Source organism: Sinohyriopsis cumingii, unplaced genomic scaffold, assembly GCF_028554795.1.
Source record: "Sinohyriopsis cumingii isolate HCF-2022 unplaced genomic scaffold, ASM2855479v2 utg001356l, whole genome shotgun sequence".
In the NCBI taxonomy this organism is placed as follows: domain Eukaryota; kingdom Metazoa; phylum Mollusca; class Bivalvia; order Unionida; family Unionidae; genus Sinohyriopsis; species Sinohyriopsis cumingii.
This window is the reverse complement of record NW_028315989.1, coordinates 421,768-491,779: the sequence shown is the minus strand read 5'-3', so window position 1 is coordinate 491,779 and position 70,012 is coordinate 421,768. Positions and strand designations below refer to the sequence as shown.

The following is a 70,012-nucleotide window of genomic DNA, read 5'->3' as shown; positions in this document are numbered from 1 at the left end:
ATAAAATGTTAGATTTACACAAACATATTTACTTTAACTATCCGTGACATTTAAAAACATTTCAGCTTTCAAAAACCCCAGTACCAGTAGTTAAAACGGTTATATTAATTGCAATACATAGTGTCTGTGCTGAATATAGCTAGTGCAATGATACATATATCAAATAAACACAAGATGAAGTCCACTTTTGTTGATAAGATTAATCAAGACAGACACATAATAACAACATAGTTCTCGATTCAACTTTTGAGCAGGAACTGATTTAAACTTCAGACAAAATAATGAGAATATAAGATTTGAAACAAAAATCAATTACAACAACAGCTTTTTCAAGTATGAATTGGACTATAGATGTTGTTCCTGTAGCTATGTTGATCAGTGTTAAACATCTTTGTGGGATTTAAAGCACTCCTCGACATAAGATGTAAATATGTTGCAAAAAATGTTTAATTTGATTATTAGGACTATAAAATTTCAACAAGTGTTTGACATTTTGTGTGCACTATTCTTCCAGTAAATTGTCAATACATTCAGAAGTCATGATAAAGGTCAGGTGTGAAGAATGCGCAAGCAATCCTGGACTGGCTTTTAAAGTGGAAAATACAACCATGCACATAAATGTGAGAATATTACTAAACGGGGTCAGATGAGCTGATTAGGATGCATGCACATGCAATTTCAGATCAGATCACTTTCTTCATGATGGGATCAGTTTGGCATAGATAAGCTGATAACAGCCAATAATATATTCCTAATGCTGGAGTCAGCATAACGTAGATTGGAAATCATCATGATATATTCACTTGTGTGCAACAAACTCGCATGACGACCTAGTAATTAAATCGTCATGCGAGTGTGTCTGCTACACACGAGTGCATATAACACCAACTGAGTAACATAATATTTTGTGATGTGTGCTTAGTATTGAGGGAATATGGGCTCGTGTTTGCAGGCAAGGCGATGGGTGCCGTTTACCTGCGGACCTAGGTTCGAATCTTCGTAATGTAAGATTTGAAAATTTGCTAACCTGTATGATATCAGTATTTGTATTAAAATATATATGTGTGCGTGTGCCTAGTGACTTGGTGGTACATCTGATATTTGTAATCATGAATAGTATTGATCTGAGAAATAAGTTAGTATACTCATGTAGTCTTCATATTTCTCACATGGCGTGTATGACACATTTATTTATACATGCCTATATTTGTTTTTAATAAATTGAGTCTATAAGGCTGATGAAATGAACAAGTTGTAATGTTGTTTTATTACTAGATAGCAGATAAAACGTTGTCGGACTCACAATAATATTACTAATACGTATATCTCCAAACTCCGTTAAATAAGATTTCAACCTAGTCTAAACATGCATATAAGACTGTAGATCAAACTCATTGTAGTACTATTATATTTTAATATAAAGTATTGATATTTAAATTTACAATTTTATATTGAGCTGTTTAAACCTCTACTATCACCATGTATTACGATACAAACTTGACATTCTGTAGTTACTATAATCTTTTCATCCACTTACATGATTGAATACAGGAGTATCAAATGAGCACAGGTAAACAATTCCGCATTGTTTTTTACCTTTTTCGTGTATCCATAGTACTTGCCCATTGACTTTGTTACCACAATAATAAAACATGAAACATCATATCCGTGCATTTCTGATACATATACAACTCATGACGTTTGTATGAGAACATGATTAATTATATCATCATAATTCCTGAATACATGTACATAACATTTATTATTTGCTGGTTGGAACAGTTACTCATGTTAGCTGCGACTAGTTATTGACTTTATTTTGAAATCAAGAAATTTGTCATTTGTACTTCAAGTTTGTTATCCTCAATTACCATGATAAGCCTCTTTTGCTGCTGTTTATAGTAAGTCGTTGTTTTGCACGTTTCGTGTTGGTGCTTCACGAAATGTAAAGGTAGTGTCTTCTGAAGCAAAAAAAATGCCCAGATAAAGTTGTTTGTCGTTATATTCGACCAGAGCTAGCTCTTGATCTCTCTCCTTTCTGCAATGAAACAGAAAATAAAAATCCTCAGAGAAGTGAGACTTTTGGGCAAATTGAAGCCCAAACATAAGTGGGAGACAATAGACAATCATTTTTTCCCAAAGACATCTTTGTTTAAACAACGGAAAAGAAGACACTACTGCTATATGCAACCATTTTATAAAGTAATTTCCAAAAATATAATTAAAATCAAATAGGTTAACAGAAATTAGTGAATTACTTTCTTTTAAATGAGGATGAATATTTTATATTAGATTTTCGAATTCGTATTCATTTAGCATTTTTAAACACAATTCTAAACGGCATATTTGATTAGCGATATCAATTACGTACGTAAAATGTATTGACTATAACGGGCCTGCAAAGTTGGCTTAAAATCAATAATGCCCCTTTAGATAAAAGTAAAAAATGATTCCATAGCATTATCAATATGAATTTGATGTATTGCGACAGTAGAAACACAAGAAGAGGCCGAAATAAACATCACACCACTCGTTATCTTACTTTGGTCTACAAGACAAATAGTAGCATGTTCTGGGTAACATGACTTGAATGATATTCTCTATTTGATCATTTTGACAGCCACACAGTTGCAAGAGTGGTCTTTAGAACATTCATTTTACATGCAATGTAAAACAATCCTACTACACTTTCATTCACGTTTTAAGTATTTGAGGATAATTAAGTATAACAATATCTCTTACATATGATATGAATGCTGGATATTGGGAGAGAGATTCCATATAGAGAGATTACATATAAACAGCTTTTGTAGAAATAGTTCTTAAATAATTTCCTGGAAAACTGGTGGATTAGTGTTAGAAATGTGTAAGTTGTCCACATGTTTAGAAAAAGGGCCATGCTGATGTGATTATCTCAATTTCATTTTTGTTTCTATTTGCTGCACCTTCTATACAATACCATAAATGACCAGTTGTTTACATCCATCAGTATGCGTTTTTGTCATTACGTGTGTTTGTTTGTATGTCGATCCTGAATTCATTGTAGCACCATGGCAAAAAGCTTAAAAAATCTACAATCATATAATTTTGAACATGTTATCCTGATTATAAATAACTGCATTGATTACATGTTTAGAATATTATGACAATCTTCACATATTAGCATAGCTTTATAGACTTGGATTTTTAAATTTTGGACTTGGGACATTTTGGACGTAAACCCTCTAAGCACAATTGACAAAATAAGTTGATTATTGTTAAAAATTATCACATAAATTATTTATTCTTAAATATATCATCTCCTTGTTGACATTAATTTTGCATATTAAAAATCGATAAAATATAAATTATTATTATTAACATTGTTATTGTTTCTATTATTGTTATTATTATTATTATTATTATTATTATTATTATTATTATTATAGACTTCATCACTGTGAAATAATTAAATATTCCCGCAGCATGTTCTTAAACATTTCTAAGCTCTCTTCTTCTGTTAGTTTTGATGATGTCATATTACACTCTTTTGTTGGAATAACTGTCCAGGCAATTTTGTAGTACATAATTAATGTTTATTTTCTAAATCATAGGACATTTATTAGGAAATGTAAATCCATGGAATGGATCAAATGTTTTAGTTCTATAATGATACAATTTAAAGAATGTACACAGAGTTGTTATTCTAACATCAGACTCCTATTAAAGTATTTTCAATGAAGTAATATATTTGTATGTAGTAGCATTACACAACATTTATATTTTAATTTATTGAAATGATCAGGTACTGACCAGGTTTCATACTATGCATAAGTACCTGCCCGGCTGGGTTTTAAGATAAAACTTTAATGTTACTGGGTTGGCACTCCCACTCCTTCAGCAATACAAATTTTAAAAAAATAATAATGTTATGATTGACGAAATTAGAGGGTTGATAAGAGATGTGAGGGTGTGAGGGGAAATGTGAAGGAAAAAACACGAACCTATCGGAGACATGGCTAAATTTCCATACCTGTAATTATCTAATAATTCGTTACTTGGAAGTAGCGATTTTAGGACGTATCACCAATGTTATCACTACTTGATACATACCAGTTGGGCTTATATATTATGTTTTACATTGTCTGTCCATATGTTAACTTTAGCTTTTTGCTCTTACTAATTCTCTTCAACCACCTAGACTGCTGCATTGCACGTTTACACACACACAGTCACACCATGATATATTTGTCCCAAACAATAATGGTGCTGGGTGGACATCCAATATGTCATCCAGAAAGGCATTTTTGAAATCTTGTTATTGCTACTTCTCCTGAATGGTTGATCCCTTCAGCATTTTGATTCCACTAAAAGTGTTTTTATGATGTCCAGTTGATCCTAAAAAGTGGCGCTGTACTGATGACCAATATGGCTTCCACAGCATTACCGAAAATCTTGTTATGGCTACTATTTTTTAATGGAAACAGTTGCAAAAAAAAAAATAAGAATTCGTGTGATGTTGAGCTGATTTTGGTTGACTACAGTGGCAATCACGACGCTCGTATCAGTTTTCCTGAATGAATGGTCACATCAGCATAGGGTTTTCACAGAATGACTATGAAGTCGAGTTGGTTGTAAAATGAAAATGGTGCAAATCTGACTTCCTATATGGTCAGCACATTAGCTATCTTGAAAATCGTGTTACCTCTATTGTATTTACACCATAATACGTCCTATGATTTCATATGTTTTCAAGCCGGAAATGCTGCCATTATAATATCCTGATTGACCACCATCTTGAACATAGAAACTCATATCAACATGAAATTCCATCAGAAGACTTCTCGTGACGTCGTGTAGGTCCCAAATGATAATGATGCCAGTCTTTTCCAATATGTCCAACATAGCAGTTAAATTGAAAATTCTGTTATTGCTGTAAAATGTCAGAGCTGGCTTTAACATTCAGCAGTTTAAAATAATAAACGATCTTATCTTTAATTCCTAACCAAAATTGACTGCATAAAAGGTGTTATGCTTTTGAGAGAATTTGTTTCCATCCTATTTACACATTTGTTTACCTTTCAAACAATATTTTTGTTTAGAAGGAACGCTCTGATGGCCTAGTAGTTAGAACACCCGCATCGGATGAGGGATGTCGCGGGTTTGAACCCCGGTCGATTCATACCAAAGACATAAAAATGTTACTAACAGTTGCCTCACTTTGCACTCAGCGTTAAAAGGTTCTTGCTTGGACTGGTCAGCCTGGTATTAGGATACTCTGACTGGGTGGGATATGATGCTACATGTCTGCAGCATGATGCCGCAGTGCTAGACAACACTATTAACCGCCACAATGCAGACATCGTACCGTTATGACTGAAACATTGTTAAAGCTAGGTTAAAAATCCATATTGCACACACACTTGCCTTTTAGAATAAGCTGTTTTAGCAAGATTAGTCAAAACAATTTTTGTAAAATTTGTTTTAAAATCCATTTGGAACAATGTAATCTTAAATGAATGTGTTGTTTTGCTGGTTTTCAACTGTCTATCTGAGAAAGAGAGATTATTATTATTATTATTATTATTATTATTATTATTATTATAATCATTAGTAGTAGTAATAGTAATTTAAGTAGTAGGCATATTATATAATTTATATGTTAGCAATAAAGTTTCCAACAACAATCTATTCCATCTGCACTGTTTTGCAATAATGCCTTAAAGTTGGATGCCATTGCAACCGTTTTTTTGAGACTAGAATCTATTGGCAATCACTACACTCTTGCTACATGTCACGGAATGGTGTAAATGTTGTTAATAAAATACATGTACTCGGGTTTCGCTTCTTTTCTCTGTACAACGATACCCGAGGGTGATTATAATATGGTCTATGTATTTCGAAATCGTGAGTACGATTCGTCCTATGCCACACGTGCAAGGTGCCTTCGATAAGGAATAACGAAAATTCTAAAGGTATAAATACGTTACTACATGTAAAGGACCTTTACAATACTAATGGTTTTGTCAGCAAGCGGCCTGCTAAAAGGATTCGCACAATTCCAGCTGTAGGGGTAGGTAATTTTTGGGTTTTAAGTGATAACTAGTCTATTACCATATTTACCTTTGCATGTTTGTTATAGTTTTCTTTACATACCATAATGCGTGCATTTTTCATTCTTGTCGCGACGTAGTGCAGGATTTATATTGGTAATGTAAAGCTACATTCTTTTTAAAAAGAATTTTTTACTATTGTCTTATCGAGCAGGGTTAGGTTTACTATTGAACCTCTGTTTTGCAATTACCATAATAATATAATCTTTATGACTTACCATGTATAACGTCCTTACGTTATGTCTGTATCAAGTTTAGTACACTGTATCGGGTATATTTTCAGCTGTTTTTGATGGTAGGAATATCCGGGGTGTCCGGTTTTGTCAGTGTAGAAACGTCCGTGTGTCCGGAGCGTTTAAGGTGCCGGAGCGTCTGATGTCTAGCGTCCGGAATGTCAAGAGTGACTAAGGTGACCCAGCTGTAGAGCCGTCAAAGGACCAGGGGGTCCGGAGGGTCTAATATTTCAAGTATCTGGAGGGTCTAATATTTCAAGTGATCATAGTATTCCGAGGGTCCGGAGTCTATATTGGTTGTGAAATTGATTCGGAGGAGCTGTGGAGCGGATATGGTGCACGTGTGACGGAGTGCATCTCCACACATGTATTTTTAGCTGTATGCTAATTTTGGGTTAGTAAGACCCAGTGTATTATTCAGGACTGGAAGGATAGATTGTATATCCGTTCTTGTTTAGTGACATAATTTCGCTACCTGAGCGAATACATTTTTTACTATGTGTAAAGACTTACATCGTTTACTATTTGAGTGAACTATATTCATCTTTCCATTATTGAATCATTTGTGAAATCATTTATCCTGTGTTTTAGGGTTACTGAACTAATTTATTTGTATATTTTTTCCATCTTTGAAACTGTGCGTTTTTATGTTAAATAGATCCAATATTTGGATTATAAATACGCACACATCTTCATAATTCACTACTCATATAAATCGCCACATTAAACCATATATCTGTGTCGTGAAAACGTGTTCTGTTGTTAATCCGAAATATCCCACCCGGTTATCTTGTTACACTACAATCAGTAAACAGTTCAAGTGAAAACTATGGTATCATCTATTGTTCAGGTTGAATAAAATAGGTGGGCGCAAATGGGTATATATAGTAAACATTTTTTTAATAAAAGGATATGATTCACTGAATCATTAGGTAATTATGTTGATTATGTTTCATCTTTACCTGATAGGTCTACATGTCTTCATTTTATGTGGAAGTTTGAATACTTGCTCATTATTAAGTTGTACCTTAACCTATATTACTACCAACTTAACCTGATTCTATATGGTGGACATGGTTCTGCAGATGTGCCATACATACATACATACTGTAATAACCTGCATTTATGAAGGTAGTGCAATATACATGCATGTACAAGGTAAACACCTTTCAAACATTCCCCCCCCCAATTCGGTATCAATTTTTTTTTTTATTAAGAAAAAAGTTCATTACCAGTGAATTGCTCAAACTAGCTGCTATTAATATTTTTTATGATACTTTGTTTTGATTACTTCGTTGATTAATTGTTAGCTGGTATAGTCTACATGTTTTAAACTATCGAACACTGGAAGTATCAATGCCGGCGGCTGGCGTCTTTGATAATCTGATTGATTAACTATTTCTAGTTAACCGTTTAGGACTGTATGATGGATACTCAATGTGTTTATAGCCCCTGTTTAATTGTTATGCATCATTTCATTTAAATTTTTCTCTCTTCTTTATTTCTTTGGTATATACAAATGTTGACTGACCAGTCATGCAGTCTCCTTCGGTACTATTGAAGGGGTGCATAACACATTATCATAAAGTGTGGGCCGCGAAATACAAAACTGATTTTATTCTTGAGACAATACATTCGCAATGTAGTAAAGTGTAAAATATCTATTTGGTGATTTCTATATATAATCGATGTGAAAATTGTTTAATTATAAACATGCATTGCTAGCTCATGCTTGTTCCAATATTCCAACAAAATGTGTGTAATTGTTGGGGCTTGTTCTTTGTTGGTTTTGTGGGTTGGGTAAGAAATGTGGGTTGTATGGGGCATTGTGGGTCTTGCTGGATTTGTGGGTTTAGTGGGCTCTATGCTTGTGGGATTCAGTCAGCTAGCAGCAATCGAACTGGATACATCACAGTTATTGTGCGTTTTATTTCCTTTTTAAAAAGATATAGTTTTGTTTAGTTTATTATAGAGTTATGTAAGTTTTGCAATATTTTGGACATAGTAAATTCTTGTTTCAAGTTCATTTCAGCACAAAAGCAATATTTATTTAATGAATTTATTTTAATTTTTAATTCTGTCTTTCTTCCAACATAATTTGCATTCTATTAATTTCTAATTTAATTTGACAAGCAAACTATATATTGTTAAATCATTTTTGTATTATTTGAAACTCAGTCATACAGTCAAATGAATGTTATCCTCACATACCATACCTTTTCATGTATTTATTCATTTTCTTTAAGAAATTATATTTGAGAAGGTAAAGGTATAAGAGAAGTTTCTTTACGCTACACATATCTAATTCCTTTCTTAAATTGTAGGTCACACAGTTTTCTTGGGGAAATATAATTTCAAATTCATTGTGCGTGCATTCCTCACCGACCTGACAACCTAAATTCAGTTTAATAATACTTGATTAATCTAACAATCTATAAAGATATAATTCATTCATGTTTCTATTTTATAATTGACTAGTTGTCTAAGACATTGTGAATGTTTTCCTCGCCGACCTGACAGACAATTTACTTCCATGTATATCAATTCACTTCAAATAAGTATTAAGTTATAGCTAAAAAGTGTCAGCTCATGATGTGTTTTCCTTGCAAATTATACATTTCACATTTTACAATCGTCATATTTTGTCTTCTGTAGCAAACTTTTTCACAACTAAATCCAAAAACTATAAATTGTTTATACTTTATAAAAAGTGTCAGCTCATGATGTGTTTTCCTTGCAAATTATACATTTCACATTTTACAATCGTCATATTTTGTCTTCTGTAGCAAACTTTTTCACAACTAAATCCAAAAACTATAAATTGTTTATACTTTATAAAAAGTGTCAGCTCATGATGTGTTTTCCTTGCAAATTATACATTTCACATTTTATAATCGTCATATTTTGTCTTCTGTAGCAAACCTTTTCAAAACTAAATCCAAAAACTATAAATTGTTTATACTTTTCATAATCTAAAGTAGTAATAATATAATGATCTTATAGTACAGTAGTCCTGTGTAACCTGACCTTGTGTAAAATTAGCATATAGCAAACTATACCTCTAGACAATTATAGTATTCTGGCCTTGTATGCAACCAAAAAGACTGTCATGGTTATGAACGGAATTTATTAAATGTTTCTTAATACATTAATCATTTTGTCTTCAATAGTTAGAGTTTACTCCACATTCCCCTCCTTAGTCAGCTGAACAGAAGCAAACTTATTCCTCGTGAAGTACTCCTAGGTAATACTATCAGGACCTAGCTCCGCTGTTAAAATGCACACATACATACTCATACAAACATACATACATACATACATACATACATGCATACATACATACATACATACATACATACATACATACATACACACACACATACATACATACATACATGATTTTGTTCTTATTCTTTTATCAGTTTTCCGTAGCACAGAGTTGCGAGTCCAATACTGTTTATGTTTCTTAATAGGAATACCATGTTTTAATAATATTAATTTATTCATAGTCTATACAATAAATTTGAGTGTTTCAAGAATGAAGGAAAGCATAACAAAAAACCTGTTTGCACAATGGTCTAAATTCAGACTTGGTAACCATATTTTATTTCTTAATTTCTTCCAACAGAGAGAAGAGTCTCTTGTGTGAAAAGATGAAAGCTAACAGCTGTTGATAGCATTTAAAGAGAGTGGCAGAGCAGTGATTTTACCTGAGATGGCAAAACACGGGGTGGAGGGGGGAGTCTGCTGAGTTTGCTGAACTAAAGTTATAAAACGAGCATGACAAACATTTGAGGTGTGTAAGCAACTGTTTTATGACTGGAATTCCAACTATTGTCAAGTAATCAATTGTAATAGTTCCCATCCTTCATTTCAGCTTTAGCAATTTTATTATTTTACATGATTCTACAATATCCTACTGCTGATTTAAATTTGGTATCATTTGCTATTTCACCAGGATAATGAAGTCAAAGGCCATGTGAAATAATGGGCATTGGATATCCAGACTTGTGTAGAGTTTTTAGGTTTCTTTAGTCAACATAATGTTCACCTATTTAAAACAATTCAGAAATTAATTTAGTTTACGTATCTGAAAATTATTTCGTCAAACGTTTATTGTGATGTAGAGGTATTTCTTTGTGCATCAGATACAGATTGAACTGCACTAAATTTAATTTTAAAATGTGTTCCTGCAATTGTCATTGATACAAATTTTATTTCTTTTGATGTTTCTAATGTTCTTGAAACTACAGGCATAGCAGTTCTAAAATTAACACCTTCCTGTTAAATTAAGAATTGCTAGCCTGTTGTCAGTTCTATTTTGTTGGTGTGATCCATAATTAGACCAAGTGGACTTGAACCACGGATAACTTGAAACATAAACCAGCTTGAAAGATAGAAAACAAAATCAGTTTTAATTCTTCTTACCAATATTTTAAAATATCCCGTTGTTTTGTAAATTTCCGGTTACATCCTTCGTTTTAATGTTTATGATAATACTTTGATCGTTCGATTCATATAGATCAAATAACGGATGCGGTTAAAATTTGTTTCACTAACTTAAATTTGCAATATTATTATCCGTAACGTCTATGTTAACGTGAAACACTCGCATTCCATCTGGGACGTCGCTGCAGCACAGCGTGTAGATGAAATTGTTTCTAAACATTTAAACCTATTTTTTATGGGCATTCTGTTTCACTTTCGTCTTATACCCTGTTTGTGTATTTACACCAAACTATGCTCTGTTTGTATTGTTAATAACAACGGCCAAAATATTTCCTGAGAAAATGTTATATCTTTGATACTCGTAGAATATCTTTTGCTCATTTGCCCTTGCCCTAAGATTAGAAGATCGTATTTTTCCATGATGTTTTTTGTATAGTAAATTCTAATCTCTAATTGAGAATTATTTGACATTTATTTTGATTATTTATGTGATACTTAATTAGAGAAACAATATACCTATAACATATTATGCTGAAAATGAGATATATTGAGAAACGTAGCTTAACTTTGAACATTTTCCCCAATAAAAGTTGCTTCGGCATTCGTGAGATTCGATAACAGCTTTAAATGTGACAATCAAACTCTTCTAAGAAACATTTCTTTTACAAATCTATTTCATCTGCTCCAACTCTCAAACGCGAACTTAACGAATATAAGCCATGTACGATCCTATTGTTTAAAATTATTTGCAACAAGCTGCAGTGTTTCAGAGATTTTCTTTTCCAAATCTAGTCAAGGAAAGAATTATTTAAATTCAGAATAACAACAAAAATGTACTATTTAATTTTGTCAAATCAGTTTACCCTCTTTTCTAACTAAAATGTAAAACCAATGTTTTCATTTCGTTTTAAAGAGACGTAGTGTGTATGCCTTCCAGTTCAGTGGTTCACTAGCTACTTAGCACGTGACTCTATTTATAGAAGTTAGTTATCCATATAGGTTATACAGAAATAAACGCAATTGGACTTGACCACATGACTTTGTTGTCACCAATGCAAATACTCCCTTTATTTGTCAACTGATGTAACTGCACGTATTGTTGTTACAAAGTCATTATCGAAACATACATGAATTACAAACATTTGACATATGATATGTTCTTATCCTGTGTTGCTACCTGTAATAATGGCGGAAGATAAGACATTCATAGTACTAATACATCAATGGAAACCAACACACGGTCGTTAAAGAGTTCTTGTTTATTTCGCTAGAAACAGTGAAATAATAATAATAATAATAATAATAATAATACTAATACTAATAATAATAATAATAATAATAATAATAATAATATGAATAATATGAATATACCGAGAAGAAAAGAACTTAGTTATATAGATCATACCCAGTAATATTTATCAAACGACAAAGTAGATATTCTCTTACACAGAGGTTAAATTTATTCTAAATTTTTCACATGACTTTGAGAGTTTTAAGCACTGATCTACTTAAATTCACTTGCATAACCATTTTTGGTTTGAGTCAAAACTAATATAAAAAAGAAATAAGATGTTTTCCTAAAATAATCGAAGACTGACTTTCATTAGAAAGAACATTGTGTACATGTACAAAGATAATTTGTATTGACTATTCAATCATCATCCACATATCATTATAATAATAGCTTTCAATTTTCTACAAATATTAGCAATTTTCTTTAGAAGTCACATATGTGAACATGCTTTGTTTCAGTTCATGGAAAAAAGACTGCCGAAAGTTTTGTCCATATCAAATTATAGGAATGCATGATTTTGGATCTATCAAATGTTAAATATTCATCATTCTATATATTTGTACCAGGTCTTTTATTGCCCAAATCAATGTATAATTTAGCACGATCGTATTTGAATTTTAAGATTGTTTGTATTTATTCTCACACTATACATGTAACATCATCGTGCAGAAAATAATTAGTATATTAATTAATGAAAGTCACGTCATCAGGATTATAATACGCGGCTTCAAACTGAGAGCTTCAGTCGGTAATTAATTCTACAAAAATGTGCCGACGATGTGCCCGGGAGAATGTTTCATCCACTAATTATTATTATTATTATTATTACTATTATTATTATATATATATATATATATATATATATATATATATATATATATATATATAGCAATTAAAACTTCTGTCAGAAAGATCATTAGTGATTAGGCAGATCCATTTTTATACATCATCTGTATAGAGCATTGATCAATCAAGTACTTCATTAAAACTATTTTTATAACCATTGAATCAAAATGGCTGAAAATGAGTTAAAATTATTGCATTTTATTTCCGCGTTTTGGAATCTTATCCACACAGAGGTTGGATTTGAATAATATGAGACTTTTCAAGTATCATTCAAAATATTGATGGGAATGTATCTAAAATTTGTACCTCACTGCACAACCTCTGCCTGTTGCCGACTAGTGGTATAGAAAATTTCATGATTTTCAGATCTAATGAAACTTGTCAGTAGCAGAAAGGATGTAGTTTGGACCCAGTTGTCCTACTACACATAATTATGTAGCTGATCTGAAGTTCTATGCAATACTATTAACTCGTGGTATTTGGTGATGAGAATAAAATGTTTGATATACGGCCTTCTTTTGCACGAAGAAATATATATCAACCTGACATGAAGATAACGGCAAATGTTAAAAGTACCCAATTTATTAAACTGTTTGGGGAAAAGAAAAGAAATTAACATATCCAAAACCAATTACCATATTTATCATATTTTAAGAACTGAACTTAGTTACTTGGTCATGTCAATGTCGAACACGATATAAACGTCCGTAATCAACACTGTGAATGGAAATTAAATTCATATAAAATAAAAGTAACGAAAACATCCACTTTGCGATTTGAGATTCCTTGTTGGGAAAAGATATATCAGGTACTTCATGATAACACTAACATAAATAGGGTTCATTTGCTTTTAAAAAAAAGGAAAAAGGTTTACGATTGAAAATAAACGCATTATAAACAGCTCGAGTAATGTATTATTTCATCCTCTGGGACTCTTGGTAACATTAAGTAGGTCTTTTTCCAAATTTGAAACTCTTACAGTGACAAAAACAAACAAATCAAGTAAATATGTAATATAAACATAACCACTGAATTGCTTGAAATCTTTTACAAAAAAAAAATTATTCGCTTGAAAACAAAAACAAAAGAAAAACATTAACTTAATACACGGCCACTTTTGCTTCAAAAAGCTCCGACAGGATGAACTTCTTTACCTTCCTGAAAAAGAAATGACAAGACATGAGAAGTAAATTAAACACTAAAATGTTGTAATATCTTTTTCATCTATACAAAATACATAGCAATAGGATTGCCAAAACAATAATCGTCTGAATATTAATCTAAATTATATAACTTTGTTTTTGATAAGTATTCAGCTTCTAAATACAAAACAAGCAGTGAACATATATTGTGCCACTGCATAATTTTCTCATACGTTAAAGAAAAAAGAAAAGCACATGCACGGAATATATATATATATATATATATATATATATATATATATATATATATATATATATATATATATATATATATATAGCTCCGCTAGGATGAGCTCATGTATATTCCGTGTGTGTGTATGTAATATTTGAACGAGTGGCCAATGAACTATATGCGGTAGGTATATATAGGTATGTATAGATGATTTAAAAAAAAATTTATAATGATGTCACGCTGTTTACTTTTATGGACGCTAAACTTTCTATACATAACTTTCACGTGAATGTAGCTATTATTGATATATGTGATTTATGTACTCAGCTGAGGAAGTCACGGTTCAAAGTATGTCATGAAACTAGAGTGACAACTTAATCTGTTTGAGCCAATTTAGACGTGCAGAGTAATCCCTTTACTCTCAACCCACACTCTTTTCTCCTCTCCGTTTGTTTCCTTTAAATCAGTTGTATAACGCTCATTTGCAATATTCGTTTTGTTTATTCTTTCTCCATGTACTTTTCAGCATTCATCTGTATTCATGTAGTAATCCTCTGATCCAGCCATTACACATTGCCACTGTTCGTTTATGTACTTGTGTATTTGGTTAATTGCTGTTGGTAAGTTGTGCTAAAAATACGGCAACACGATATGCATAACTAAACACCTGTTTATATAAAAGTGCAAAAAGCAAATATGTAATAAATATTGGGTTTTTTGGGGGTTTTTTTGCACTGCTGTGAATGAAAACCAATCATTTCGAAAACATTCTACTTTAACAAATTTGTTTTAATATTAAGATCAAAGTTTTCTTATGCGGATATATCACGTCACTCTACACTTACGACTGCCATAATGAATGTATACATAAGGAATTAAATATTCCCATTCATTGCTTTAGAGCGGATATGTCATTGATGAACAGGACAATATTTAATGAGATCGAAGCCAAATCCATAATTTATGATGGAGATCAGGTCTGAAAATCATGCACCTATTAGTTACAGTTCGACCGAATCACAAAGGTATTTACTGTTTAATAGTAGTTTGACTAGCAGAGTGGAAACCAATCTCAAGATTAATCGCAGAGTTTTATGAACTCCAATCCTGGAGATCTTTCTATGACTAAATTGGCTACTGTAAAAGTAGACATGTATCGCCCATGTAAACGTAGAAATAAGTGTGATATTTGATAGATGTATGACTAATTATTTACGTTTTGACCAGACAATGTTTGCATTGTTTTCTGAGTTAAATAGAGACCCCAGTGCCGCTAAATATTCATTTTCCTGTTATATTTTCATAATTTGTGTACACATCCAGACTGATACGACAATTTATCATTCAAAAAATGTTTCCTGGGACCGAACAGTTTAGTTGAAAATATTATAACACAAAGATAATACCAATTATCCTACGTTCTAGCGCATCGTATGGTAGTTGATCGCATTAAATATTGTCTTGTTCATTAAACTATTAAACAGTAAATACCTTTGTGATTCGGTCGAACTGTAACTAATAGGTGCATGATTTTCAGACCTGATCTCCATCATAAATTATGGATTTGGCTTCGATCGAACAGTTTGCTAGAAAATATTATAACACAAAGATAATACCAATTATCCTATGTTCTAACACATCGTATGGTAGTTGGTCGACTATTCAACATTGGTGGTTTCCTCCAGACCGTGCATATTCTACTACATAAACACTAAGCCGCTACCTCAGTTGAATATAAGCTTTGATAACATTTTGTACACATGTCAAACATGAAGATACGTTTGAAGTTTTAAACAGATGTATCAGCTGAAATTTCAATAATACAAATAGCTAGTTCCCTTCGAGACAACTAATACTTGGGAACAAGGTAAAACATTATGCAGGTATTAAAAATAAGGTTGTATTTTATAATCCATTTGAAAACTCGAACATGTATATACAGTGGTGCATAACCTGTCACATAGATAATATACCTGCCGATATGCAGTAAAATGCCAACAGTATCTGTTTGATAAAAAGAAAGGTATGGTTGTGGTGCTCAACGGCACAAGCAACATCAGTAGGTTATTTAGTGCCAAGGCAAGTTGAGCAATGTGCCTTTTTCAATGACAAACCAGAACAGAAAATGTTTTCACATTCAATACTCTCAGTGTAGTTCAAAGACATTCATGCATAGTGGTTAGCCAATCTTGCAGTTCATAGACTTCGTGAATCCTGTAAAATGTGACGTCCAAGCAGTAATAGAAATAGTAACAAATCTCAATAAATAAATAGCATTAAGTATATTTTGAACATTGTTTACAAACATAGCCAAACCAAACTGGAAGGGAACATTATGTGACTTTAACCAGTCTAAATGCAATTGGTAGAATTTTTAATTTTATTTCCATGACATCATGACATACGATAAACAAATATCATTGCTATGCAATGAAGTGAACAATGTGATCCTTATGCACACTTCACATGTTTTCAAATATGGTTAACATGTGTGTCTCACATACACATGTCTGACATGTAAGTGGAAGCATACGTTGAACATTTTAAAAGTTAAACATATCCTATTTCTTCGTATTAATTGAGTGGTCTATCAGTTAGTAAGCATCGTTGACTCTAGACGAATTGTCAACAGTAGTTTTAATTTATGTAGATGTTATGTAGATCGCCTAAGAAATAGCAACTAACCATATTTCCAGCAGGAGACAAAGCTCATGTCGGTCGCACTTCGAAATGGACACAATGTTTTATACAAGCTTCGCCGTTTTACTCGGTCTTCGGGTGTTGTCGTTGACTTGGGAACCACGGTTTCCTTGTTCACTGTGCCTTCCTCGTCAATCTTAAAGTACACAAACTAGTATTAGTTTTCTAAAAGGCTTCATTGCTTTATTATGCTTGTTTGGTTTGGAGAAATGAAAACTTGCAAATATATAGTGGCAATGGCGTAAGAAGTAGGTCAGTTAAATATTTTTTTAAAGCGTGAACGTTCTTTTCATGTTTAGCATTTTCGTGATAACTATAAGTCGGGATATTCTTTCCTAGTCATTGCTTGGCAGACTAAGATATTTTTGCTAATATAATAGTTACACAGTGTTTTAGAAGAGCAAATCATTATATTAATTCTTTAAAGATCTTCTTGTAAAGATTTATTATAGTCTTGAAATAAATATATAATAAACCCAATGTAATTCAATCAAATAGACATAACATCTTAGTATACGTGAGCTGGCTAGGATACGCACTGAGTATTTTGATGCTTATTATTTAGCAAATTCACTTTCTTTTGGAATGCATTAAATTTGAAAAAAATTGCAGATATGGTTTCAAGTATATATTGAGAAGCATCTTATTAAGTACTTCTATTCTGACCTTTTAAAGGTTTGTTTAATCTTATACATTAGGCACATTATACACGCTAAAGGCATACATGTACATATGTCACGCCAGTACATTCAGTTGTATAGCGTATGACATAAATTAAGCTTGGGAGTGGACAACGAGCTTTAAAGGGTCAACAACGGCTGCATTTTGCAACCGGTGAAGATACGGTCAACACTATCTGTGCTTAGGGTTTTCAATATTTCTTCATCGATCCGTATTTTACTTTTTGTATTTAAGTTATCCATGGAATCGAATCAAACCCAGAGCTCAGACCGGCAGACATGGGAGGCCACCAGTAAATCATGCATACTTGAGTCTGGGAGGATCCGGCACCGATACACGGAGAGACTTTAAACATACAGACTGGAAATGGTTAAAGTATGAACGCACGGCTCAGTCGGTATCAATGCATACCTATTCAGCGAGGGTATCAACCCCTCACTTTACTCTGTCACAATTTTCGTAGCAAGAAAAACCAGAACAGCAATCCTCTCTGAAAGCCATCACAAATCAGATAATCTCGTACAGATCGTGAATGGTAACCCTGAGCGATAGAATCGACAGCTTTGAAGATATAACGAAAAGGCTAAATAGGTCAAATAAAATTTTGAAGGCGCACAACAGCAAGTTACAAGTAAAACTGAATGATCTCAATGAATTAATGGTAGTTCTTTCAATAAAACGTTTTGAAGAACGAGAAAAAAACTTGATAATCAAGTAATACAATCACTCAAATCAAGAGTGAAAAGAGGAAAGACATGGAAAGCTCGGTAAGAGAATATATAAAGCAACTATTGGGCAAATCGATTAAAACATTGAAATTTAAAGAGCGTACATGCTACATTTGAAACGATTACCATGGCCATAAATTAATGAAAATAATTGTTTTAAATGTAGAGAGAAATGAACATGACAGCCCAAAACAAGACCTAGACCTATGTGGAAGAAAGTGAAAGGAAAAGAGGAGCAGCTGGCACTGACATAATTGAAATGTTTTAGAGCTAACTGAACTACCTACTGGGGTATCTGAGGGTCCCAGAAAGGGTGTGTCAAACACGAACAGTTATCTCTCCCTTCTTCATCCAGGCACTCGGGGAAGTTAAAGCAGCCTTCTTTGAAATATGACAGACTGTTTACTAATAGAACTGAGTATGTGGTTAATGATGCACTGCAGGATAGTGTAAGTATAAATAATTAACAAGGGTCTGATCATAACGATTTTTGCATTATATATATCATGTGGAAAGGATTAGTGAAACTATCTTTTGAATCTGGAATAATTCAGATTTAAATAGAAAACTATCTAGTGATCTTTCGAATTTTGATTGTAATGAATATTTGATTTAATTTATATTTAGTTTGATTTAATTGATTGCTTGTTAGTTCCACATTTTTTGTATATATTTTTGTTGTTCCATTACATGCTATTGTAATGCAAGTTTTACTGCATTTGATATTGTCCAGAAATTTAGTTCAGTTTTTTGAAAACCTAATATTATAACTTTGTATCTAAAAGCTAACGTAGTTGATGACATTATTTGATGACTGCAAGTAAATAACATTTGTATTCATTCGTAGTGGGGAATTTATAGAGTTAAATTGAGACTGTAGTGGGAGGATGTGACATTAAACGAGTAGCAATTATTTCTTAAGTCTTATTTTACCGGAGGGTTCACCCTAATTCATGCGTCTGTTTTGCGCAGTAGCAAGATTTAAATAATGATTTTGTTTAGAAATAATATCAGTAGGGCTTTTTAAAACTTGGACGAAAGAGTTTTTTACTGACCAGTTTGAGTTAAAATTATATTTTATGGAATTATTAATTATTTTCCTTGGGAATATTTAAGTGCTTATACAAAATTCTTGGACAAAGACATTTATTCAAATTTTATTCGGTATTAAAAGCTGGAGTATTATTTTATGTGGTTCAATAAAGAACCGTGGACACTTCAGTACTATACTGACTTCAGGTTAGGTCATTCCCTTCCATTTTGGATTTTCATCGGGACAGGAACTCAAATTTATTAGAACATTTTATTGTTAGGACTTCTAATTCTTAGTTCTATGATTATTCTTGGATTATATTTCGATTTAATTCTTAGAACCATAAGTTATTGTCCTAATTTTTACCTTGTGTTTCAAGAGAAATAAATTATTTGTTAAATTTTACAAAGCTTGTTGTCTTAATTTTTTTTGTATTGTTGCTGTTTATGAGAGCCTAAACATGTAACATAAATGCATTACTTTCGTTTTTTTGTATGCATCATTTTGATCTTTTGACACTGGTCGAGAAGTGGCTGATGGAAAAAATGACATAAGTGGTTTTCCAAGTTAAATAAGTGTCAGAAATATAGAGGTTAATGAAACACGTTATTGCAGTATAAATACATGAAATTGAGGTATTGCCGTATATGTAAATGATCATATAGTATATAATGTTAATATTTATCAAATCGAGAGTAAATAATAAGTATTACCTGGATACAATTTTCATCTTGTATACCAACCGTTCATGAAAACTTGGTGTAGTAAATATGTTACCTGATCAATAGTCAATACATGCAGAAGAAAACATTTTTACCCTCAGTGAAAGCGAATCCTTACATTATAAAGTTCTGTATCCAAACTACCTGTGTATTACTGGTGAAGATTTCAATGTCTTTACCTCCACAAAACCAGATTATATGATACATGATACTAATAAGATCATTGATAAAAATATTGTATATCTTGCGGATACAGATTAAGGAGAAAGAACAAACAAGGACATACAAAGCTAACTCACTATAATAAGAATTTACCTAAATGTCTAACAAGCGCAGACAGAGGTGGGATGGCAGTGATCCGTAACGGAGAGCGCTTTAGACCACTCGGCCAATCGGGGCCCATGATAAAGTTATTGGGAACTTTACATATACATAGCATACGTTTGTCTCAGCCATAGACAACTTACTGTCACATCGACCATTATATTCATGTGGAACTACTTTAAGAATTGGTAATAATATTGAATCCTTTAATCAGTCAATAATAGTTCACATGGTTATAGCTGATCCTGTTACCAGCACACTGAAAATAATAAAGGTATTTATCCAAGATAAGTATAACCGAGAAATGAAACGCAAATAATTATCTCTGTCCATAATGTCATTCCTGCACCATCGGAACAATATAATACTATATTCATATTGATAGAACAAAATTAACTCAATGCTGCTTTTCATTTGTAATTTAGGGTATTTGTAAATCAACACATACAGTGAAAGTAGATAAAATGATACGAATAAAACGTGATCATAGTTTCGCCAACAAACAGCCTTGATATGATGCAGACAGTAAAGCAGCTAAATATAGCTCACTTGATGTGCATAGAAACTTGTGATATATATAGATGATATAGCTTGGCTTATAAACACTGTAGAAATGTATAGAATTATGTACAAAATACAACTAGGCACAGTCGCAGCTAACACAGAGAAAATGAAAAGGTAGGTCTTTAAGATGCACTTTCATACAAATATTCCAAATGCTTGTGGAAACCTCACAATATGCAAACACAAAGACAGGAGTGATCCTTCTTCAGAACTATCAGCTATCGTCCAATATCAGCGTAAGGGACCTTATTTCAAGACAAGATAAAAAGTAAAAGTCAAATGATCATATTTGCATAGTTGCATTAAATAGCTTAGATGTTTAGTTGATGTACATCTTCAAGTGTGGTCAATCCTTCACATAATCTTTTTATATAAATTAGGATTCAAAACATATTACCGTACCTTGAAAATGACATTACCTCGCACTGTTTGAACGTTTTCAGTTGTCAATGTATGAAACATCAAGCGAGAGAGAAAAGTGTAACAACAGAATCGCCATCCTAGAAAACCACAATAATTTTTCTTTATTGGTATGTAACAACACATGTATTCACATCACTGGCTAAGATACAACATGTGAGTACAAGACATAGATGTGTTACAGATGGCTTATGTTTCTTGTTTCAAACTGTTCCTCTAGAAGTGAGTAGCACAGAACCAATCTAACGATATATAACTCAGGATATCACATTTCAAAGGGATTATTTGCTGACCTTTATTTGAGATAGTTAAACTTTAACACCACTCAGTTTTGACAATATGTGTAATAAAACAAGTGTACTTACATATTTCATGTTATAAAGGAGCTGGTCTTTAAAGGTCAAGAGGTCAATTGGGTCCATGTATCTGGGTCGTTTGTCTGCGGCCATAACTTCCTTCTTGAAAAAATAAATAAATTAAATTAAATAAAGTTTAAAAAAAATTAAATAATAGTTATGAGAAGCACACCAACAGTGACATAGACAAGATGTATGTAAATAACATTTTGTTCTCAATTTTGTCATTAGCTGTGCCACAATATACGGAAAATAAATTACCTCGAGAAGTATAGTTAACTGAGAATCCATTTCACAAAATTACATCATGCCCAAACGTACGTGAAATTTTAAGGCTTAGAAAATTTTTAAAATTACTGGGTTTTAGGCGTTTTTCCTCCAGAAATAGTTTCAGTTCGAGCAAATTGTTTCAAATAAAAAGTCATTCTTTTGGTATTAGTGTTTTACGGCACGCAATACAAGAAGCTTATTTAGAGCAAAATAAATTACCCGTACCATCTCGGTAACGAATTTGGTCATCTAATATAAGTCACAGCAACCCACAATAAATTGCTTGACGTTGAACTTCAGGCTAAATATAAATGAGGCTTTGCCAGCAATTACCACTGGACAATAAATGTACAAGTTGGGATCACATTATTTATTTTCTAACAGAGAAATATCGTTCATTTAAATACAAATACTAAAACATAAAAACTGAGAAAAACATAGGCGTAAGATAGTATAAAATCCAGTTCACACATTATTACAATAATTAAAGGCTGCTGAATTCCCATGATCAGAATTAGAATTATACATAGACCGGAACCATATAGCCACTATTGTCCTGACGCGCAGGCAAACTTTAATGGATGAATGCACGCTACATCAATTTTAGTTGATAAATATACCGTGCCGTGCTATGTAGGGTATGTTAATAATGAGACTGGCGCAATAAAGGATGTTGTGCTCCACTAGAGGCGCCAATATAAATCATATCAAGTTGAGCATTCAGTGATCATTCAGTGATCTCTTTATCTAAATTACGATTACAACTTGGACAATCATTATATTGTCCAACCCGCACTGCCTATAAGATGTCATATGAATCCCGATGACAACTAACAATAATATAGATTGTGACAGATACAAGAGATTACAGTTACAAATCGACCTTGACTCCTGACTTCACAAAATAGCTAGTAATCTGTATGCAGCTGATAAATTTACAACGCAGACGATATTTGAATAAAACTGTTTTGTCTTCCATGAATGAAATTACAGAATGAGTCTACTTCTGTATTGTGACTTGAAATCCTTTAATATTTGAGTTTTGTTGCATCGTCTAAAGATGGTAATACCGTGTCCTCAAATAATGACTTTATATAGACAGACTACACTGTTAGCCATTGGATATCTTTCTATGGTATATTGATACAACAGAAACATTTATATCCCTTGGATAGCTTTGTATGGTGTGTGTGTGTATATATATATATATATATATATATATATATATATATATGGATGGATGTATGTATGTATGTATATATATATATATATATATATATATATATATATATATATATATATATATATATATATATATATATATATATATATGTATGCATGTATGCAATATAATACACTACAGTATGAATCTGCATTCGAGTTTAAATTTGGCCTGAGTGGTATGGTACATTTGAACATGATTTTGCATTCAGGCTCATCTTTGGAAGATATAATACAATAGAGCCTGAGTTTATATTCAGATTTAAATTAATTATATGAATAGATCTTCTGCAAATACTCTTACAACACCATTACAAATATAATATCTGAATAGATCTTCTGCAAATACTTTTACAACACCATTACAAATATAATATCTGAATAGATCTTCTGCAAATACTCCTACAACACCATTACAAATATAATATCTGAATAGATCTTCTGCAAATACTCTTACAACACCACTACAAATATAATATCTGAATAGATCTTCTGCAAATACTCTTACAACACCAATACAAATATAATATCTGAATAGATCTTCTGCAGATACTCTTACAACACCATTACAAATATAATATCTGAATAGATCTTCTGCAGATACTCTTACAACACCATTACAAATATAATATCTGAATAGATCTTCTGCAAATACTCTTACAACACCACTACAAATATAATATCTGAATAGATCTTCTGCAAATACTCTTACAACACCAATACAAATATAATATCTGAATAGATCTTCTGCAGATACTCTTACAACACCATTACAAATATAATATCTGAATAGATCTTCTGCAAATACTTTTACAACACCATTACAAATATGATATCTGAATAGATCTTCTGCAAATACTCTTACAACACCATTAAAAATATATCTGAATAGATCTTCTGCAAATACTCTTACAACACCATTTCAAATATAATATCTAAGAACGTTGCTTCTCGTATTTTGCAAATTGCATAAGGAGATTTTAAAGGCTTATTTTTCAATGGGTCTTATCTCTTTATCCCCGTCTAGTGTGTGTGTCTGTCTGTGTGTGTGTGTGTGTATATGTCTTATATGGTTCATACGTGACCCTACCTCATCCTCATCTACTTCTGGGAAATCAATGATCTGAGGCCGTGTGTCCGATACATGGAACAATACAATGATGGTTCCCAGGATAGACACAATTTTGAGTTTCATTTTCTGAAATTGGAAATAGAATATCAAGAAGTGTAACTAATAAACACATACACACACACACACACACACACACACACACACACACACATATATATATATATATATACGGAACTTTCACAATGATAGGTCACGTGATCTAAGCATCGAATGTACCATATACAGAGATTTATGCTATCGAAGGTACATGGCCATATGTGACGGCTGTCCATTTGTGTGTCCATCATTCATAACATCAATTAATTATAAAACATTTTCTCTGTCCTTTTGATTTCGTCTACATATTGTAGGTCGAGAAAAGTAGGATAATCCAGATCTTACGGTCTGTACATGTTAACAATAGCTGACATCTAATACGCATACATCATTACTGCCTTATGGTATGTCGATTTGAAAAGTAGCTGGCGTCTAATATGCATAAACCATTACTGCTGTATGGACTGTGCATATTAACAGTAGTATGAATCTAATACGCATAAATCATTACTGCATTAAGGTCTCTTGATATTAACAGATGCTGAGATCTAATATGCATAAATCATTACTGCCTTATTGTCTGTGGATATTAACAATAGTTGGCATCTGATACGTATTAATCATTACTGCCTTCGTACGTATATAATTGACATGGAAAAGTTGAAACTCTCGCCCGGCTACACACACTGCTGTCAGACAGATAGATCTAGCACTGCTTGGACACTTTGTGATTTATTTTGTATTGTTTTGGTGTCTGTCAGTTATCATTTTATCACACTTCAACACTTCATTAAGCCTGGCATAAATGAGATATACAATCAGCATCGGTTACGGTTCTCGGACTTGTAATCATGTTAAGGACCATGAAGGCAGACTGGAAAGCGTAATGGGTTTTATTTCAGCTGTAATGTCCGTGAGTCCATACATGGAGTCCACAAACAGATTAGTAATGTAATTAAATGTACAGCTCGCAGAAACAGTATCAGATATTTTTGTTTTCAAAATGAATTCATTTCTTTGATCTTCATCGTAAATTTAACTGTCGCTAATCATGCCAGGAATCTTATTTTATCAAGCGCGTCAACTCATCATACAAAATGTCCGCAGAAACAAAACAGGGTTGCAGCGCCTACGGCATTTAAAGATATAATTCGCACAACTTTTAGAAATATATGAATTTGCTTGAACTATTTATACGATGGAAATACACAATATCTGTTGATGTCTGAGTTTTAAGTCTAGCTTGATCACCTTTAGGACAAATAGCACAGATACCATTTTTGACACTAAACTCTAATGCTGAGCGCCTAGCGATGCAGCAGTTAATAACTAGGCTGGGTTTGAACTCGTGAACTGCCGCATCCGAGGCGGAATCTTAAACCGCTAGGCCACCGGAACGTTGATAGTACCTCAAATCGTCTAGCACCACTGAAGCATCATATCTCAGAGGAGTGTTAGGCCTCCAGGAGACCTGCCTTAGACGGTTATTAATATGGTAAAACAAGACGTTCGAGGTAGCTTTACCTATAGCACCATTTACATAAACAAGCAATGCCTTGCTGGTTTAGTTTCCGCGTGTATGCCTGATCTCCCATCCAAACGAATCTCCTTTGAAAGAAGGACATCCCTTAACACATGACGTGGAATCATCTGACTACCCTTAGTAGTAGGCGTTTCCTGGAGCACGATAACTCTTCTTATCCATCCTGATAAAACAATGATAACCCCTCTTGAGCACACGAAACTGGTCAGCGTTATCCAGAACCCAATATGTTTTAGGCCAGGGCATGGAAATCAATGGCGATATGAGCGGATAAGGAACATTCACTTCCCAGGAAAGGAAATGCCTACATCTTGTACGGATTTGAAAGGTTCATAGTGAAGGAAAGATAGCAACCCAATCCCCTTCTCGCTCCCAGGCACCATTGGGATTGAATGATAGCACAGAAACAATGAGATGGTATCGATCGTTTGCTTGTATATGGTGCATAGCTTGTATTCCATTGACTGAAGAATAGTGCCGCACAACATATGATTAGTGTCTGGCTGCATCAACAATGCGATGGAAAGGTTCTCATTAGATGAAATGGATCGATAACCCTGCTTTCGCTTTTAAAGAAGCACAATCTACCTTTCGCATTCACAGTCATCACATATCAGACAATAGAACCCTCATCACACAATCTAGAGCGAGATCGCTGTTTGTCCTGCAATGATGTTTTGGGGATGGATTGACGACTCACTGTAGCCGGACGTCTTCTCTTTCTTGGGGGTCACCAAGGATCTAACCATATGAGGCGTTGACTGGTCCATAACGAGAGTTAAGAGTGCTTGGATATGGGTTTTTGTCCCGCGTGACTTTTTACCTTCTTTGCCCAACGAAGAATTGTTTTTTTCCAATAAAGAGAAGGATTATAATTCCTCAGAGGGGAGTATTGTCACCAATGCAAGATAAAAATGACGAAAATCCTTTCTTCCGCTCCTTGGAGGTTCACCTATCTCGGCAAAATATCTCATATTTTATCAGACTATAGACAACAAAAGCTATAGCCGTACGTCTGTACACATTGTTTGCAAATTAATCATGTAGGTGGGTATCCCAAAGGACCTAGTATGCATAAACATTTATATACTTTGAAACATTTGCCCCTGAATTGTAAAATTACTCCAAACAATATTTCAGTAAATAATAATGTGAACAATATTTCAGTACGAAATATTAGAACTCAGGAAAACACGTTTCCCGGAAAGTAAATCGTATATCCATATTCCTGTAAAACATATTCCTGTAATACAATTGAGGGAAACGCCTATCAGAAACTTGAAAAGTTATGATTTGCTTTCCCTGACAACGGAAATGAATTGCATAATTTAAAGATAGCTCCACTTGTTACTTAGCATAGCGCAACAAAATCCACAAGACTGACAAGAGACCAGGAGGTATATCGTTTATACGAAACAGAAATGCAGACAATTCTGCCCAAAAAAGTGCAAAAAAAGAAAACGAAGGAATGTCTACGGAACGAAATTGCACAGGTATTATCAAGCGCAAAGTCCATGAAAAGGACAAGATGTATCCTGCATGAGCTTATGACGTACAGTCACATTGGTGTGTGCTCATTTTCTTCAACGTTCTCAAGAACTTTGCATGATCATTGAAGGAATAAATCATAAGATTTGAATGGAGACTTCATTCTTAGAAGCAATGCACTAGTGACAGAATACGTATTACTGCTATTAACGTGCTTATTTTATTTTCTTCTGTATAATACCCCCCTCAAGTTTACATTTTACTATATGCAAGAAAATTCTACACAAATCGATTAGCATAAATTATTTAGAAAAGTCTGTAAACCTCTCCCAATGATTTTAAAGCAATTAAATCAACAAGCCATAAATAATAAGCATTGTAACAATTATGAGATCATTAAAAAACATTTGTCTCTGCATATGCTTTTAAATGCCTGAAAATTGATATGAAGCACAAACACTCTATCCTAATGTGTGGAGGTATCTGGTTAACATAATGATGCAAAAAATGTTAGAGTAGCAAACCCAGGTCATGTATTTGACCCGTTGATTATAACAGAACACGAAGCAACCTGTTCAGTTTGAGTTGACTAAACTACCGTTATCAAAGAACAGCCTTAGTGTTTTGTGTTCTTTGAACCCGAAAGAGATTCCATTAAAAGCCATTTATTTTTTTAGGGAGGGGGATTGTTTATTATTATGATAGGATTCTATTTGACAATTCTGGGAGCTGTAGATCGAGCTAAGTTGTACACGTTTCATGCAGTGACAGGTTATACATAGTGTGGAACGTGCAGTTATTAAACGATAAAAGTATGTTGTGCATCACTACCACGAGTGTACATGTATAAGCCCAGAAATGCGATAAATAAATAAAAAATCTAGACAACTGGTTCTGGATACAGTGACAGAACTGACAGCATGAGCATATAGGTTACCCACATGTCTGTTTCTGGTCACAACGAAGTTAATGGAGAAAAATATGCTATATGATGAACTAGAAGAAAAAAAAGTGGCAGTACAAGGACCTTCACCTTGATAACACACAATTAAATAATGCGAAAACTTGTATCAAAGAAGATTGAAAATGAGTTAGAGTTATAATAAAATGAGCATGAATTATGAATAAAACGTCCAAATTGAAGTTCAAAAGAGAATCTTTGAGAATGGAACATGATTTGGAAATGAGGCAATTATAGATTCAACTAAAAAAAATAAAAGCAACACAAAATGCAACAATGAAAACGTGTTTTCATTCATTGCCGTGTTAGGTAAAACTTCAAGCATATGGTCATGAACGAGTATAAGATATCTGGACCTTTCATGCTGAGTGGGAAGTAGTTGTAAAGCAGGCTAAATGGTCCAAGGATTTGAAAGTATCACAGCTAAGAACATTTTTGATAGATGAAGCTAGACAAGGAAGGAACGCTTTTGCTACGTACATGGCGTTTGGGAATGAATTGATTGACCGCTTTATAAAACGATCACAAAGCTGAGGTGTTGAGTGTGAAGAAGAAAACTACTTAGACGTGTTATGTACAGATGGCCAGGATTGATTAATAAATACAGAAATTATTGGTTGGTTGTGACCCAATTATCTTTCTTCTTAAAGAATATTACCTAACAACATTATCGCAAGACCAGACACATACTTTTGAACAAAAAAGCCTTAGATAAACTGCAGTGCTACAAAAGATTACATTCGTTACATTCTAACCAGTTTTTTTCGTAAACAAGACAATGTAAGCTCTGTACTAACAACACGAACGTTAAGAATGTAACGTAGCAAGTGAAAAACAACCAACCAAACACTAAATGGTTAACCCACTGGTGATAACAGATTTGTTTCAAAAACAATACTTTCAGTTTATATTGCTAGGCTGTTTTCAAGAACAACGTCTGGACATATGGACATTATGGGGGTGTTTGATCATGCTACTACAAAAACTTTCCTCTGAACGATATTAAGGCAACATGTCTGGCTAAAGCACTGATGGAGTTGCTTAGCCGAATTGGTATTCCAAGGGCCATATTAAAAGTAGGACCAACTTCACTAACACTTTATTAAAACAGCTGTATGATCTGTTGAGTATCCGTGGTGTTATGACAAAGCTTTTTCCCCTGCGAGCAAATACAAATATAGAACCCTTTAACCGAACAGTGTAATCAAGTTTGCAGAAGTTATGTGCAGACAACACGAATGAATAAGATGAGATATTGCCATGTTTATTATTTGCATACCGCAAAGTCCAACATGAGAGATGTTGCAAGGTTTACCGGTTCAAAGTCTATTACAAATTTTACCAGCAAGTTTACGGGAGGAGAGGATGTCATAAAGTCATCTGTGGCGCATGTTGTGAATATGCGCGAAACGTTGGCTCACGTTGGCTCACGTTCGAATTCTTTTGAAAGATAATCCGCTGAATTAGCAAAAACAATCAAGGAATAAATTATGGTCGTCATACGAACAAAAAGGAATTTAGCCCTGGGAATAGTGTGTAATCTCCTGCCATCAAGTATTAAGTTTCAAAAAAATGACGGCAAAATTACATGGTCATTTTCAACTAGGTATAACTACATAAAGTAGTAGAACCAATAACCAATATCCTCAATGACGTAGAAGGGGCGACAATACAACCTTGTATAGACTGAATAATTTAATTCTTTTAAATGTCGAAGGATGTTGTTATTGCTATCGCAGTCATATTGGCATAGGATTTCGGAACGTTAACAGTTAACTGTGAGGAACATGTATGGCTGGAGGCTTCTTCCCGAAGAGCAGATCTACGCAGCTATATCACAAAGAATTCTTTGCGTTTGTTTGGACATAAATTCAGTCAGACATTACTTGACACAGACAGTTGTGGTTGATGTGGTTAAAATCAATGTAATGAATGGAAACAGAGTCTCCTTAGATGGTATTTGGATTCCCCGGCCTTACCTAACTTCATTATAATTCAAACAATATACAAATGCGTATGAATTGACATGACCGTAACTGAAATATGATTAATAGGAGTAGACATAATGGCGTGCTTAGTATACTTTAAAAATCACTGATTTAAAGATTCATGGATGTTTGGAACTCGATTTGTTCTGTTTCTTTGGGAATCATTTTCAAATCTATGTAGATATAGATGGTAACTGGTTTATTTGATTACCACACTTCCAGATGGTAACTAAGCAAATTCAGTATTCATTTGTCAAAGTTTTCTCTAAAAGGTATATCGTATCAGCATGATTTCGCACTCAGTGCAAATCAAGTTATATTTGTTGGTAATGCCAGTTAGCTACAATACTCATCTCAGCATCCTGAATATATGGTACCAGAAATTTTGTAGAATAACGGTGCCTTGATTTATGCCCTTACAGAAGGTACATATGTTAAATTAATCAAATCCTCATCTCTAACGTTTACTAAAACCATAATAAAGTATTAGAGTTGGGTATGAAGCTGCAAGCAACAACGAATTCGGTTTTATTGATTTCAGCTTTCGCTATATATTAAGCTGTATGAACCGTAATTTGCGTTCATGCGTCTTTTGAATACAAAGTTCAACTGTTTCAAGTAAATTGATGTGTATTATATTAATTCGTTCATGAATCAGCCCTCACAACATGTCTATTTCATTCCAACTAGAGTCGAAAGGTTGATACAATCCTTTTTTTGTCAACATAGTATACACTATTTTGGAAGAGGAAAGTACATTGTTACATAAGCGCATATACAATATTGACACAATCTATGTTATTGCTCCGTATGATTCTAATTGAAAATATTCAAAACTGAAAGAACGATTCGTTCTTGTTATATTCTACATTTAGATAAAGTTACCTATTTTTGTCAAATTCCCCTTATAAATTTTTTTCCAGAACGGTACCTTAACATCCAAAAATATGAATGCATTTTTAATATAGCTAACTGATGTAATTATGGTAATAATGCCGGCGTTTTTATTCCAATGCAACCATGGATTTAATAAAAGTTAATGTATAGTTCCTTCTTTCGGACATTTTGTTATGAATAATGTTGTAAGATATAGTGTGAGACCGTAGAAAATCAAAACAATTCCGACCAAAACATGTACAACAAAATGGCTTCCACACCGATTCCAAGACATTCACCGTTGCCACAACGGGATTATTGACCTCCAATTCAGCGTACAGAACATCAAAGATGAGATGTGATAAATTATATTAAATATTACCAGAAAACAATATGACAACTATGTGTGTAGCTTTTTTGATACCAATAAGATCGAATTATCTTGATATATAATGACTATTATTTACGAAATCAACTAGATTAAAATGTTTCACCATCTTCTATAAAACATTTGAAAATAGAATTGACAAATTCTATAAAATCAAAACACGAACATAAATTATACATAACCAAGTATGTATAGACATGACCATTGCATTTTCGCTGATGTAATACACACCATACATCATATCTGTTTAAAGACCTAGACTTAAAATAAAATACGAAAACACCTGGAAGCAAGATACATAAGTCATCTGACTATTAGATACAACTAAAATGATTGGGCCATCACGCTGATGTTGCATCCTGTTATAGTCCTTAGGAGAATCATTCTTTAAATTATTCTTTTCTTTGATTTTTCCATGAGATTTGCAAACTAATTAAGAAAACTACTTGCATTCGATGAATATAGCATTAAAGTCGAAAGAGTAATAACCAGTTTAAGTTCAACGCCTATACCTTTGACTAGGATGACAAAGTAAGCATGTGCGATTCGGTCTCTTCCGCCAACGTCACTACGTGCACGAAAATTTACCGTGGTCTGAATCAAATGAACACTTTATAATACCATTCAACATACTCATTCTGACTGGATGTTTTCTTCCAATTTAGTGACGTACATACGTAAGATTGCTTGGATGCATTAAAATATATATAAAAATAAAAGAAGTATCTTAGGGTAGCAATACATTTTAAAGCGGATAGAAGTCTTTCATTGTCAGGTTTTTATACCTTGGTTCATCTACTATCATTAAAACGGTCATTACTGATGAATTATTTTTCGTCTCCTGTGATACCATGTGTCTAAAAAGTATGGTCAAGATACGTGTACTTTTGTATATTAAACAAAATATATCAGAGAGATTGAAGAATTCAAGGAAATGAATCCTAACTCCTGAATCCATGATCAAGATTTACCATGGACTAGCCTTCCCACAATTCTTATCGACTACCATGAATGTATTTTCTTGGAGGGTTCTCGTCTCGTGTGTGTGTGTGTGTGTGTGTGAAAGAATCTCAGCTTTAGTTTCAGCATCTACGTTCAAAATCTTTTGATCTTTCAACGTAGTAATACTGCTTGTAAGATTGAATAAACGTAACATTGAATCGAGTTTGATCCAATCACCCAACTGTTTTCATTGGGGAATCAATGGTGTTAAACGAATATAATAAAGAACATGTATTTTCCATTTATGGTATTGTGCTGCATTGTCTAGTCGGCTAGCGTGTCGAGCTCACAACCGAAAGCGTGTGAATTCGAATCCCACAACCAGATCAGCTATGATCAGCTATTAATTTCAGTCCCTGTGCGGGACACTCTCATTGAGGATATGATGAAGTCAACCTTTTTTACGATTAAAAGTTAAAATATGAAAGCACTCTAACTACATCGGCTCCAATATGCCTACATGTGATCGTGTCCCATATAACACGAAAACTAACTCTAATAAATCCATCTGTTGTATATTCTCTTTATCAGAATTTACTAAATTCAAGCCTGACGTCGCTTTCCCGAAAATCAATCCTACTTAGAAAATGTAATTTCGAGTATGTTATGCTTCTGCTATGATGGTGACATCTCTATTGCTTCCAATGAAACGAAAGGACAGTCAATATTATCATTGAACAAAATTATTCATTTGTTATATTTATGTACTATGTTTTACAAATATTTCGAAATATACAAAGTTTTCCTGCGCTGAACATGCTAAACATTAAAGACATGAAATTTAACAGGAATGTTCTCAGTGCTGAAAATTATAAATGGAAGCGTTCATAAATATAACTGAACTAAATTTCTTAACGATTATTTTTTAATTTACAAGTGAATACGAGAGACATACAGACAGAGAACTTTTTGGAATATCACACGATATAAATTTTTGATATTGTACCAAGACACAAAACAAATTTCACCATGTATATCCAAAATATATTGCATATTTTGACAAATTATTATATATATCTTTTGCTTTACGAAATAAATTAATCAGCCTTAAAGTTCATGCTCTGTTTTATTCAACCCATTTAGTTTTCTTTCACAAACAGCGCTTTTCGCTAATCATTTACGCACTCGCCAAGGAATAAAGTTATAATAGATCAAACCTCAAAATATAATTGTTTCTACTTATAAGTCTTAAATATTTCTTTTATGTTTCATTTACTGGCAGCATTTAACGACGGAATAACAGTCTCAATAGTCCGAATGCAATAGTTTTGGAATAGCAAAAGGGCCACCACATACTTAAAATTAATACAAATAGGTAAAGGGCCGCTAGGTATTTTACAAAAATACAAATAGCAAAAGGGCCAACAGGTATTTAAAATTTATATAACTAGCGAAAGGGCCACAAGATATTTAAAATTAACACAAATAGCAAAAAAGCCACTAGGTATTTTACAAAAATACAAATAGCAAAAAGGCAAACAGGTATTTTAAATTAATATAACTAGCGAAAGGGTCACAAGAAATTTAAAATTAATACAAATAGCAAAAGCGCCACCAGATATTTAAAATTAATACAAATAGTTAAAGGGCTACCATATATTTAAAAGTTATACAAAATAGCAAAAGGGCGTCCAGATATTTAAAATTAAAATAAAGAGCGAAAGGGACATCAGATATTTTAAATTAATACAAAAAGCAAAAGTTCTTTCTATATATTCAAAATTAATACAAACAGCAAAAGGGCATCCATATATTTAAAATTAATGAAAATAGGAAAAGGGTAACCAGTTATTTAAAGTTAATACAAATGGCAAAATGGAAAACAGTTACTTAAAATTAATATAAATAGCACAAGGGTCACCTGATACTCTAAATCAATACAAATAGGTAAAGGGCCATATATTTAAAATTAATACAACAATCAAAAGGGCCAACGGATATTTAAAATTAATACAAATAGCAAAAGGGCAAGCAGATATTTAGAATTAATACAAATAGCAAAAGTGCCAACAGATAATTAAAATTAATACAAATAGCAAAACCGTTACCAGATGATTAAAATTGAAACAAGTAGCGAAAGCGACACGAGATATTTAAAATTAATACAAATAGCAAAAGGGCATCCATATATTTAAAATTAATGCGAAATAGCAAAAGGGCGTCCAGATATTTCAAATTAATACAAATAGCAAAAGGGCCAGCAGTTATTTAAAATTAATAATAAAAAGAAAATTGCTTCAATATATTCATAATATATACTAATAGATGCAGTTGATAGGACAAGTGCTGTCTGGTATCTAGCAATAATTATAAAAACAGAAAACGATAAGAGAATGGATATTTTGGGTACATAAACAACAGTTTACAGTAATTCAACGGATGTAGAATGCCTAAAATAACAAATAACTGTTGTGAATCTAATAATATTTATAACAGAATCAAAATGATATGCAATTAGTAGTGTATATAACAATAATGTAACATATTTGTTTACTTTTAAATTAGATAGAACGCCATACTTATGATTGATTGCTTTAAAAATTGCTTCTTTTCTTATAATTTGCAACAAGCTAAGCAGCCTTATTTACATATATCGATACAGAAATATGATTTAAATATCTATATGTGATTTAATGTAGAGAATCACAACAAGTTATGAAAACATAGACATTCAGTTGCTAATATTTAAACCTCGTATCAAATTGTAAATTCTGTCCCATTTATATGTATGGCTTGTGCCAAATGACGATTGTTTTGAAGAAAAATAAACAAATGTTTTTCAGTCATTAATTGTGTTATATGAAAGGATTGCTGTAATCTACTTGATACACACACATATGGACGTACATATATTCACACACACACACACACACACATATCTATCCATCTCACTCTCTCTTTATCTCTCTCTTTATCTCTCTCTCTCTCTCTCTCTCTATATATATATATATATATATGTATATATATATATATATATATATATATATATATATATATATATATATATATATATAAAGAGAGAAAGACACACAAACAGGCAGCGTAGACGTTACCTTTGGATTCTTTTCCTTCACACAAATAGTTTTCTGTTATGAAATTTGGCTTCAGCGTCTGCACTGCGCGCATGATCCAAGCATTTATGTAGTCTCTTGAATTGGATGTGCACATTAAGTATTCAAATGTTTCATAACATGACAGCAGAATTGATCGTTTTCTACAAAGGTCGTCCGATGCATTATTTGCTCCATGCAGATTGTGTTACCAGTTTTACGTAGAACTATGGCGTTGTACAGATAATTATAAAAACAAAGTGTCTCTCAAACGCATTTTTGATTCTATAGTTTATCTAATGAGTGCTACATAGCCAAACTTATTGTATAAATGAAAATGTATTATCTAAAAAATATCGACACGCTTTTTATTAATAGCCGGTTTTCTCCTTTTTATCAAAGACATATAACATTAAAAAAATTATTAGATAATCTATTGTTGCATAGTTTGATCTCATTGACTGTAGCTTAATGAACTGGTAGAAAATTTTGATACGCACTGCGAAATTTGTCTAATCCTTAACATTTCAGAATCAAACTTAGATACAATTGTGCATCGCTAATCCCATCAACAAACATTAAAATTACATGGAATGATGGGACGATGATAGGAATTAGAGTGAGAACTGTATACCTTGCATTGTCTCTATTTTTTCAGACACATCTTTCTGATTGTACAAAACCTTTCTCGTGTGGATGTCATACATGCATTGCCATTGAATAAAACGTGTGTTACAGTTTACGTACTTCAAACAGCGTTTCTATGCTGTGTTACTATATTAAACAATATCATGTTTTCTGTGCTAAACTATTGTATTATGTAATATATGAAAATAATGTAAAGAAGAAAAGACTAACTTTAATTCGGAATTTTCAATATCTAAATATCAACCATTTTCAATCTATGACAACGATTATAAAGGAATAAGATGAATAAAGACATTAAACAAAATCATGAAATGCAAACCTTAATCCAATGACACAAAATGTTTGCAGATCATGCTGGGAGATATGCATACTCACTTTAGCATGTATATAGTTGCGGGGAGAGTGTCATCATGTTTGATGCATATGTGTTTATTAATCATAGCTGTTAACCTTCATATAACCAATGCAATGAAAACATTATGCCAATGTTCATAAGCTGCAATAATTTGATCTTTATCATTTGATCTCTTTGTTTTCTTGCTTAACAGTGCTTCTTGTTACTACTCGTTGGGTGCCGTTGATTTCCAAGAACAATCATTTGAATTCAAACAGTCATTTTGACAATGTACAACCTGCATTGCCACTGTACTAAAACTGTTTTTCTAAATGTTATTAATGACATTATCTCTGCTTCGGACAGCGGAAAGGTTACAGTCCTTACCTCCACGATTTGTCTGCAGTATTTGACACAATAGATCATGATATATTACTTTACAGTCTCCATCACGTATTTGACATGCATGATACACCATTATTGAGATTCAAGTCCCACTTAGTCAACAGGACACAAATTATGTCTGCATATGGAATACACTCCAGCCCAGATGATCTATGTTGTAGTGTTCCACAGGCAGTTTTTTTATTGGATTTATTCTCTTCATTCTATACAATCAGCCGATTTTTATTCTCTTCATTCTATACAATCAGCCGATTTCAAGTGTCATAGATCACCATCCAGTGTCTTACTAACACTTACGACACCCAAATATACAAATCTAGCCACCAAACTGAAGTTGATGCTACTATCCAAGGTGTAGACAAGTGCTTTTCTGACGTGAAATTATTGGCGATGTAACAAGCTGCAGACGAATGATGATAAAACTGATGTCATTTTGAGGACAATACAAAGACTTTCTCAATCATATCCTTGAAATCCAAAAATTAACAAAAAATAAGCAACACCAACATTACATTCAAACACTCAGTGGGAAACCTAAGTGTTACCTTGGACAGTACTCTCACCTTGCACCAACATGTCATGAACATATGCAAGACTGTATATCTTGAGCTGAGAACCATAAGCTCCATTCGGAAATATATGACAGTTGATGCCACTAAACCCTTGTTTGCTCATTAGTATTTTCAAGACTGGACTATTGTATCGCAATTCTCTCTGCCTTATCTCAATATCTATTTCAGAAACTTCAAAACGTTCAAAACACAGGTGTTCGGATCATCCTTAGAGTACCACGATCAGAACATACCTTCCCACTGCTATGTACACTACACTGGCTATCCATTCGATCCAGAATCAAACACAACATTTGTTCTCTGCGATACGCATTAGTGACGGGCTCCAATCCAACATACCTATCCGACCTCACCCCAGCAAGATAATTACCCTCTTCTTCTGAGAATCGTATACTCATTATTCCCACTATGGAAACGCTGTCATATAGACAAGGTTCTTTTGCATAACAGGCCCGGTAACGTCGAACGAATTGCCCAATGAACTTACATACAAAGACACAATGATCCCATTCAAGAGTGCTCTTAAAACCCACCTATTTCGACTGTAAGAACAAATGTAAAGACCTAATACTGTTACCTACCTTAAATATTTTCAGCATTTTTTTATGTTTTCTAATTTTATGGTGTTTGGTTTCTGTAATCATATCCTTTTATATGTATTTTTATGTAATAGGTGCTGTCTAAGTTTGTAAGCGCATAGAGTTTCTAAAGATTAGACTTTATACGGTCATTATTATTATTATCATTATTATTATTATTATTATTATTATTATTATTATTATCTGTAAATTTGATTTTGTGAATAACATTGTCTGATGGGGTGTCACCGTAGCTGCAATGTCAAACTCTGATAGCAAGCCTGTGACATGATGCACGAGCCTGGGAAGCGTATATAACCGAAATGTTTGTCTGGATAAAGATTGTAATTGGGAAACGCACACTAAATCTTTGCTGAATAATACGGCACATTTATGGAAGTTCATGTCTGGTAAAATAAATTTGTTTTCCCTCAAAATGAATAAATTCGAAGTTATGAATATTGAAGATCTGTTTGTCGATGAGTTCGACATGCAGATCATGGAAGAAAATGCGTGCTTGTCTTCAAATCTGAATGCGTTACTGACATTGCCTTTCTTGAGGTATCAAATGACGCAAGTTACCACAGATCAATTGAACTCGAGCAAACAGAATCTTGAAGTAGACATAATGCCGATGTACCCCTGACTACTACAGAAAAAAATATCTTAATGAAAATGGATGTATAGAACTTCACAAGTTAAAATGCCCTAGCTAAAAGAGTGTGGCAACATAATAATATAGTGTCTTGACTGACGTGGAACGGAAATAATAAAAAAAGAAAACGGCACTAAGAGGATATTGCGATTAAAACTAATGAAACGGGACAGAACTACCTTAGCCACAAGGGTGTGGGTTCGTATGACCAGGGCGAGTCGGCTGCAGTGGCTTGACCCAGGGGTAGATACTTCACTCCAATTACAACAGCGTGGTATACACTTTATTGTGGTAATTTCTTCTAAATGTTATAAAATATGATTGATATTTTATCAGTGAGTTTCAATTTTTAAACGATATATTTTGATACTTTTTAATGTGTAATTTTCATACATATTTGCATGGTATATAACATTTAGTGCTTTTTCAAATTCGCCAAAAAATCAGAAAGGCTCGATTTCAATATAAAAATGTAGGCTTGTCTATCGAATCGTGAACGTTCAACAAAATAGGAACACCACAAAATTCATAAGAACCGGTGTTTTACGACTTGCTGTCGACCTTGTATAAAAAGATGAAAGATCAGTCGAAATGAATGAGGCATCATATAAACTAAATGACAATCTCCATTCTCATTTAAATAAATATTTTTTAAACCTTTACACTAAAGCCTGAAGTAGAAGTGGTACAGAGAGTGATGGGATAAACATAGACTAATATAGATTACATAACGTTAAAGACCACTGTCGGTAAAGTGAGATACAGCTTAGCAGACCGACTGAAATTCACGTTACATGAACTCATAATTCATCATGGAATAACTCACTTTTTAGTGATTGGTCCTTGCCAAAAAGTTCATTTGCTAACCTTGATGCTTTCATTTAATAGATCAAAAGCGAACCACATATCGCGAACACGCAAATGCTAAAACCTAAACAAAGAGGAAAAGGAAGCATTTGAGTCACTTAAAACAGGAATAGACATCATAATCAAACCGTATATAAGGGGTCTGATGGACCGAGAATACCGTATCAAGGAAGCAAACAATAAGCTTACTGATATCGAATTATACCAGGAATTAAACCTTGACCCATCACTTAAATATCATAAGACTGCCAAGCTTATCATTAATGAAAAACTGAACGAGGGACATATAAAATATGAAACCATGGAATATCGTATTTTTAAAACCATATTTACTACTCACAATACACAAACAGGACACTATTATCTCTAGTAACGGTCACCCTACAGAAAACTCTGAATACTTAGGCCCTACATCCGTACACTTCCCTCCTACCTTCAGAACACAAGAACCTATCCCGTGTAAAGTAAAGCCAGGGAACCCTTACCACCCGAGACAATTCTTGTTTCATTAGATGTATAATCCTTTATACCAGCATTCTGCATGATGAGGGTATACATGCATGTACAGATGATTAGGAAACAAAACCTGAGAAGACGCTTCCCAAGGAATTATTCGTCAAACTCCTGGGGCTGGTTCTTAAAGTCATCCGCTTTGAGGTTAATGAGAAGAATTAGCTCCATATAACCGTACAGGCATGGGGACTAAGATGGTCCCATCATAAGCAAATACCTAAGCGGGCAGATTCGAAAGTCAATTTCTCGACTATGTAAGCCGTAAACCATTTCAGTAGGCACGTTTCATTGATGACGTATAAATAAAATGGAACGATAGGATGGAAAAACTAGACGAATTCACTATACCAATCGATACTTTCAATCATTCAATCAAATTCACTGCCGAAATTTCGAACACAAACCATACACCTTTGGGCACAAAAACTTACAATTATCAATAACACTTCTACAGATTTTCTTTCAAACCGACTAACAAACATCAATAGCAAACAAAATTCATATTTACATACTGTTGTGTTAGTGAAACCATAATCAATTAATAGAATACTAATGGATCTTAGAATGCAGTAAGCTCGGACATATTTACATTTGGGCAAATCCGGTATAGAACGCGTTTTCCCAGCACGTTTTGGATAGTTAAGCTTTGTTAACATATGTATGAGGTTTCATTGTGAAAGACGATTGATTAGAACTAAATCCAGTGCTTTGTTTTGCAACATATGCAGAATGCATTACTTTAATTGATGTTGCACATTTATCAATGACAGCTTCAACATAGTCTAAGCAGTGTTTTTGCGTCATGATCAACCCAATTGCCGCTTAAGGATCACTTAGGGTACTTTTTCTCTTCTGACCTTTCCAGAAACGAAGATTTGTTACTCGAATTCTACCAGGAATTAAACCTTGACCCAACACTTGAATAACCTAAGACTGCTAAGCTTATCATTAATGAAAAAATAAACGAGGGACATATAAACTATGAAACCATGGCTTTGAGGTGTTTCAAGGACTTCAGCACAAACCTGTCCATTTGAAGCCTTTAAAATGGCAAGTTCTGTATTTGCAGGAATGAAAACATGCAAAGAGGTAAACAATCTTTAGGAAGAAAAAACTTTCCAAATAACCGAAAATATAGAGCATAATACGACAAAAGGTAAATGTGTTTCTTTCTGAAGGGTGGAAAACAACTATCTGGACAGTCAAGATTTTTAAATTTCCCACTAAGTGTTAATAATCTTTTTTTAACTTTTAACTTGATATAGCACCTAATTATTCAAAATTTCTCAGTCAGTCCTAACCTCGACTATATATCAATAGGTGCCGTTGGGACCACTTTGGGTTTTTAAAACAAAGATTAACCGGAGAAGAAAGGAATGCATACAACTATTTTTTTTCTTTGCAATTTCACCGTTAATCTTAATGTCAATCAAGTTAAAAAAATAACCATGGTTGTTTCATTCTTGCGATGATATTTCCGGCGAACTAAATATGTCAATTTTCGACACACATCCTTGGCATAATTTTATCTCGCAGAAATAGCGCATTGGGTCCAAATGTACAACCGCTCAATCCAATCATCGAAAAATTCAAAGCTGTTTGAAAATTTTGCGGTTTCCTCTTGTGATATATTACAGGGGAACAAACCAATACTTTCTTGGCAAATTACCACACCCTTATATATCCGAGGTATAATTGTGTCTCGCAGAAATATCCCATGTTTTCCGAATGAACATTGTTACTTGTGTTCGGACGATGAATACAGTTGAATTGACCTCAGCTGATTTATTTATAGATGTTGACTTTACAGAGCTCTAACAAACTTTGTCACATTTCATTAGTTTCAAGCAGACTAGATAATTTGAAGTTTTCGTTTGCAAATCTATTAAAAATCCAGAAATATAGTGTTCTGAATAAATTTCAATATTGAAAGTAATTATGTGACAAAGTATCTGTAATCAGCTAATATGAAAATTGTGTTGAGGCCTTATCAAGGCATAATCCAGAATAACTTTGAAAATTCACAATGATCCCTTAATATAGATTTGGCCCAAAATATCAATGAGCACTTTGTAATTCCAACGAATAATTTAAATAAATGATTCCTATCCAATTATATATTAACATAACATTAAATATTTATACTGACTGAACTTAAAGAAGGGATGACAACTTTTTAAAACAACCTCTTTTTAAAACTATCCCCATTTGACCTATGTCGCAAAACCATTTTAGAAAACAGATATCAATCATGTGAATGGAAATTTACACCAAATCATACACAGTTTCACTTCCAGAAGCCTTCTGAAGTAATAATCAAGGCTAGACTTTGAAATCAGATATCAGTAAACAACATATTTATATCTCAGAAACAAGATAAAAATCCGATACGCTATAACTCTATCCTCCATCATGGACAAAGGTCAAGCGTACAATACAGATTAAATATATATAATATGTGTTATTGTATTAAAACGGATTCCAGGGTGATTTATACAAGCGATCGTTTCGACATTTGAACAATGTAGTATAGGAGACGGATTCACTTGGGATCCACTATAGCAATAATTGAACTTTGTTTAAGGAAACTTAATGTCAGTAAGGAAAACAAACATTAAAACATATCTGAGCTGAAAAAGAATGATCGAACATTCGAATCATTTTCCGCTCAGGAAACAAATTACGTACTTCCAGAATTGACTTAGTTTACTTCATGGTTATTGCGTTATACGATGTTAAGTGAAATATTTTATATTCAGCTTTCCGTGGGTGTTTAGCCAATCAATGTGACTGCAGTTTCTCTTTCTATCGGTTATTTACACTAAAGGAGAATATTTTAGAATTATATTAGTATCCATTTTTACAAAATCACTGACAAATCATAATAGAAAATAAATGTTATTTCTTTAAGAAACTACATTATATAAAATTCTCACAGAGTGTGTATGTATGTATGTATGTATGTATGTATGTATGTATGTGTCTGTGTTAATTGTCTTAAAATAAGTAAAGAAAAAAGGCAAAATTTACAAGTTTATGAAAATCAGCAAATAAACGTAATTTTCTAGGTACCAAAGTGAAAATTTAAGACGAATGTGCAGTATTATAGATTAAGTCTAAAATAATCATGAAAGATCTATCACAAGTCCAGAAATACAGTGTTCTGAATAAATTTCAATATTGAATGTACTTATGTACCAATTTATCTTTAATCAGCAAATGTGCGAATAGTGTTGATGCCTCCCCAAGGCATAATCCGGAATATCTTTGAAAAATTCACAATAGTCCGGAAATAGAGATTCTGCCCATGAGCACTTCGTAATTCAAACGAATAATTTAAATATATGATTTTTATTCAATTATATATTAACACAACATTAAATAATTATACAGACTGAACTTAAAGAAGAGATGAAGACTTTTTTTTATAAACCTCTTTTATATACATCCCCACTTGATCTATGTCGAAATACCATTTTCGAAAACAAAAATCAATCATGGGAATGGAAATGTACTCAAAACCATAAACAATTTAACTTCCTGGAGCCTTCTAAGGTCATAATCAAGGCTAGACTTTGAAATAAGATATAAGTATTTATATGCTAGGAACAAGATAAAAATCAGATACACGATATAACTCTATCCTCCATCATGGGCAAAGGTCAAGCACACAATACAGATCAAATATATATAACAGGTGTTATTGTCTAAAAACGGTTTCCAGGGTGATGTATACAAGCGATCATTTCGACATTTGAACAATGCAGTATTGGGGAATGATTCACTTGAGATCCACTAGAGCAATAATTGAGTTTTGCTTAAGAAAACTTAATTTCAGAAACAAAGGAAAGCAAAGATTAAAATATATCTAAGCTGACACGAATAGTCGAACATTCGAATCATTTTCCGCTCAGGAAATATATTACGTACTTCCAGAATTGACTTAGTTTACTTCATGGTTATTGAGTAATACGATGTTAAGGGAAATATTTTATATTCATCTTTCCGTAGGTTTTTCTTCAGGAAATATTGACACATTTTCAGAATTATGTTTATGATGACAGTAGTTCGTTTGATGACTCTATTACTGAATTATGAAAGGGAGCAATTCTAGAAACTTTATTATTTGTATATTCACTCGGGAAATATGGAAACGTTGTCCATAGTTCGGTTAGCTGACATTGAAAACAATATTGCTGCAACAGGTGGATTATCAGTTCCCTGTACTTTAGCCAATTAATATGAACGCAGTTTCTCTTTCTATCGTTTATTTACACTAAAGGAGAATATTTTAGAATTACGTTAGTATCCATTTTTACAAAATCACTGACAAATCATAATATAAAAATATGTTTTTTTTTTAAGTAACTACATTATATAAAATTCTCACAGAGTATGTATGGATTTATGTATGTATGTATGTATGTATGTATATATGTGTGTGTGTGTGTGTGCGTGTATGTATGTATGTATGTATGTATGTGTGTGTGTGTGTCTGTGTGTGTATGTATCTGTGTTTGTGTATGTATGTATGTATGTATGTATGTATATATGTGTTATTCGTATATATATATATATATATATATATATATATATATATATATATATATACACGAATAACACATACATACATACATACATACATGCACACACATACATACACACACAGACACACATACACACATATACATATATATATATATGTGTGTGTGTGTGTGTGTGTGTGTGTATACTTATGTTTAATCTAGTGGCCGAGTGGTCTAAAGAGCTTACCGTTCCGGATCACTACCACCTTATCTCTGTCTGCCTGTGTTAAAGTCTCGGGCTCAGCTGATGTCGGTAAATGAGAAAGCTTGCCAGTAGCTTCTCGTGAGTTGGTGGTTCTACCCGGGATTTTCCAGGTTTCTTCCTCCACAAGTTATACTGGCCGCCTTGTTTTAGACTGTCTTGTCAAGACAAATGGCGTTAAACATTACGACAACAACAACAAAGTCTCCAATCTGTCAATTTGTTTTGCATGGTTTTACTATGTCAAAGTTGTTTACAAAGTTATTGATTCTGCTGTCTTAAATCGTGGTAAGTACCCACATTTTCTGATCAATTTCAATATACTTTTATTTCACTGTTTTTAAGACGACATATGATGAGATATGGTTGTAGGGTGCTCCACCCTGATTGTGCCAGGATTTTATGTAGAGAGCCTTGTCTTTCTCACCCAATCGACGGAGAAAACTGCTTGTTTTGTTAACCTTACTTTTTCTGTCTCAGTCCAGTCATCTCAGACCAATCGTCTCAGTCAAGGTGTCCACGAGCCACGGACTACTTTATCAAGGGATGTAACCATAGTTGTCTTATGTATGGTCTGATGGAGTTCTTTTCTGATCAAACAAAAGCTAAGACTTTGGGACATTTAAAAAACAATTGGATTAGAGAGAACAAATAACATACAAAGAGAAGAAAACGATAAATATAAGACAAAATGAAAATGGACAACAAGCTAGGAAACATATTGACTCTTAAAGGTAGAAGAGCAAAAATCGTAAATGTTTACCACCCACTGTGTACCTATTCCATGTATTCAGTACGCTTTTAGACGATGGAAGTTTTGCCAATTATGCAAAACATGAGCTAGTAATTTCAGAAAATTCATCACTTCATGAGTCAGATGATCTTTCCTTTCTTTTTGATGACTGGGAAACAAATGAAATAAATGTGTATCAGAAACCGAACCAACTTTCGTCGGAGAAAATAACAAAATTCGGAGTGGAAATAAAAAAAAAAAAAGACTGAAACGGTCAAAGAGAGTAGATTTACAGAAGTGGACAAACAATATGTCACAAATTTTGTTTTAGAGCAAGAAAATGCGAATACCAAACGCAAGACATTGGGACACAAAAAACTACTTGAAGAATATCTTGAGAAAAACAACGAGACGCGCCCTATACATCAAGTGCCGGCACCTCCCCTGAACAGCATTCTCTCAAGATTTTTCCTTTCAATTCGTCAGAATGATGGAAGTGAATACGAGCCGACAACAGTGAGAGGTAAAAAAGGGCATACATAAGGACTGATAAAACACAACTGAATTTGAAGAATAATGTATGAGGAAAAAAATGATGCATAGCGCACTTGATATAAATTCAATTTGTTTGAAAGCTAAATGAAATTTTAAATGAGTGCAATAATGAATAAGTAATAACCAAAACAAATATTATGTAATGAACAATAATTGTATTCATAGTTTTAAAAGGTAAATTAACTTATAAATTAAAGAACTTGACTGATGAATCAATTTAGGCCCTCGCCAACATGGATGACAAATGATAATAAAACAGAGAGAGAGAGTGAGGTTTGTTAACTTAGGTACATGGCTTTTTATAATTAATTATTTTTTATTATTAGGTATGATGGTAAGTTTTGAACGATATCTGAGACGAAACAGATACAATTGCAGCTTGGTTTATGGCCCTGAATTTTACCAAGCAAGAGAGGCCCTAAAAAGTAAACAGAAAGATTTGAAGAAGAAAGAAAAAGGAAACAAACGCAAAACTGCTTTTTGGCCCCAGCACACCGTCAAGTTTACTGAACACTTTATGGTTAAATAATACTTTGCACTTTGGGGAAGGGGAGGGGGAGAAGAACACAGAAACATAAAGTGGGGAGACATCTCTTTAAAGCAAGACTGCGAACTTACTTAACCTGGAATATTTAGAGTTTAACGAGAGACAGACGAAGACGTAACGATATACCACGAGGAGATATTGTCTCAAAGACGTTTTACATCATTACTGTATTCGTTATGATTTGTCTGAAGTGTGATTTCCTTTTTAACCCGTGCCACAGCTTTTCCATGTGCACCTCTTTTAAAGACCCGAGTTGTTTATTTTTCTTTTTTGTTTTTCGCTATCTCTTCAGATACCTCCGTTGATAGAACACTTCATCATGTTCATGGCTTATGCAAACTCATCAACATCGACCATTGTACATATATGTTGTAAATATCAATATTATTCAATCACAGGTTTTGGACCAAGGTACAAACAAGAAAGCAGCGGCCTTACCAAAAACTAGAGTTAGTGCCTGTTAGTGATAAGCAAATGCTAGAAAATTGTATGAATTTGTTGTCGTTATCATCTAGAACTAGATTCGTTTCAGCTTCGTGTTAAGAGAAAATAATAAAAGCATAATTAACAGTTACCAGATGTAGCATGATACGACATGGCAGAAAGTAATGTATGTTTGAATTGAAGCCAGAATATTAATATTCACATTTTATAACCACTAATGAAATCATTACCTTCATACGTCAAAGATACTTTTGATTTCATTACCAAATTGAAATCTTTACCGAAACTAACTGAAAATTCATTCCTTGTTACACTTGACGTGGTTTCACTCTACACGAATATACCACACAATGATGGTATCGAAGCGTGTAATTATTATCTTGAAGAAAACGAATATACATATAAACTATCAAAAGAACATATTTGTCATTTGATAAAACTTGTGCTCGAAAATAACTTTTTTCAATTTGGTAATACAAACTATCTTCAAAAAATGGGAACAGCAATGAGTAGTCCTATGGCACCTGCTTATGCATCTTTATTTATGGGAAAATTAGAAAATGATTTTCTAAATAAATGCCACTTAAAACCGGATGTATGGTTAAGGTTTTTAGACGATATCTTTATGATTTGGAGTTATTCATTAGAAGACCTTTATTACTTTATAGACAATTTAAACAAATTACATCCAACAATAAAATTTACATTCAATGTCTCTAAAACTAAAGTTTCATTTTTGGATGTAGATATCGTGAAAAATGAAAATAATGACATTACTACCATGGTTCATGTTAAAAACACGAATATTCTTCAATATGTTGAATATTCTTCATCCTAAATCATGTAAAAATGGGATACCATATAGTCAAGCAAAAAGATACAGAAGAATTATTTCGGATGATGCTGTTTTTAAATCATCTTTGACAGAGCTAGGTCAGCATTTTCTAAATAGAAACTACCCTATTGACATCATTAATACTGCTTTCCAAAAAGTATCTTCTCTTACACAGCTTGATTCTTTACAATATAAAATCAAAAGTAGAAATGAAGATATCGTTCCTTTTGTTATTGAATATAATCCAAGTTTGCCTAATAACGGTAAGATTATCAGTAAATATTGGAATTTATTAAACTTGTCATGTAAAGCAAGTGTTAAATCCTTACACGAAAGCAAACCTACACTTGCTTATAAAAGGACCAAAAATCTTAAAGATTTCCTAACTAATTCTAAATTAGAAAAACCATCATATAAAATAGGATCATCAATTAAATGTAATAGACCTAGATGTTCACACTGTTCATTTATTAATGAAAATACTTCTTTCAGTAGTAATAATACGAAAGAAACTTTTAATATGAGTTGTGATATTAATTGTGCAACATCAGATGTTATTTGTTTGATAACATGCAAAAAATGTGGCATCCAATATGTTGGACAAACCAGTCAACAAATATCTAAACGCATGAACCAACACAGATCAGATATAAAAAATTATATCGATCAATCATTTTCATCTCATGTTGCCGCACATTTTAACAAAAATTCCCATACATTGCAAGATTTCTCCTTCCAACCTATTGTTAAAACTGATCCTGAAATGGAACGTCTACTAAAGGAAACCTATTGGATTCACCGTCTTAATACGGTATATCCAAAAGGTCTCAATTCAAAAACACTATATGACATTAAGTGTTTTTTCTGAATTATGTCCCTTGTGTACAATTAGATATGATAATTCTACTTTGCAAAAAAAAAATTAATTGGTAAAAGTATATTCTAACAACATAAAAATAAGTTTACTAACTGTTCAAAAACGAAATTGTAGTTATAAATTAATTTTCTATACAATATAATTAATTATTTATAAATTACTTCATAGCAAGCGTTATGAACACCATATTTTTTATACATATTTCTTATTATATAAATTGAGTTCTAATAACCTACTTAATAGCTGAACAAATTATATTAGTACATAAATTTTATATATTTATCTAATTTTATTTTTATTTTATTAATGTTTTTCTTTATTTTCTTTTTCTTTACTTTCTATTTTCTGTTTATTTGTTATTCCATACCGCTAATAAGTGTGCATTATACATAATATAAATGCTACTAAAACTGTTTATCTCTATTTATTAATAAATTTATATATATATATATATATCATCATCATCAGTCTCATGACCTAGTGTGGTCGTTGAGGCACTGTGCTGCTGAACATCTGACCAGTTCCCTCCACTTGTCTCGATCATGTGCATGCCCTGTGTCTCCGCAAAACTTTTCGTGGTCCATTCTGTGATGTTGTCAGTCCACTTTTTTCTCTGTCTACTTCTCCTTCTGCCACCCTGGACGCTGCCCTGTAGGACTGTTGTGGATAGACTGTTGGCTCTAGTGACATGGCCATACCATTTCAGCTTTCTCTTTTTGACGGTGGTGATGAGGTCCTCATATTGGCCTACTTCGCGCCTGATGGTGTTACGCACTTCTTCATTTGTGATGTGGTCCATGTAAGAGATGCCAAGGATGGTTCTGTAGCTTCTCATTTCAAGTGACTGGATTATCAGGGTCCATGCCTCGCATGAGTATATATATAATTCAGTCTCAGGTTTTGGACGTTTATAACCAATACAGATCTTGTTCTTTAAAAAAAAAACTGCTTCACCAGATAAACGTAAAATTACCTGACGCTGAATTTATGATTTGTTGGAAAGAATTAACATGAAAAATAAAGCACAAATCACACAAGCCGTTAATAACAGAATATGAAGAAATTAATTTTCATAGACATTTATCCCTATCCATGGTTGTAGCTATATTGCCCAGATAATATTTATTTAACATCATTATTGCTTCCATTTGAACGAGCTCGATAAATACTGTTGCTTTAGATTTCCCCTCAAGTTATGTTATTGTATTAGCTTTCATTGGTTACGAGTATTTTGTAAACAAACGAAAGGCTAGATTTATTGGTATTATAGCATATGAGAAACTTGGTATAAAAGTATGTATTTGCAAGAATGAAATCAACTGTAGACAATGTGGCTTTAAAATTGTTATAAACTTGATATCGTTGAGATATTATTGACTGCATATATACTTTGGTGCAAGGATTAGAGACACCTACACTATTAGAAATATTAATTCTTACAAACAGTAACAGAAGTTATTTGTTCTGAGTTTTTGTGGTTACTAAGTTCTATTTAGTGCTAAGAAAATCGACGCACTGACATTCGTGACGTAAACACCTAAATTGTTATGGACTGTGTATCGAACGTCAGATGAACCATATACAATTAAATGTGTATGCAATTATAGCGTGGATCGGACAGCCTGTATACATTGTGATGATTCAATGACAAAATATATCTTAAAGTTCCTCTGAGACGCTTCAGTCCACTGAATGTATATACTAGAACAAGGGAAACGTCTGTCGGTAACATTGGCCAGTTACGAACCACTTTTTCATCAGCTGGTGAAATGAAGTGATGAAAAACAAAATGAACACCATCGACTTAATGCATATGATAGTTTTCTCTGATTACCCCTTTACGTTGTTAGATCTCGACCAATTAATGAGGATATATGGTTTAACTGTGACTGTAGCCAGGTCGTTAGTTTTTCATAATGCTCTTCTTCTAAGCCACGAGCTCGTCTCAATAATACCTACATTTTAAATGATACACAACGCAGAACGGTTTGTGTCCCGTAGAACGATTGTGTTCTCGCGAAGAAAGCACGTCTGATTCCTATTCCTATATAACTGGCGAAGATCGTTGCGTGCAGAAATGTGTGTTTGTGTGTGTGTGTGTGTGTGTGTGTCTGTGTGCGTGCGTGATTTCGATTTTTAACGCAGCTTTAACAATTTTTCAGTCATATCGATGTCTACAGTGTCATAGCTTATAGTGATGTTTAGCACTGATGCATCATGCCACAGACATGTAGCATGATGTTTCACCTAGTCACATTATCCTGACACAGGCCGACCATTCTTAACACTAACCTCTTGATGCTGCGCGCCAAGTAAGGCAGGTATTAGTATCATTTTAAAAAGTCTTTGGTATTACTTGGTCGGGGTTCGAACCTCCCGCATCCGAGGCGGACGCTCTACCACAAGGCCAACGGAGCGGTCGCGTGCAGAAATAAAGTATTTCAAGAAAATATATGAATGACCTGTGGCATGCAAGAGCAAGCGAAATGTAAAAATACCCCTGAGTAACAAGTTATGAGTTCATGTAGCGTGCATTTCAGTCGGTCTGTTAAGCTGTGTCTCAATTAACCGACAGCGGTCTTTAAGGCTAAGTGATCTGTATAAGTCTTTGTTCTTCCCGTAACTTCCTGTGCCACTTCAATTTCAGGCATTAGAATCAAGATTTTTTAAAAAAAAGAAGATATTTATCTAAATAAGGAATGGAGATTGTCATTTTATTTATATGATGCCTCATCATTTCGTCTGATGCTCCATCTGTTTAAACAAGGTCGACATCTAGCCGTAAAACACCCGTTTTTTATGAATTTCGTGAAGTTTCTATTTTGTTGAACGTTGACGATTCGATTGACAAGCCTACATATTTATATTGAGGTGGAGCCTTTCTGAATATTTTGCGAATTTTAAAAAGCACGTACTAATATACCATGTGAATGTGTATGAAAATTGCACATCAAAAGGTGACTTTAAATAATGATCATTAAAATCCGCAGATGAACGTAATTTTTTAGGTAGCAAAGTGAAAATTTAAATCGAATGTGCAGTATTATATATTAAATCCGAAATAATCATGAAAGATCTATCACAAGTCCAAAAATATAGTGTTCTGAATAAATTTCAATATTGAAAGTAATTATGTGACAAATTATCTGTAATCAGCTAATATGAAAATGGTGTTGAGTCCTTATCAAGGCATAATCCAGAATATCTTTGAAAAATTCATAATAATCCCTAAATATAGATTTGGCCCAAAATATCAATGAGCACTTTGTAATTCCAACGAATAATTTGAATAAATGATTCCTATCCAATTATATATTAACATAACAGTAAATATTTATACAGACTGAACTTAAAGAAGGGATGACAACATTTTAAAACAACCTCTTTTTAAAACAATCCCAACTTGACCTATATCGCAAAACCATTTTAGAAAACAAATATCAATCATGTGAATAGAAATTTACACCAAATCATAAACAGTTTCACTTACAGAAGCCTTCTAAGGTCATAATCAAGGCTAGACTTTGAAATCAGATATCAGTAAACAACATATTTATATCTCAGAAACAATATAAAAATCTGATACCCTATATCTCTATCCTCCATCATGGACAAAGGTCAAGCATACAATACAGATCAAATATATATAATATGTGTTATTGTATTAAAACGGATTCCAGGGTGATGTATAGAAGCAATTGTTTCGACATTTGAACAATGTAGTATAGGAGACGGATTCACGTCGGATCCACTATAGCAATTATTGAACTTTGTTTAAGGAATCTTAATTTCAGTCAAATAGAAAAATAAACATTAAAACATATTTGAGCTGAAAAGAATGATCGAACATTCGAATCATTTTCCGCTCAGGAAACAGATTACATACTTCCAGAATTGACTTAGTTTACTTCATGGTTATTGCGTTATACGATGTTAAGTGAAATATGTTATATTCAGCTTTCCGTAGGTTTCTCCTCAGGCAATATTGACACATTTTCAGAATTATGTTTATGATGACATTAGTTCGTTTGATGACTCTATTACTGAATTCCGAATGGGAGCAATTCTCGAACCTTTATTATTTTTATATTCACTCGGGAAATATGGAAACGTTGTCCATAGTTCGGTTAGCTGACGTTAAAAACAAATATTGCTGTCACAAAGGTGGTTTATTAGTTCAATGTACTGTAGCCATTTAATGTGAATGCAGTTTCTCTTTCTATCGTTTATTTACACTAAAGGAGAACATTTTAGAATTATATTAGTATCCATTTTTACAAAATCACTGACAAATCATAACAGAAAAAATGTTATTTCTTTAAGTAACTACATTATATAAAATTCTCACAGAGTATGTAAGTATGTATGTATGTGTGTGTGTGTATGTATGTATGTATGTATGTATGTGTGTGTATGCATGTATGTATGTATGTGTGCGTCATATATATCTATATCTATCTATCTATCTATCTATCTATCTATCTATCTATCTATCTATCTATATATATATATATATATATATATATATATATATATATATATATATATATATATATATATATGTGTGTGTGTGTGTGTGTGTGTGTATGTGTGTACTTATTTTTAATCTAGTGGCCGAGTGTTCTAAAGCGCTCACCGTTCCGGATCGCTACCACCTCATCTAAGTCTGCCTGTGTTCGAGTCTCGGGTTCAGATGATGTGGGTAAGTGAGAAAACTTGCCAATAGCTTCTCGTGAGTTGGTGGTTCTACCCGGGATTTTCCAGTTTTCGTCCTCCACAAGTTATACTGGCCGCCTTGTTTAGACTATCTTGTCAAGACAAATGGCGTTAAACACTACGACAACAACAACAAAGTCTCCAATATGTCACTTTGTTTTACATGATTTTACAATGTCAAATTTGTTTACAAAGTTCTTGATTCTGCTGTCTTAAATCGTGGTAAGTACCCACATTTTCTGATCAATTTCAATATATTTTTAGTTCATTGTTTTTAAGACGACATATGATGATATATGGTTGTAGGGTGCTCCACCCTGATTGTGCCAGGATTTTATGTAGAGAGCCTTGTCTTTCTCACCCAAATGACAGAGAAATCTGCTTGTTTTGCTAACCTTACTTGTCCTGTCTCAGTCCAGTCATCTCAGACTGATCGTCTCAGTCAAGGTGTCCACGAGCCACGGACTACTTTATCAAGGGACGTAACCATAGTTGTCTTATGTATGGTATGATGGAGTTATTTTTTGATCAAACAAAAGCTAAGACTTTCGGACATTTAAAAACAAAAATTGGAGTAGAGAGAACAAATAACTTACAAAAAGAAGATCTAGAAAGAAAACGATGAATATAAGACAAAAAGAAAATGGACAACAAGCTAGGAAACATATTGACTCTTAAAGGTAGGAGAGCAAAAATCGTAAATGTTTACCACCCACTGGTGACCTATTCCATGTATACAGTACGCCTTTAGACGATGGAAGTTTTGCAAATTATGCAAAACATGAACTTATAATTTCAGAAAATTCACCACTTCATGAGTCAGATGATCTTTCCTTTCTTTTTGATGACTGGGAAACAAATGAAATAAAAGTGTATCTGAAACCGAACCAACTTTCGTCGGAGAAAATAACAAAATCAGGAGTGGAAATAAAAAAACACTGAAACGGTCAAAGAGAGTAGATTTACAGAAGTGGACGAACAATATGTCACAAATTTTGTTTTAGAGAAAGAAAATATGAATACCAACGCAAGACAATGGGACACATAAAACTACTTGAAGAATATCTTGAGAAAAACAACGAGACACGCCCTATACATCAAGTGCCGGCACCTGCCCTGAACATCGTTCTCTCAAGATTTTTCCTTTCAATTCGTCAGAATGATGGAAGTGAATACGAGCCGTCAACATTAAGAGGTAAAAAAGGGCATACATAATGACTGATAAAACACAAGTGAATTTGAAGAATAATGTATGACGAAAAAAAATGATGCATAGCGCACTTGATATAAATTCAAATTGTTTGAAAGCAGAATGAATTTTTAAATGAGCTCAGGAATCAATAAGCAATAACCAAAACAAATATTATGTAATGAACAAGAATTCTATTCATAGCTTTAGAAGGTAAATTACCTTATAAAATTAAAGAACTTGACTGATGAATCAATTTAGGCAATCGCCAACATGGATGACAAATGATTAAAAACACAGAGAGAGAGAGAGTGAGGTTAGTTAACTTATGTACATGGCTTTTAATAATTAATTATTATTTATTATTAGGTATGATGGGAAATTTTTGAACGATATCTGAGACGAAACAGATACAATTGCAGCTTGGTTTATGGCCATGAATTTTACCAAGTAAGAGAGGCCATTAAAAGTAAACAGAAAGATTTGAAGAAGAAAGAAAAAGAAAAAAACCCAAAGTTGCTGATGCCGTAACTGATGATGACATAAAAAACTGTATGAATATTCGCTTTTGGGCCCCAGTACACCGTCAAGTTTACTGAACACTTTATGGTTTAATAATACTTTGCACTTTGGGGAAGGGGAGGGGGAGAAGAACACAGAAACATAAAGTGGGGAAACGTATCATTAAAGTAAGACTGCGAACTTAACCTGGAATAGTTAGAGGTCAACGAGAGACAGACGAAAACGAGGACAGGAGAGGACATAAAAAACACGAGAATTGAAAAGCCAAGAATGTACGCTAACCCTCTTTTTCCAGATAGATGTCTGATAACTATCTACAAATATTTCATGAATAAACGTCCAATTGATTTTGGAATCCCTGACCATCAATTTTACCTTGCCAATGTAAGTTATGTGCATGCACCTGGGCCAAATGAGCAATGGATTTTACATGCAGCAGTTGGTGCCCGAAAGTTAAACTTGTTAATGAAAAAGATGCCTTTGAAAGTAAACTTGCTCGATTTGGCTTCTAAACGCATTACAAACTCTAGCATGAGAAAATATCTATGTCAGAAACTAATCGAAAACAATGTTCCAGACACTCAAGCTATATACTTCACTGGCCACAAAAATCCCAACTCTCTCAACAACTACAGAGAACTTAGTAAAAGCCAGAAATGTGTTATGTCATGCATCCTTTCTTCTAATTTTGTTAAACATCCCCATTGTGCCCCAGTTGAATCAAACATGTGCGTGCAATCTTAAGGACAAATAATGCACTTACCAGCCAGAGGGAATCATTTATTCGTCCACTCGTTATTCCACAAACTAATTTCCCTGTAGCAAATTCTTCCACTACTAGTAAAAGCACGTGCCATATTTCCAAGACAGAGAATATAAAGTTTCCAAGAAATCTTGAACTTGAAACTTCATCACATCGTTATCAGCTAATGTCTGTATTTGGAGGGTCTTTGATACAGGGCGGTAATTTTACAATTAATATTAATTACAACACAAGTAAGTCACAAAGAATTTCACCACCTCCAAAAAGAAGGAGATTTATATAAGATATTGACTCTGATCTCTAAGTATCCTTGAATAACCCAAACACGGACACGGACACTCATGCTACATGTAACTTTCTGTTATAACAATACATTAGCGGTGTGGGCCGAGTGTCGTTTCATTCTTTACAATATAAATTTCTAAATTGGAACTGAAAAAAATGAACTTTATCTTGTGCTAAACATTAACTATTTTTTTGTTAATTTCATATAACTCCATATATTAAATGTGATAATCCCTCAATACTATGCAACGTTCTATGTTGTTATTTTTTTGGCTTGCGCATAGAAACGGTATGCTTCGGATTACACGGTCACACCACATTCCTCGTTAACATATGTTGTATTAATGCACGGCATGTAAACATTTGCACGTGAACTGCATTGCATAAGTGAGAAGTTAATTTTTAATTTAAAGGAAATTATTTGTGAGAAAAAGAATCTATTTTGAGGTTTGGGCCGAGACAAGTAAATCCCAGTCACGGTTTATACTATGTCTCCCCACTCGTGTAGCTTCATGGGGAGACAAATAATATAAACCCATGACTGTGATTTCCTTGTCTCTGCCCAAACCCCAACATAAATTCTATATTTCTCATCACCGCCTCTCTAGGGTTTTGCTATTCCGAACCGCCGCCTACTATCATTGAACCCGCTGCAAGCACAAGTTTTCAACAAACAAAAATAGCTGTCCGTGAATGAGATTGTAAACGCTGCTTTTTCAAATTACTTTATTGGCTACCGATCCAAATAAATCTGCTCAATCACGAAAATATCACTAAACGTCTAGAAAGATTTTATTACAATTATGCATGTATAATAGCAGAACTCAAACCATCACGCCTTACGTTTGTCGCCTACAAGTTGTAGAATATGTTCAAACAATGCTTGCTGTCCCATTCAGCTGGTATTTACTTAGTAATTTAATTATCACATTCACTAAATCGAAATTAATGTATAATATAATCTAAGCTTTCTATTGATCATATATTGAAGGATAAATTATTTGATTTGACTGTTAATATAATCACAAGATGATGTATCTAATGCATATCGAAATCTTACTTTGTTTCCTAGTGGTGGCAATGAATAAATAATTCAGGATTGCAAAAGGTTTAAATTATGAAAATATCTAACAAAATAACAGTGCCATTTTATGTTCAATAAACAATCCCTAATGTTATTTAATGTTATGTTTATATTCATTGTTGCCTTTTAAATCATTACAAACCATCTTTATTATACAACTAGGCTTCCCTATTAAGATGAGCAATTACATAAATGTTAACATCCGGATAAACACTTAAAATCATATATGCAGTAATTTCATTCATGTATTTATCCAAAAAATAATCCATTTCAACAGGTGGTAGACATGAATCTATATCGATTATATCTATAAAAAAATGTAATCATATTTTCAAAACAAGGTAAAAGATGATATGCATCAATATTTTTGATATTTCTAGTACAGCAACGCCCCATATATAATTTTGGGGGGCTGGGGCGGAGGGCGGGGGCCGGGATGCATATTGCTTTTTTTTAACGCCTAAGCTAAACTATTTTTATAAATGTATGTTCTATCATACTAATTAAAATGCATATGATACCTTTGAAACGTTTCTAATTAGTATTTTCATTACCAGGATTTTTCCCTATGATTTTGCTTTTTTTAAAAACAATTTAGAGTATTCATTGGTCATGAGCAAAGTGGAACGATATACATACATACATACATACATACATACATATATATATATATATATATATATATATATATATATATATATATATATATATATATATATATATATATATATATATAAACAATATGTATATATATATATATATACATACATACCACCATGTCGGCCAATTCTGCGCCTCGGGTAATTCTGCGCAAATATTTGTACGTCATTACTGTAAACATTGGATCACGTGCTATTTTTGGTCAAAAATCCGTTTTTGTGTCAAGAAAAAAACGATCGTACTTGAATAAGGAAAAGAGATATCCATAACGTGTACAAAAAATATCTCACATTTCGACTCGAAAGGCGTACGAAAGATAATTTCTAAATGTTGCCATGAAGATCCACTCCATGATCTTCTTGAACCTGTAACCTAGAAAAATCTGTTGAATATTTATCTTTTAGAATCATACAAATAAATACATTATAATATAAAACACATCTTATTTACTGTTCTTTCCCTTCCACATAATAGCTTATCTTTTATAAAATGTTGAACTTTACTAATTGCCTTTTTGCAAGATCGGTTTAGTTTGCCTAATATCTTTTGCCATTTATTGGTATTGATACCTTGAATTTTTGATAAACATTACATCTATCCGTAGACATAGGTGGCTGAGTTATCATTATTAACTTGTAACGCATACACTTACATAGACCTAAACACGTTCAGTTATACTGGGGATTTGGTATGAAAACAAATAATTTATTATATTTAGAGATATATTTAATTTTAACAAAGGATGTGCAGAAGTTCTGAAAATAAAATTTGATTTAGAAGTTCATAATTCGCCAACAATGCAATCCCACGGACTAATCTGTACAGTCGACCAGAGTAATGATGTGAACTCGTGTCATGCATGAAACAGGAAAGCGAGCATAACCAGGAGAGATCAGAGACCCCATATTGAGAAAAAAATTGAAGCTTGAAAAATGAAGGAACCTTTGATATCATTTTATATATATATATATATATATATATATATATATATATATATATATATATATATATATATATATTGTAATACAGTTGGACTATGCTCGCTTGGTTATATCGTCCCGTGTTTAAAGGAATCTTTGATTTGTGTGATTACTTGAGTGATTATTGGAATTCGGCGCAATGGAAATATCCTTAGCTCGAAATAATTAGCTAATTACTAGGAGCAAACGTCACTGAGTGAAGCGTTACCGAGTTTCCATGATGCTATGTTTCACTAGTAGTGAATTCAGGCCAAAGCCGAATGAATCTCCCTGAAATAAGATAGTCCTTATTCAAATATAGTGTTGTACATTGGTGATGTGACTGCAGTTGCAGTATTTAAGGTAGGAAACTGGTAAATTACACAAAGGAATAAAGAAGAAGGGACTCTGCAGATACCGTTTATGTCGTCATGGGGGGCAAATATTGGCAAATGTGGTACAGTTATATTGTCAAAATGTGATGGGAACGCATACATTGACTGCCCTATGGTGGTGGAACTAAAATAGTTCCCAGTGTTAGGGGATACTCGTATACTCTAGTTTCTACGGCGTGAACGGCTGGCGGTACGGAAACCTGATGAATATTAATCATACAGCTGTGTGATTGGAAAATGTTTGGAAGGTTGTTTTATCTGTGGTCTTGCAATAAGTAGAGTATAAATTTGGTACAGAATGCACTCGTCGGGGTTACTAATTTCACAACTGAAGACGTATGGATGTCTTTGGAAACTTGGGGTAATCTTGACTTGTAGCGGGAATCGCGCCAGGATGTGACAACAGCTCGGTCGAGTAAAGACCCCTGGTTTGTAACAATATATATATATATATATATATATATATATATATATATATATATATATATATATATATATATATATATATATATATATATATATCTGTATATCTGTAAGAAAGTAGGAATTCAGTGAACAATTTTATGTCAACATTGACTCCTCAATGTATTTGAGTGGTAAATAATTGGTTGTCTTAATTATTTACAGATGTGATTTAATTTGGTTGACGATTATCCAGTTGAGCTTCTTAAGCTTGAACGAAAAATAAATACAAATTGAATAACACTTAACAGGTGACATATCTCAGCGGATGACGTCAATCTTTACACATGGATATTTGCCTCAAGGTACAAAAATTCGATAAGGCGTAGACTGCATGCGAAGGGTAATAGCAACGAAAACATTGAATCGTGTATATGTATTTTTGCTAGGACAGTTACAGGATGTAATCTTAATCCAAAAAATATGTAATGTTTGCAAGTCTTCTAAAACTATGGAGGTGACAATACACTGCTTTATGCTGATGTTATGACTATATGGTCACAAACTAAGTAACATATAAGAAAACAAAACTGGAATGTCGTGGATACAGACTACCAAAACACTAACTTACATTTATTTGCAAATTGGCAACTGGCTCAAGGTTTCCTTCATTATAATATCTCCGATTGCACCAGTTAGTAGAGACATAGCTTATGACGTAAATAGCTTTAAATGAATACCGGACGGAGTAAGAATCTTTATATAAAAAAATTTCTTCCTTTAGTCATCTGACAGAGAAACGCGTGTTCTGTCAAGACTTGTTAAAGCGATTTCATTAATAAAAAGGTCATTTAACAATCATGACACTCATGTACAGAGACACAGTTTTTGGAATGAAGGAAAAAGCAATCTTGTCCTCCTCGAATTAATACAAGTTGCATCTAAAATAATGAACACACACACACACACACACACACACACACACACATATATATATATATATATATATATATATAATTGGATCACCTGTATATTGATGTTGAATTGAAGAAAGTACACATCACATATTTTGTTCTTGCGAATATTACCCAGAACAAGGCCATGTAATGTTCTAAACCTTACTCCATATGGTAACTTAACTTTAATTATTTTAATATGGTGAAGCAATGCTCCCATATGAAATTAGCATTCGTGTATTTATGTCGATCCAAATTCGTTTGACAACATGCCTGCTGAAATGCGAACAAATAAACGTTTGCTCAGAAATCAGACCACAAAACAGACGGTGTCTCTCTTTGATGAACTGAGTTTTCGGCTATATGCCTGTCTTTGCTGTGGTATCCTTTGTCAGTTTGAAATCTGTTACAGAAGGATATAAATGATGTTATTGTATGTGTATAAAATAGTGCTGCAATTCATGTCTCACATAATATTGTTTTTCATTTCTTCCCTGTTTTTATGTTTGAAAATGATTTATACCGTAAAAGCGTATTAATTGTTAACTTAGGATCTATACCTGTCTCATTTCTAGAAAGAGAGCTACAGTGACCTAGTTGGTAGAGCTTCCGCAATGGATGCGGGCGGTCATGTGTTCAAACCTCGGACGAGCAATACCAAAGACTTAACCGCTCCGGTGGTCTAGTGGTTAGAGCGTCCGCCTCGGATGCGGGAGGTCGTGGGTTCGATCACCGGCCGAGTCATACCAAAGACTTGCAAAACGGTACTAACAGCTGCCTCGCTTGGCGTTCAGCATTAAGAGGTTAGTGTTAGGACTGGTCGGCCCGGTGTCAGGATAATGTGACTGGGTGGGACATCATGCTACATGTCTGCGGCATGATGCCCCAGTGCTAGACATCACTATAAACTGCCACATTGCAGACATCGTAGCGATATGACTGAAAAATTGTTAAAGCTACGTTAAAAATCCAAATCACATCACTAACACACCAAAGACTTAACAAAAATGTATACTAATATCTGTATGACTGGGCGCTCAGCCCTAACAGGTTAGTGTTTGGACTGGTCGGCCTTGTGTCCAGATAATGTGACTGGGTGGTACATGATGTTACATGTCAGCGGCATGATGCCTCAGTGATAGACATCGCTATAAACTGCCACACAGCAGACATCATATCGCTATGGCTGCAATATTATTAAAGCAACGTTACAAAACAAATTACACACATTAGAAGAAGAATGAGTGTTCTGTAAGTAGCTGTAACAAGTATTATATTGCTGTGTATTTCATTGATTTGCTGTTGGAGTTAGCTTGACCTGCGCGTTTCACCACCAAAAGTCCGTATCTTTTCTTTGATATATGTTCACATAACATGCAAGTAAAGATCGTACTGTGTTAATTATCAAAGTAGTATATGCGAGTTTTAACACAAAGTTAGTTCCTTTCTTATTTGTATGAAAAAATGGAACACATATGATTGACGATATTGACTAATAATGCCAAGCTTTCAATTTACGAGCACACACTAGACAGCTTGCAAAATAAAATAAAAGCAATAAAATTAACTGGTGAGAACCTTATCTTGCAGTAACTATAAACTGACAAAATGCTAGGCATCTCTCTCTTTCTCTCTCTTTTGTTCTCTGTCTCTCTCTCTCTCTCTCTCTTGTATGTAATCGAGTGTTTGCTATTTGCTGTAATATCGCATGTACGCTACCATCAAGAACATGCATTCGTATTCTATATAACATTACATGTTAAGTATTATTGTTTTATAAATCAATATCAATAATTTGACTGGACGACTTAAATTGATAATGTCGTTGTGCAGATGCATATATTTTAGCATAAAGCTATAACTATATATATAAATATTTTAACTAGAAAGAACAAAGTATGTCAGTTTGTGTTTTCTCTCATATATATGTACGTTACAAAGTACGAATAATTATTTTCTTTCAATGAATATCACGATAATTTAGCATGTTTAAAGTTAAAAACATTTACTCCTAAAGCCTATTCCTAAAACATTTTGTACATACTATCTACTTGTTGTTTGAAGGAAATAAAACTTGTTCCAACTATTGTTTAGTTGGGCCGAATTCTCATTGGGACAAACTGACTATGATGATAAGGTCAATCATTTGTCAGTAACATGTATGGATTTGATAGTAATTATAAGTACATAGCTGCTTATAGTTTCCAATATTCATAAGTGTTGTTCCCTGATATACATATTAAGCAGATGCCAAATCATGTTTTAGCTGTATGAAAATTAAGTTTAAAGAATATGAATTATTTGTAATCGTTTGTAAAATTGACATTTATGATTTAATAAGCATTTAATGAATATTAAGATTAGTATAAAAACTGTGTATTACTTGCCGTAAGCGCCAATTAGTAATGTCTTTAAGACTGTTGTATTTTTTGGGTTAAAGATCTAATAACGGTTCGTGAATATTAAACGTTACGTTAAATAAAATATTAAGTAGTGGGTTTAATAAAATCTTATTTAGGGAGCAAATTGCATAAAACCTTGTTAATGCATATAATCTCCTTCTTCACCGCACATATGTGTTCTTATGTAAAGAGTTATTGCTTATGAGATGTAATAAAATCGTTCTAACCAGAAGAATAGTAAGTCTGCAGTATTTTGAACTTGTAAAGTTTTATGTAGGTTTTCCTCGTGGAAAAGAAGGAATATTCATTTTGGAATGTCTCTAAAATCACGTAAACATTTGTGTGATTTTGTTGAACTGAATAAGTTGTATGCTAGATTGATTGTTCTAATACACGTAAGTTTTTTGAGTACCGAAGAAAATATGTAATTTCAACTATACAGTCCCGGAACTATTGCATGAAAAAGAGGTGCAATAAATGTAAAAAGAATTATGGTATATTTGGTATGTATGGTATGTATGTATGTAGAAAAGCACATGTATCGGTTTTAGTTCTTACGCGGTTTTAACGCAGACTCGTGGGTGGATATGTGCAAGACATTTAAGAGCTGTAAAGTAGAAGCTCATCTTTAAATTTGATGCCGTTTCTATATCATCATAACTGTATTCATTTGACCTCATTCCATCTTCAATATAATCCTTGAAGTCTCTATGACAAACACAACCATATCTGCAAAAAAAAAAAACGTTGCGTATTAATAGGTGTTTACTAGCTTTCACTGGATTGTCGATTGCAGCCTGGTGACCTAAGAGCTTTCTTTTGTAACGGTTATAGCTATAATTATGAGAAATTCAACCACTAGATTCAGTAATAAGTAAATCTATGTTACAGCGTACTAAAATTACACATTCCTTGCAATAAGTGTAATCTAAAAAGTATTTTATCGAAGTGTTAAGGTTACACATGTGATATAATCTGTGTTTATCGCGTTACTCTATTTCTTAACAACAATATATTCTTAACAGCAGACTATTTATATATATATATATATATATATATATATATATATATATATATATATATATATATATATATATATATATATATATATATATATATATAAACTTTTTAAAGTCAGTAAACATACATGCTGATAAAGGTTTAAACAATAATGACTATATATATATATATATATGGTTTCGCATCACAGTTTTTATGCATGCTTAACTATTTGAATAGGTAGAAAGTAACTTTCATTTTGTAGGTATTAGCAATTATGTTGAAGCAAAGAGGTATTCTAGATATTTATCCACCTGTTTGACATAAATGTTAATGGGGATAATCCTTACGAAAACAATCTTAAGTAAACATTACTTACAAGAGACGCATAATCATGCACGAAAACTTTCTGGTCATAAATATATAAATACACATCAAAATCTAGCCGCGCGTGTCTACGTTTTGTGAATATATGTGTTTAGGATTCAATATAGCAATCATTAGTTTAAGTGAAGTGTTCGTCAGATTTTTAAGATGACACGTTTTGCAGATTAAAAACATGCAAATAACTGGTTTCGCTTTCGTTTTTGACCTAATATGTTTCTGAGATAACAAAATATGTATCTGGAGAAAATCGTCCGGTAGAGTTACCAGGACAGTGCAATCGCTAGATTTACACTTAGTTTTGCCAACTCTCTAGTTAATAATGAATGGGATGAATATAACTGAACATACATAAAACAGCACAACTAGTACATTTATTACACTAATCAGAAAGCAGAATGTTTATATTAAATCTTCGCCATAAAAACAGAGAGTGTAAGAAATTAGTATCGGCAACAAGAGTGATCCAGAAGAAGTAAGAATGTTTATGTCTAACCTTCAGAAAACAAACGACTGGGACAAATTTTATCTTCACCAGACAAAAACTGTGTTTGGTAGGTACGTTCAGTATTAACTATGTAGGCCGTGGAGTTGTCTGATTATTGTATTTTCACCATGAAGTGGGTATGTTTCATCTTTAGTCAGTCATGCCGTAACACTTGAAAAATCAAATTGTTTATGTTGTGACCTCTTTTCGGCCTATTAAGCCTATTGAATTGTCTTTATATTATTTGGAATTCATGTAATTGTTTTCCTTGGAAATACTTGTGCTCTATATTAATTATTGGACAAGGACAGTTATTAAAATGTATACAGAATTCAAAAACGCGAATAATATCTTTTGCGATTTAACAAGAGACTGTTGACACCTCAGGACTTCACATGTTATAATGAACCTCATCATCTTTCGTTTTGGGTTTCATCAGGATTCGAGATCTTTTTCTCATTTTTATCTTGTTTTTTTTTTCAGGAAAATAAATTATGTGTTAGTTTTATAAAGTTGGTTTTTGTTGACATTTCTCTTTCACTTTTTGCAAGATTCGTAAAATGTTATCTGACATTAAAATCGTATCATGTGACTTACCACACATTTCGATACTTTAATGCAGGCACGTCCGTCCACGGAGGCTGCAGGGGAATGTATGGGTTGTGATAGGTAATGCAGATGGTTCCCGGTGTTTTATTCGCCATCGTTTTCTCTCCAAACCGGCCCGTCTGTTTTGTTCAAACGTTTCAGCGGTTTGATGAACTGTTCGTCGCCAGCTTTCACGAACAGTTTTCACGGTCAGAAACTTCTGATGCCCATTGGCGGTAATCGATGCCTCGTTTACAAGGTGTCTTTATATCTCGTTTGAGGTGCCAATCTATCATGGTGGCCAGTTGACATCTCAACATTCAGGCGATGATCCTCCATCCTCTGCACGTGCCATGCTGCATTTTCATGAGCGTGGCCTCAACGCTTTTGATTCTGGATTGTTTGAGGTCTTCAGTTTTGGTGACGAAGTCACTCCAGTGCATGTTGAGGATGATGCGCATGCAGCACTCATTGAAGCGTTCGACATCTGCATTCAGTTGTGGACTATGTTGTGGACTATGTATTTCGAAGGAAGGACGATAGACTGATTTCAGACCTTCGTTGAACACCTTGTAGTACAGTGTTTGCGTACAGCTGGGTTCTTTACTCAAAGACCTGTGCACCATTCATTTTGTATGTTTCGGAAACTGCACTGGAGGGAGCTGCCGATAAGGCGGAAGGTGGCTTTCTTCTGTGGACAGAGTGGTTGTACGAAATGGGCTTGGTATACTGATCTCTTTTAGGCAAGCAGTTCTTGGATTTCTTTGTTGTTTTTGTCAAACCAATTTTTTTTCTTACTGGTGAATCCAAGGATGTGGATAAGTTTTGAAAATAAAATTTGATTTAGAAGCTCATAATCCGCCAAATATGCAATCCAATGCCTAATATGTACATTCGACCACTGTAATGATGTGCAATGGTGTCAAGCATGAAATAGGAAAGCGAGCATAACGAGGAGAGATCTGAGACCAGATATAGAAAGAAACACTGAAACTTGAAAACATTGAAACTTGCAAAATAAATGAAATATTTTTTAAAAAATGAAAATGAAATGATTTTGCTACTTAAATTATATGTTTTACAAAGCGTACTGTGTTGCTTTCTTTCTTTAATTTTTGTGCTAGTAAAATTAGAACGCGTAATCTTGTTCAGACCAATGTGTAATGTTTAACTGTCTTTTAACATCAGGGAGGTGACAATATACTGCTTTGCCTCCTCAATGTATTTCAGTGACAATTAATTTGTTGTGATATTTTTTATAGATGGGGTTTAAGTTTGTTGACAGTCATTAAAATGATTTTTAAGCTTGAAGAAAAATAAATATAAATTGAATAACACTTAACTCCTGACATATCTCAGCTGTTGATGTTAATCTTTACATTTGGAAATTTGCATAAAGGTACAACAATTCAAAAAGGTAATAACAACGAAAACAGCGAATAGTGTTTGGCTTTGTTTTGCTAGCAAAGTTCGCGGGTGTAATCTTATTGCGACCAATGTTTACTGTTTGACAGTCTTTTAAAACTAGTGAGGTTACTATGGACTGTTCTCTGCTGCTGTTACGACTATATAGTCATACAGTAAGTAACATAAGAAAGCACAACCAGCATGTTTTGTAAAAACAAAGAATTTAAGTCGCAAATTAAGCAGTAAAAATAAAGGTGATTATATTGCTCGAAGTCTTTTTTCTTTTTTATCAGGCTTCATATATTGGTATTGTCTATACCAGTGAAAAATATATTATAGAAACATGTACCATACCGAGCTTGGACAAAACATGTAAGTCACGCAAATATATTGAACAATTAAAGAATATACTAATAAGCCACAATTACGTTCTTTCCAACAAATTAGGTAGTATTTTAGACCATGAATCTCCAGGCACTTTTCAACTGCGGATGAAAATATTGGAGTCCGGTAAAACGTATGTTCGACAATTATCAATCTCAAGATAAACTCAAGCAGTGACACTCACTGTGTTGTTTGTTTCTTCTAAGTATCCTCTGATAGATGTAATCGTATATAATATGGTAGAAATCAACCAAAGAAAAACCTCACAAAACGTCCGCCTGTTGTCATGAACTATTTGGTCTGTGATACATTTTGTAAGACAAAACAGTCATATATTGATGTCATCTGATGTAGTTGTACTTATTAGATAAATTATACGAGGACACGCAATATATTGGAATGTGATTAAATATCTCGTAATCTTCGTAATATGAAATGAAAGGTTCACTCTGTAAGCAGTCTATGCATTTAAATCATCAATCATCGTTTGCTCTTGTATGTATGTATGTATGTATGTATGTATGTATGTATGTATGTATGACATTAACACGTGAACATGGTAACATGACCAGAACTCACTAGATTGTTATTAGTTATTTCTATGAAAAATCTCGTAAAATAATATATCTTTATGATATCTTAATTTCCTGCATTGAAAACACCAGCAAAAACACTTTACTCAGCTGTGACTACTGATCACACTGAGCTTAAATAATTTATCATTAAGCCTTGTAAGAAATCCATGGCATTAAATAGGATGGAAATATATGCATAAAACGTGAATATCTTGCATTTCTGGACATTGCATTTGATGTCAATAATTATTTCACTATTCACGTTGTATATAGTATCAAGGAATCGTACGGGCAAGGCTCTGTAGAAAATTTAACAAAGTCCAACTAAAGAAAAGTATTCTTTGGCTTAGCACTGTATATTTAATCCAAACGAATAGAATCGCAAAGTGCTCTGGTATGCCTGCTAAACAAAATTTAATAAAACGTGGAGAGATACAGATTGTAGTCATTTAAGAAATGTATAAAACTATAATGAATTGAATTATAAAAGAAACGTGCAGTCTAAATATTTAATTCCATAGTTTATGGCTTTAAGAAATGAAGAAATATAATGCATCTTTATTCTCTTGCACAACCTGGAAAAGCTAAGTTTATAAATAATATAATTCGGCGCAATATAATATGACAATGAAATATCACATCGTGCTAAGGCCTATTAGAAAGTATTACACAAAATAAATCAGAATGTTCACTTTTCGCTAAATGACTCAAAAATGTGCATTACAAATGCATATTTTAACTCACAGAGAAGAAAATGAAGATAATGTGTGCACTTATCGATGATTAACTAAAAACTCTCCGGAAATATTTATATACTTCTGGTATTAATAGGTTTTCTGAAAGTGATGTACTATCGGAATTTACCTCAACATCAGGGTTTATGGTGATGACGGCTGAATGTAGGGACGATTAAGGCGAATTTGCGGCAAAATTTGTCATTCTCGTTTCGTCGTGTGCTGAAGGCGAACTCCTTGAAGATGGCGAGCGTAATGAATCTTAAGAAGAGTGTGCTCGCTGAGGTTAGAAAGTACCAATTTAAGCCCACATTTGACGAGAACGTTTATGAGTCCGCTAAAGAGAATATAGAGAACAATGATGTTGAGCAGCGTTTGGGCTTTCATTCCGGTAATTACTATTGTCATTATGACAGCTGTTATTATTATTATTATTATTATTATTCTTTCATCAATGGGATTTACATTTCATAATGAAAAGAGAAGGATACGAATTTGGGCGAAACTTAGATGTCTTCAGATCAGATATTCATGTGGGTGTTATTCATAAGTAACTAGTGGTGTTAAAATTTAAAAGTTAAACTCTTAGAACTCAGGCTGTGAGAGGTGTAGAAATAAATACCTTATTAAGTTTATGAAAAATTTGTTTTAAACTGTGATGAAATTTAGACTCCGAATGTACTTTGGGTGTAATTATTTATTACCCGCCACAGATAGCAAAATTGAAGAATTTTATTAAAACGAAAACGTATTCATAGACCTGGTGTATCCAGATGTTTAGCAAGCATTTTTTATGGGTCTAGGTGTATAATACTAGTGACAGCGGAAGTATACAAATTTGTGGGGGAACAAATTCTGAGAACAATGCATTGTTGATTAAATGTTCAATATTGAATTAAAACAGGTGGAACAAAAGGTTTCCCATGCATTACACATACATATATTTCATAATTTAACATCCAAGATTATCTCATACATTTTACCCACACGAATGCTATC

At 33.2% G+C, this 70,012-nt stretch overlaps 1 protein-coding gene and 1 pseudogene across 2 annotated transcripts; one reads left to right on the top strand and one right to left on the bottom strand.

Annotated features, from left to right (window-relative positions):
• Positions 1–12,152: 12,152 nt before the first annotated feature.
• On the bottom strand, positions 12,153–35,863 carry LOC149772590 (uncharacterized). 2 transcript variants are annotated; one of them, XM_089947605.1, is made up of 6 exons: positions 35,775–35,863; positions 24,398–24,505; positions 21,826–21,918; positions 16,974–17,124; positions 15,780–15,874; positions 12,153–14,072 (listed from the first exon to the last, which is right to left on the bottom strand). In XM_089947605.1, exons 2-5 carry the CDS (start codon positions 24,500–24,502, stop codon positions 15,822–15,824), a joined length of 402 nt encoding a protein of 133 aa, XP_089803731.1. In that variant the 5' UTR covers positions 24,503–24,505; positions 35,775–35,863; the 3' UTR covers positions 12,153–14,072; positions 15,780–15,821. The 2 variants fall into 2 exon arrangements, with proteins under 2 accessions (XP_089803731.1, XP_089803732.1); XM_089947606.1 differs by lacking the exon at positions 15,780–15,874.
• Positions 35,864–45,493: 9,630 nt separating this feature from the next.
• Positions 45,494–55,720, top strand: LOC149772589 (uncharacterized; annotated as a pseudogene).
• The last annotated feature ends 14,292 nt before the right edge of the window (positions 55,721–70,012 follow it).

Bases quoted from the DNA above. Each gene is read 5' to 3' on its own strand.
- LOC149772590 (XM_089947605.1), bottom strand. From the start codon at position 24,502: ATGAAACTCAAAATTGTGTCTATCCTGGGAACCATCATTGTATTGTTC. The intron at 21,919-24,397 runs GTAGGGTCACGT...TATTTTTTCAAG, and splicing joins CAGAAGTAGATGAGGATGAG to AAGGAAGTTATGGCCGCAGA. The intron at 17,125-21,825 runs GTAAGTACACTT...GTGTACTTTAAG, and splicing joins TCCTTTATAACATGAAATAT to ATTGACGAGGAAGGCACAGT.